Genomic DNA, 72,089 nt, shown 5'->3' with positions numbered 1-72,089 from the left:
AGATTCTTACGCACATGCCTTATTCTGGGATCTGGCTACTCAGGGCATGCTCTTATCATAAGATGACAGATAGGCATGAGGGCAAGCAAGACAACATGAAACATTTAAAGCCTTTCCTCATATCACATTAGTTGCCATTCCATTGGCTAAATCGAGTCACACAGTTAAGTCCAATGTCAATGGAAAGGATGTATATTTTGCATACAATGAACCATGACAAGACTGTGGGGAAGGGGGCGAATGAATTGTGAGCCAGTCATAGTATCTACCACAGGTTCCAATGGCTACTGAAAACCACTGTTAGTTTCCCTAAATTACTTGCTTTTGTTTGTTTTTCAGGCAAATACCTGACTTTTGTTAAGATCACATACATTTAAGAAAAAAGTCCCTGTAATAGAATAGTAAAGCGATAGTATTTAGCAGGACCTTATACAAAGCAAACACTCAGTAAATATTTGATAGACTAGGTAAATGAATGTGTGAATAAAAAGAAACTAGTTTTTCAAAATGGATTATTCAGATCAGAAAGTTTCAAAAATATTTATTTTTATTCCAGATAATTGAGACAGTTTCAGGGTTATACATGAAAATGTACCTTATCTGTCCTGGGTTTGTTCTCCTGTTAACTGAAGTGGTTCAGTGACTATATTTAATTTTCATCCTTAAAATATATACAAGGCTAATTTAAAATTTTTGTTGCATTAAAAATATCTACCCCGAGGGATAATTTACTCAAAAAATTTAGGATTTCATAGTCTAGCTGCTTTAGAATTAAATGGAAAATATTTCATATTGTTAAGTTTCTAAAAAATTTTTATCAACTACCTCACTTTAAAAATAAAAGAACTGGCCTGAAATATATGAAAACCTTCAACCACAGAGGTGACTTTTTCCTGTTTTGTGGGACTACATTTAGCTTCAATTTAAGCCTGCATTTGCAAACATTCATGAATTAGAAAGTATTCTCAGAATGATTTTCCTCTCTAAAAAGTTTTAAAATAATTATTACTAACTAGTAAGTTTTGTTGAAAATATCTAATCAAGCTCTTCAGCAAAGATAAAAACTAAAAAAGCTATTTGGATCAACACCATGGATTCTATTCATGAAATGAGGCCAATTGAATGGCTTCTCTGGTAATCTAGGTCTGATTTCTTTTGAAAGTAGAGAATCTGGTAATTTAGTAATCTCTGTAATGTTAATGGAATGCAAGTTTGTATTGGTGGTAGCATATCTATTCTAAAGTGCACAGTTTGACTTTACCATATTGTTTATTTACTTAAAAACTTTGCTCTACCTGTAGATGAGAGACTATTATTGGAGACTATTAATGAGATCTATACTCACATCTTGGTCTGAATATACCTCATTGTCCCCTTGACCATTAATATCTTTGTATTTCAACCAGGTATTTTTCCTCCCAGAGCACCTATGATAGAGATGTAGAAAGATCATACAGTTGTGTGAAGAAAGTTTTTGTTGTCATGGAACGTTTCAGGTTTAGGAAGCTTCTGTTCTTGAGAGTTTAAATCTCAGGAACAAGCTTGGTGTTCACAGCTTGCGAATCATGTTTGTGACAGCTATTAGTGTCTAATCTCTGAATTTATTTTGAAAAGACAAGTTTCAAAATAAATAGGAATAGATCGTAAGGAAACTTTGCATGAAGTCAAATTTCTAAGCTTAAAGAAATGTTTCCTCAATCTATGATTTTTTTGTGCAAATTTAGGTGCCAAGTCAGCTATTGCTGGTTGTGTGAAGAGGATCTCCTTAAATTCACTACAGCTTCTGCCTCAGTCTAATAGGCTTCTATCCAGCTAGGGTTCAAAAAGAATGAAACAGGGGGTAAAGAACCTGCTAAAGTCCTCAGTAAGCAGGATATTTATTTTGTGTGTGTGTGTGTGTGTGTGTGTGTGTGTGTTGGGGGGTGTGTGTCTATGTTTAATCAGCCTAACGAAGTGAAAAGATATAGGGATGTATATCAGTTTCCTAGGGCTGTTGTAAAAAACACCACAAACTGGGTGGCTTAAAACAAACTAAGTGTATTATCACACAGTTCTGGAGGCCAAGAGTCAGAAATCAAGGTGTTGATAAGGCCACTTTTCCCTGAAACCTGTAGGAGAATTCTCCTTTGCCTCTTCCTAGCTCCTGGTGACTTGTTGGAAATCTTTGGAGATTCTTGCTTGCAGCTGCATTGCTCCAATCTCTGCCATTATTGTCACTTGATGTTCTCCCTGTGTGTCTCTGTCTTCACATGTCTGCCTTATAAGGACACCAGTCATTCTGGATTATAGGCCCACCCTACTGCAGTATGACTTCACTTTAAGTCAACTATTCACATCTGCAATGACCCTAGTTCCAAATACAATCACATTCTGGAGTAGCTGGGGGTTAGGACTTCAATATATTTTTTGGTTTGCTTGTTTTTGTAGAGGGCATAAATCAACCCATCACAGAATATAAAGCAGAGAGAGCACTCAAACTCTGAAGTGAGTCTAGTCAGAAAGGGATCTCTGTTAGCCTGTAATGGAGACTGTGCAAATTAGGAAAGATGGTCCCTCAGGGTGGATGCAGTCACCACGCCAGGGCTCACAGCTGGTGAGAGAGCACAAGCTGGATTTCAGCCCCCCTTACCCCCTCAGCATAGTGTCTTTATAGAGTACCAACAGCCCAAACTAACAGTGATCCTGAGACTGGAAGCAGATGATGATAATGTGTCGACAGTAAGAATGTTGACAAGAACAAGTTGATGAAAATGGAATATTTTGATGGAGATGGAGCAAAGTAGGGAGGGTGGATGGCATTCAATGTCTTACCTCACCAGTGTTTATGGAGTATCTATTTCATGCTAGGTGCTCTGGTGGTGTCTGATATATAGCACAGAACAGAATGGAGGAGTCCTCTTCTCTGCCCTTAAGAACTTACATTATCTATCTAATGTAAGCAAATAATGAATAAGTAAACAGCAAGCACATTATCATAAATATGGAAAGTGTTCGGAAAGAAATAAAGAGCATATAATGAGAGAAGAAAATAGAGGAATAGAGTAGATAAACTTTTTCGGATAGAGTGATCAGAAAACAACACCTTAAAAAGATATTTAGATACAGACCTAACGGATAAAACTTAGGGGTGACATTGTTAAAGCTGGATCTAGTGGGATGGGACATAAAAGTTACCTAACCTAAAAATTCTTGGTCTCATTGATTTTAGATCTTTGTATCTTTCTCAATTTAGCCTTTTTAGTTCTCTTTTCTATCATTGATAGAGTTCATTATTTTGTTGAGAGATTTCAGTACTGTCCCATTGGAAATAATTTTGTAAATACAACTCAATTTTATCAGTTGTTCAAAATTTGCAGCAATTGTGAAATGTATGCGTTATTATCCAAGAATTTTATTTCCTCACAAAACTGGAGCCATCCAGGTTTCCTATGAGGCCCAACGATTCTCCCAGAATTGAGATCAGCTGCCAAAATCTCTAAAAGCAAAACTGAAGATGGATTTGTGCTTGAAATGTTCACACAAAGTTCCCTACATCTTGGGCATCCAGACAGGTCTAGTCGTTCTAGGAAAGATACTGGGTATTGAAATAGTTTAAATGAAATTTGCATTTTATGATCACCATTTCATTCCAGTTCTGTATCATTACATGTGAGGTTTAAAATGCACCAAGGAAAATAGACTTCTTTTAAAATAGTCAGGTTAAACTAGTCACAAGCTTTACATATTCAGATTTTTTTTCTGTGCTCAAAAAAATTGGATCTAAAGTATCAGCAATACAAAAATAAAGAATTAAACATAAACTTCAGTCGTTTATGGCCAAAAGGAATTTCATGGGTGAGAAATGCATATGGTACTCTAGGTGGGTCTGTCTCTAGGTGGGTACTCTAGCTGTATAGGCTTCACTTGATGTCACTTCCCCAGAGACCTGGAACTCACCAAGTACTATGTCATCCCAATCACTCTCCTGTTTCCTTTCCTTCACAGCATTTATCAATATCTAAAGTCACTACTATGCCAACAAAAGTCCGTCTAGTCAAAGCTATGGTTTTTCCAGTGGTCATGTATGGATGTGAGAGTTGGACGGTGAAGAAAGCTGAGCGCCGAAGAATTGATGCTTTTGAACTGTGGTGTTGGAGAAGACTCTTGAGAATCCCTTGGACTGCAAGGAGATCCAATCAATCCATCCTAAAGGATATCAATCCTGGGTGTTCATTGGAAGGACTGATGTTGAAGCTGAAACTCCAATACTTTGGCTACCTCATGTGAAGGGTTGACTCATTGGAAAAGACCCTAATGCTGGGTAGGATTGGGGGCAGGAGGAGAAGGGGACGGCAGAGGATGAGATGGTTGGATGGCATCACCGACTCGATGGACATGGGTTTGGATAGACTCCAGGAGTTGGTGATGGACAGAGAGGCCTGGCGTGCTGCAGTTCATGGGGTCACAAAGAGTCGGACACGACTGAGCGACTGAACTGAACTGAACTGAAAGTCACTACATTAATTATTTGCTTATTGCCTGATTTCATACAGCAAAACTCCAGCTAGATCTTGTCTTCTTCATAGCTGTATCCGTAGCACTTAAAACATAGCATACAGTAAATACATAATAAATATTTGAGAATGTGTAGGAATGAATGAAATTCAGGTATAGAGAAACATTCCTACTGACAAAAGCACTAAAAACTTATTTACTCAAAGGTGGTCAAATGTTTTTAACATTAAATGCTTCTTCTATGAAAGCTATTACATTATGTATGTAATTTATATTTAACTAATTCATTTAAAACATTGTTGTGTACAAATTCACACAACTAAACCATTAAGGATACTATAGCTCTAGTTCTCTTGAGTTCAAACTATTATTTATAGATTGTTTATTCATGAGGGTAGAAATTCCTTCTAATATTCAGTTTGCATTCCTCTGTAGTATGTATTACATTGCTTTGCATATTGCACATAATAAGAATAGTAGTAATAGTAGCTAATATTTATTGAACACTTACTAAATGACACTGTTTTATGTGTTTTATGGATGTCTTATGTGTATCTCATTGTAACCCTGTAACTTTCTCAGTTACACAGTTAATAAGTGACAGAGCCAGAATTTGAACCAAGGACATCTAATTCCTGAACCTATCATTTTAGCTTCAATCACATTCTAATTCTGCAGGAAAAATTTGTTACTGTAAAACAATTAGGCCAATTATTTAAAACATGAATTTTCAGTGAGTGTTCTTCACATTTTTAAGTTCTGTGTCTTTGAAAGACTTTTGGTTGTTAAAATTTTTTTTAAAGATTAAGATATGTCATCAAATGAAAGATAATGATCCAGGTTCAGCAGGCAATTCTAGAGTAATGTTTCAAAAGTGCCTTGCATTTCAAAGAATAATGAGAAAGGGATATAGTAACTTTTCTATATAGTAACTTTTCTTAATTGGAGTTTCTTTTTTTGCAAGTTGCAGAAGTCCACACAAAACAGCTTAACATAAGGGGCAACTTACTTGAAGAAAGGCTATCCTAGAGAAATCCAAATACAAGAAATAGTACTGTTTTATAAAGCTAAAAGTGGGATTTGGCAAGTAATCAAAATCTACTTTTTCTTTATCTCTTTCTCCCTCTAAAGCCACAAGGACCATTAAAATTTGCATATCTGTATAATTAATTATCACTCCTCCTCCTTCTTTAGTTTTTCCACTTTTCTGTGCACGTGGCGACAGGGAGGAGGGCAGAAGATGACTGATCCCTTATACACAAGCTTACCGTTTGTGTAAGGTTATTGTATCTCAAGTTCTCATTTACAAATTCCCAGTAGAGAGAGCTCAGTAGTCCAAGTTGTCTCAGTGCCTATGTGACTGTGGTTGGGCAACAGAACTGACCCAATACAAAGGCTCAAGACCTTGGGAGAAGTGACATGGGCTTGGGAGAAGTCCTCAGAGAAAGTGTTAGTTGCTTAGTCGTGTCTGACTCTGTGACCCCATGGACTGTAGCCCACCAGGCTCCTCTGTCCATGGGATTCTCCAGGCAAAAATACTGGAATGGGTCACCATTTCCTTCTCCAGGGGATCTTCCTGTGCCCAGGGATCAAATCCAGATCTCCCACATTGCAGGCAGATTCTTTACCATTTGATCTACCTTGGGAAGTCCTCAGATAAGGGAAGCAGAAATTGAGAACATGTCCGAGAGGTGTTTTCTATAAATTTCAAGGTTACAACCTTGAGGGAAATAATCAGTTATTTAAAGTGTTAGTTCTTGAATGTTTGCTTTAGAAAGTAAGTTTAATTTCTTTACAGTCACCTGACCTTTACAATTTGCAAAATTTTAACGGATGGAATGGAAAATGGTGGAAGGACTACTTTAGTTTGGAATACCAGGAAAGGCCTTTCTGATGAGAAAATATTTAAGCTGAAGGCAAAATAATAGTTTGTTTATGTATTAAACTGACACTTTGACTTTACGTCCGATCCTATTTAATGTGATTTACAAATATTAACAATTTACACTGACTTTCTTTTACCAGCAATGGGAAGAGTTCAGATTACTACAAATGCCAATTGTTCTCAAATACAGTTCCAATCAAATTTCCAGTTTTGTCAGATTTAAGTCCCAAAGTCTATAAAATATTTAACTATGATAAAATTTCCAAAGGAATTATTTATTTCACTTTATTTTTAACTTTTAAAAATTTGGGGTAACATGCAATATAGAACCAGACCAAAATATGGAGAAGAACAAGTAATGGGAGAAAACCTGTCACGTAAAATATTAAAATACTTTATAAATATTGTAATTAAAGAGTATTGCAGGGAAACACTATCAGAATAGATGAACTAATCAATATTAAAATATAGATAACCTGGAAACAGGATCTTGGCTAATATATACTACAAACATTTATAATATGATAAAGGTGGCATAAAAGAACTAACTGGCAATGGGAGAAATTATGAACTCAAGCTTGATAATTAGCTAACAGTAGTGATTGTAATTCTAAAATGACCCTGAAGATTTATGGCTCCTGGTGCAGACACATATACTCCTAGCTATTCAGTCAAGTAGTAATCTAGATATTTCTGTGAAGGAATTTTGTAGATGTAATTAAGGTCCCAGATCACTTGTCCTTAAAAATACAGAGAAGATCCAGACGGATCCTCTTTTCAGATGGACCGTTAAAAAGGATAAGCTCTTTCTGGAAGGAGATGTGAAATGTGAGGAGGATTCCATATGAGAGAGTCTCCTTTACTGACTTTGAATATGTGGGAAGTCTCTGGAAGAGCTTAGTCACCCTGAGTTAATGTGCACCTCAGTTCCACAGTCACAAGGGCTGCAATTCAGCCAATAATTGGAATCAACTTGGAAGCAGTTTCTTCCCCATACTTTCCAGAGAGAGCTCAGCAAATACCTGGATTTCAGCTCCATGAGACCCTGAGCAGAGACCTCAGTCATATTGTAATTGAACTTCTGGCCTACAGGACTACGAGCTAATAAACTGACGTTGTTTTAGGCTGCTAAGTTTGTTGTAAAGTGTTATACTTCGATAGAAAACTCATTATTTGCCTCATTGGGATGAGGTAAATAAACATAGAGAATCACCTCTTCATAATACATCACAATAAACCCTGTAAGTATTAATGCTTTCAATGAAAGGAAGGAAACAACGAAACATAATACAAACCTATCTCACTCACAGTGTGACATATTCCTTTATTTTTAATTATGTAATATTAGGTACAGAAAAGGATACAGGCACTATATATATGAGATTTGATGCATAATTCTAGAATGGACATCTTTGAGCCCACCATTCAATTTAAGAAATAGAATATTACCAACGCTGATGAAGCTATCGGTGTTATGTTAGGATCCTTCCCTTCTTTTTCTGGGTCTCCCCTTCTCTATTCCAACCAGAAAAACTCTATCTTGAAATTTATATTTATCCTTCCTTTGCTTGTATTTGAATTAGCAATAAATTCAATGTATGTATGTATCTTTAGACAATGTATTATACAGTTTTGTTTGTTTATGAGCTTTATAAAATATCATACTCAATGTAGTCCTCTATGGCCTATATTTTTTCTGCTCATGGTTATATTATTAACATTTATTCCTACTGTTGCATATGGTTATGGTTCATTCAGTAATAACCCAATGTATCAACATATTATAATTTATCCAACCAACTGTTATTGGACATTTTGGTTATATTTATTATTTTTGCTATTAGAATCATAACTATTCTTTAGCATGTTTCTTGGTTTCTGTGGGATGTATACTTAGGAGTTAAATTGCTGAATTGTAAGTGTGTACATTTTCAACTTTAGAAGATAGTGCCAAATTCTTTTCTAAAGTAATTGTATCAACCTATAATCTTACTAGCAGTGGTCTTGTCAATATTTATTATTGTTATATTTCCTAATCTCTGCCAATCTAGTGGCTATATCATGTGCCTGGTTTACATTTCTATGTTATTAATGGAACTGAGGGCATTTTCATGTTTATTGGGCTGTTTGCTTTCTTTTTAATGCAGTTATTGTCCACATCTTTTGGGCATTTTCCTACTGAGTTATTTGACTTTTTATTACTGATTCACAGAAGTTCTTAGTGTATTCTGGAAACTAATTCTTTGTCACTTGTTTGTGTTGCAGTTTTTCTCAATAGTTCCTGGCTTGTCTTTTCACTTTCATTATGGTGTCTTTTGATGAAAAGAAGTCTTTAATCTTATTATAGTAGAATTTATGTCTTTTCTGTAATAGATCTCTTTTAAGAAATACTTTGCTATCCCAAGGCCATAGGATACTCTTTTAGATTTTGTTCTGAAAATTTTACAGTTTTACTATCACATTTTGTTTTGTAATCCATTAGAATTTAATTTTTATGTATGACATAAGTTGTGATTTCAATATACTTTTATTTTTTTTCCATATGGATAGTTGGTTGTTTCAGCCTCATTTAAATAAGTTGTTTTTCTTCTAGTTACCTATAGAGTTGTCTCTGCTAGGTATCAAGATGTTGTAATATGTAACTCTTTTTTTTGGCACTGTAATTGGTCAATTTCTTTATCTCTGTGTTTAGAAAATGCTATATTAATTAAAATAAATTCATAGTAAGTCTGATATCTGATAGGGTGATTTCCTACATTTTATTTTATTTTCCAGGCAGTTTAGATTTTTGTTTGTCCATGTAAATTTGGAATCAGTTTGTTGTTCCTAGAAGAAATCTGTTGGGATTTAGAAAAAAAGCTTTTTGTCACAAGAATTTCAAGTGTATATAAAAATAAGGAGAATGGTATAATGATTCATCATTTCATGTGAGAAAACTATTTTTGTAAGGTAGTATGACAGTTAAATCCAGAAAGATGGTGTATTAAATTACTAAGGCTGCTGAAACAAAGTACCAAAAACTTGGGTGGCTTAAGCAACAGAAATAAATTGCCTCGAAGATCTGGAGGCTAGGTGTCTGAGATCAAGGTGTTTGTAGGGTTGTCCTTCTGAAGGAAGTTGTTCCATGCCTTTCTCCTAGATTCTGTTTGCTGGCAATCTTTTGCACTCATTGTGGATGGCATTCTCCCTGTGCCCTCATATCATCTATGCATGTCTTTCTTCACATGATATTCTTTCTTAAGGACAATATTAGAGGCCAAGACTCTACACGTGGACATCACCAGATGGTCAACACTGAAATCAGATTGATTATATTCTTTGCAGCCAAAGATGGAGAAGCTCTATACAGTCAGCAAAAACAAGACCAGGACCAGACTGTGGCTCAGATCATGAACTGCTTATTGCCAAATTCAGACTTAAATTGAAGAAAGTAGGGAAAACCACTAGACCATTCAGGTATGACCTAGATCAAATCCCTTATGAGTATACAGTGGAAGAGACAAATAGATTTAAGGGACTAGACCTGATAGACAGAATGCCTGATGAACTATGGACAGAGGTTCGTGACATTGTACAGGAGACAGGGATCAAGAAAATCCCCATGGAAAAGAAATACAAAAAAGCAAAATGGCTGTCTGAGGAGGCCTTACAGATAGCTGGGAAGAGAAGAGAAGCGAAAAGCAAAGGAGAAAAGGAAAGATATTCTCATCTGAATGCAGAGTTCCAAAAAATAGCAAGGAGAGATAAGAAAGCCTTCCTCAGCGATCAGTGCAAACAAATAGAGGAAAACAACAGATTGGGAAAGACTAGAGACCTCTTCAAGAAAATTAGAGATACCAAGGGAACATTTCACGCAAAGATAGGCTTGATAAAGGACAGAAATGGTATGGACCTAACAGAAGCAGAAGATATTAAGAAGAGGTGGCAAGAATACACAGAAGAACTGTACAAAAAAGATCTTCACGACACAGATAATCACGATGGTGTGATCACTCACCTAGAGCCAGACATCCTGGAATGTGAAGTCAAGTGGGCCTTAGAAAGCATCACTACGAACAAAGCTAATGGAGGTGATGGAATTCCAGTTGAGCTATTTCAAATCCTCAAAGGTGATGCTGTGAAAGTGCTGCACTCAATATGCCAGCAAATTTGGACAACTCAGCAGTGGCCACAGGACTGGAAAAGGTCAGTTTTTGTTCCAATCCCAAAGAAAGGCAATGCCAAAGAATGCTCAAACTACCGCACAATTGCACTCATCTCACATGCTAGTAAAGTAATGCTCAAAATTCTCCAAGCCAGGCTTCAGCAATACTGAACCATGAACTTCCAGATGTTCAAGCTGGTTTTAGAAAAGGCAGAGGAACCAGAGATCAAATTGCCAATATCCGCTGGATCATCGAAAAAGCAAGAAAGTTCCAGAAAAACATCTATTTCTGCTTTATTGACTATGCCAAAGCCTTTGACTGTGTGGATCACAATAAACTGTGGAAAATTCTGAAAGAGATGGGAATACCAGACCATCTGACCTGTCTCTTGAGAAACCTGTATGCAGGTCAGGAAGCAACAGTTAGAACTGGACATGGAACAACAGACTGGTTCCAAATAGGAAAAGGAGTACGTCAAGGCTGTATATTGTCACCCTGCTTATTTAATTTATATGCAGAGTACATCATGAGAAACGCTGGGCTGGAAGAAACACAAGCTGGAATCAAGATTGCCGGGAGAAATATCAATAACCTCAGATATGTGGATAACACCACCCTTATGGCAGAGAGTGAAGAAGAACTAAAGAGCCTCTTGATGAAGGTGAAGGAGGAGAGTGCAAAAGTTGGCTTAAAGCTCAACATTCAGAAAACTAAGATCATGGCATCTGGTCCCATCACTCCATGGGAAATAGATGGGGAAACAGTGGAAACAGTGTCAGACTATTTTTTTGGGTTCCAGTATCACTGCTGATAGTGATTGCAGCCATGAAATTAAAAGACACTTACTCCTTGGAAGGAAGGTTATGGCCAACCTAGATAGCATGTTTAAAAGCAGAGACATTACTTTGTCAACAAAAGTCCGTCTAGTCAAGGTTATGGTTTTTCCAGTGGTCATGTATGGATGTGAGAGTTGGATGGTGAAGAAAGCTGAGCGCCGAAGAATTGATGCTTTTGAATTGTGGTGTTGGAGAAGACTCTTGAGAGTCCCTTGGACTGCAAGGAGATCCAATCAATCCATCCTAAAGGAGATCAATCCTGGGTGTTCATTGGAATGTCTGATGTTGAAGCTGAAACTCCAATACTTTGTGCACCTCATGCGAAGGGTTGAGTCATCGGAAAAGACCCTAATGCTGGGTAGGATTGGGGGCGGGAGGAGAAGGGGACGACAGAGGATGAGATGGTTGGATGGCATCACCGACTCGATGAACATGGGTTTGGGTAGACTCCGGGAGTTGGTGATGGACAGAGAGGCCTGACGTGCTGCAATTCATGGGGTCGCAGAGAGTCGGACACGACTGAGCGACTGAACTGAACTGAACTGACCCTGCTCCAGTATAACCTCATCTTAACTAATGACATCACAATGACCCTATTTCTGAATAAGGTCACATTCTGAGGTCCTAGGTGGGAGACTGGTTAGGACTTCAATGTGTGAATTTTGAAGGGGAACATAATTCAACCTAAAGCAGATAGCTTGAAACCACCATGTGAAAGGTCTTGGAGAGCATTTGAAAAGGCTTCGCATTCATCCTGTGGGAAGCTTTTGAAGTTTCTGAACAGAGCAGTACTATGATCACAGAGATACTTCTGAGAAACTGATTTGACTGCAATGTTTTAACAGAGTTATGGTTGAAAAGCAACTTAAGTTCAAAAAATCATTTTATGGATGGGACACTGTATGGGAACTCACAGATGGGAACCGTAGAGAATTAGACTTGAAAAAACATAGGACCAAGTTTACTTCAAGGGTCAGCTTAGAAGGAACTCTTCTATGGAACTGTCATGATGCCTTGACTGAAATAAATTAGGTCTGACCATTTTCAGTCTTTGTATTATATCAGGTCAATATTTGTATTCATGGTCTACCTTGCGTCACAGATCTGCTATTAGGAGTTGTACATCAAGTCACCTTGATTAACAGTCCCAGATACAATGAAAGAGAGGTGATTAGCCAAAAGAAAACTGGAGCACTGCTACTAAAGAACAAATGTCCACAGCAAATATGTAAGGAAAGAAGCTAGAGGCAGGGATCCAATGAGAAGATCATTTCAAAAGCACCATATGAAGTGATGAAATAATGGACTGGGGTGAAGGAGTACTATGAAGAAAGTTTAGTGTTACCCCCAAACTGATTGATGATCAGGTGGGGTATGCTCATAATGATTTGAAGGTGATGACAAAAGCAGTGTGATCAGGAGGGAAAGCTGGTTTTATAGGAAGGTATAGAAACACTTGTACTTTTTTTGTTGCCCAGTATCTAAACATTCTTCATATTTTGGAAGGATTGCAAAATAAGAAGGCAGAGTCCTGCCTTCTATCATGGGAGCCAAAAGTTTATGTGCAGGAGCAGATAATCTCCCTCCAAGCTTCTTCGTACAGTAGCTTAAGTGTAGGTACATTATCTAGGCTGGAATCTGGCTCCAGATATACCCATCTGTAGCTTTAGTTCCTGAGGGAGTAATGAAATAAGGCAGTGGATGGTCAGAGATTTTTTTTTTTTTCTTGTGTCAGAATTGTGAGTCCAGTAGCACAAAATAATTTTTAAGCGGTCATGACATAAGGGCAGTATCCTCAGCAGACTGCATATATGGTGGGGTGTGGCTGTGTCTTGGTTTCTGCTTATTTTTGAGGCTGGTTCTCCAGCCCTTCCATCGATCTTGTGAGACAGTCTTTATAGACTACCAAACAATTCATTTTCTGCTTAAGTGGAGAGTTTTTTCCTTTTGCTTAGAAAGATGGATGATGATGTACAGAGGCCACAGCAGGCATGACAGTGACTGGCATGTTAGTCATGATGAGTGAAAGCAAATAGCATGACAATCACACAGAAATGTTTGGCCTCAGCTGGATAAGGGCAAGGAGTGCGTGCAAGGAGTCAGTAGTGGAGTAGAGTTGATTGTTTTCTACCCAGATGTAGTTAAGGCAGTTATGACAATGGACGGATTTGTTGGGGAGAGAAAGTATGAAGAGAGAAAAGAATGTCAAGGGCAAATCTTTGGACTATATCACAGTGAGAGAATAAGTGAAGAAAGAAATAAACGGCAGCAATTGGAGAGTTGGACGGAAAGACAACACAGTTCAATCATACAGGTCAAGGAAGGAGAGAAGTTCAAGGGGAAGTTATCAACATTTTTGAAAAAATAAAATTCATTTAAAATATTTTTTCAGAAAGCTCTCAAAAATATGAAACTCAGACTTTTGAATTCAACATTCTTTGGGAACTCTTATTTCTTTCTGTGCTTGTAGAACTAGATCAATTAATACGTAAGATTTCTTTTTGCTCTTAACCTTTAAGAAAGTATGTTGACATTGGGATAAAGAGTTGTATTTTTATCTCAAAAATCTGATAAGGATGGTAAACTGGTATTTACACAGTTTGAGGAAAACAAACCATTAGAGAATCCAGCACTAGCCCATCTCCTACAACTGAACTGTTCAATTTTCCCATAATGATAGGAAACTAAGGAAATTTAGAAAAATTCTAAGTTCTCTACTTCCTTCTTGAACTCTACTCTCTAATGGGAATTATTCAGACCACTGGATAAGAGTATGAGTGTTTTTAGGGCTAGTCAAGATTCTAGAGAATTAGAAGAAAGTATTCTCTAACCTTTAGAGCAAAATAGGTTTTCTTTGGCTTGATTTACCGCGCCCATAAACTATTCCTACAATGTGGTCCACCATTTCTTTGAGAAAAGGATGCTTTGTTCAGATGTATTTTGGGTAACTCTGGGTGAAACAAAACTAAAAAAAAATGCTTTAAATTGTAATTCTAAATACTAAAGAGTATTTAGTATTGGAAATACATTTAATTTTTTGATTGACAAATACTTGTTAAACACCTTCCAGGGCCAGACACGTTAAGCACTGGGGGCATAGTAGAGGCCTGCCTTTAGTAAAGTAAGGGCTGGTGAGAATTTCCTGTCATTCTGCAAGCAAATGTACGGTATGCAGTTTCCCTTTTACTTTTTTTAACCAGGGGAATCTTCTTTCCTTTTTTTTTGGTGGAGCATCTTGGGACTCTCTTTCTGAGGAACATGCTTTGAGAAAATGTAGAGCTGCATTTACTATTAGATTGCCTTGATATGACTTTTCCCTAAGAGGTCCAGAAGCTGGAGAACAAGACCAGGAGGGGCAAGCAATGAAGTAGACCTAACTGAAGACTTTACACACTTAGGTTCCCTAAGTGCACCCAGCCACTGAGATCAGCACTGGGAACATGGGGACAAGATAGGACTCAAGTACTTTGAAGTAGTGAAGTTTTTCAATGGTTTAATATCAAGAGGGATGCTGATAGACATTTATTTTGGAATTTTTCAAAACATCAATTTGAATTCTAATCAGAGGGTATATTATTATCCTCTTTCCTGCCTAGTGGTGGGGAGATGCCTCCAAGAGGTTACCTTGTGCTCAGAGAATTAAAGAACTCTGGATACCTTTTCTTTGTGGAAAAGAACCAAGGAGGTAAAAATTTGAGATGGTGAGAGCAAAGGTGAGGAATGGATAAGAACATGAATCAGGAGCACAGCTTGGGGACCTCAAGTCATTTCTAATTAGTACTATAAACTAGTCACATTGCAAAAGTGTTGAGGGTTCCATGGACAGCAGATCTTACACTTACATATATGATTTTACACATAAATATGTAAGACCTGCTGTCCATGGAACTCTCAACATTGTTTTACAAAATAACTAGTTTATAGCACTGAGATGCTATCTGGAAAGGAGAAGGCTTTCAATGTTAGAAAGACCTGGATTCGAAACTGAGCTTCTTCATTTCTTATTAGGTGCCTGTGACATGATTATTATGCTCTCAATTATGTGCAAAGGCTCTGCGAAGGTAACAAAGATGAAACAAACAGGAATTTTATCCTCAAAGACCTTATGATTTGAATGGGAGATAAGGCATGTACTTTTACCTGTGACATAAGGTAGGAAATGAATAAGAATCATGAGAGGTTATACAGCACTATTCACCTCTATATTTTCAGTTTACAATTTCTTCCCTTGGAAATAATAAGGGGCTCTGATTTGCATCTGAGGACTGTATCATAGTGAATCTAAGTTTTAAGAAAGAATACTTTGTTGCCAGACACATAAAAATCACACATATTTCTACTTTGCCTGTTTCTAGCAAGTTTTGCTTTTATTTGTTAAAATTAGGCATTAGTTAAACAGATAGTGCTATTTCTACTCGTAAACAATTTGAATAATTTGTATAGTAGTTTCTAAGCGTCAGCCTCTTTACCTCTATTATCTCATGTGTTCCTTATAACAATTAGATGTGGTATGAAAGATACTAGCACTTATTTTTCTAAATTAAAAGTTAAAAAATTTTTTTCAAACTTTTTATTTTATACTGGAGTATAGCAAATTAACAGAGTTGGGATAGTTTCAGGTGGACAGCAAAGGGGCTCATCCATACAGGTACATGTAACCATTCTTCCCCAAACTCCCCTCCTATCCAGGCTGCCACATAACATTAAGCAGTGTTCCCTGGTACTAGGACTTCCTTTTGTCAGGTGAGGAAACTGAAGTTCAAAACCATTCAGTGATTTACCTAAGTCTAGCAAATGAGGTAGAGTTGGAAATAAAACCACAGTTAATTGGTTCCAATTTCTACATTCCTTCTTGCAGACCATGGTTTCCCAGCCTTCAGGCTTCCGAGTCTTAGAAAAGCTTCAAATTTATCCAAGAGATTAGTGAATCCAAATATATACCAAAAATTAACTATAGTCTAAAGACTATATTCTCCAGTTAATTAAGATGATCGGTTGAGTTCAGTTCAGTCGCTCAGTCATGTCTGACTCTTTGTGACTCCATGGACTGCAGCACGCCAGGCTTCCCTATCCATCACCAACTCCCAGAGATGATAAGATGATAGTATGACAAATATACTTAAAATTAAGATGATAGTATGACAAACATAATGTAATTTCAGTTAAGAATGTAATTAATTCATACTTTATGCATTTTCTTCAACTATCACAATGTGTGCGTTTATTATTATTACCAATAACATAGAAAAGGAATCCCTGATGCCTAGTCCTCTAGAAGGAAAATTATCAACTATTTTAAATAAAATGCAAATCAATCAATTGAAAACAACATTGCAGAGAAAGCTTTTTCTTCCTTTCCTCTTCTTTTCTTCCTTCCTTTTCTTTTTTTGAAAAAAAATTTCCTACTGGTCAATGCTTTGGAAGCCTGTGGTTTCTTTGTAGTCCAAAGTGCTAATTTTAGTCTGTACCCAAAGGCCTGGAATTCTCATATTGACCCAGATGGTCAAATATTCCCCTTGACCAAACTATTGATGAGATAGGATACAGAAGCCTGTTTCTAACTTTAGTTTAGCAATTCCTCTTAAAATCTCATGAGATATTCTTAAAATATTTATAACTAGGTGGCCCAGAAAACAAAAAAAAAATTGTCTTCTGATTTTATATCATATTATAAACAAAATAAAAAACTGGTTCTGCTATTGTTATGTGAAATGATAAAATCTTTCCAATTAAGTCCTCAATTAAAAGAAGGAGCTTTTAACTTGGAATTTAAAAAAAAAAATGTGTTTTCTTAGGCCTGGAAAAGGACAATGGCAGACCACAGAAAAGAATTGCCTGAGAGTATAATGAAATAGGAAAGAGAATCATGTAAGCTCCCTCTTTCAATCCCCTTCTCCATATGTCCCTCATTGCTAGAACACTTTTGATGGTAGAAGGAAATGATATTAATAATCATGCTGTTAAGTATTGGACAGTCTGCCCCTAGCAAACTGGGAATCAGGGTCTGTTTGCTTATCACAATGGAGCCAAAAAAGTAGGAATCAGCTTTAGAAAGGTGTGTTTTAAAACATTTGAAAAATTTTAGAATTTCCACTCTCTCACACTTGATCTTCGACTCCCTGTTCAGCAAAGTGGTATGCAAGCTTAGTTGCTTTATTATTCAAAGACAGAAAGAATAAATTTCTCTTCGAAGTGTGTTCAAGTGATACTCCCATTAATCTTGTGTTTTAGTTCTTTCATAAATCTTAGTACTACTAAGTGGTTGATAGAAGCAAGTCTTGCCAAATATGCAAATAAAGGAGAGTAATTTCAATATTTCTACTTAAAAATGAATGTGTTCTATTTAAAAGAGAAAGTCAATCCAAAAAGATGTTTTTTTCTGAGAATTAATATGAATATAAAATTTCAAAGTGTTTAACATCTTTGCCCATTTTGTCTTCATTCAGTTCACCATTTCCTGTATTCTACGTTTTGTTCCATTAATTTGATTTGTTTGTGTGTTGCCACTTCCTACTGATTAATTGGCTAATTTATTTTAGAAAAGATGATACTAGTTGACTATTTTAAAGGTTAAAAAGCAGATTTCTCCCCCTCCTAATGTGGATGATGTGCTTAGACTCCTGCAGAAATTCCAAAAGAAAATATTTCCAAGAAATTCAAGAAAATAATTCATGATTATTTTTAAATAAATAAAAAAAAACACACAATGTGCTTTAATACCCAGAAAAGATGACTGATGTAATCATATAAATATTCTTATCATCTTTTCAGGAATTTAAGGAGACTAGTACTGGAAGATGATGTTTAGAACCTTTTTGATATTACAAGGAGAGGGAAGGCAGCTCATAAATTTTAAAGAATATAGTTGGAATTTTTTTTCAGGCTTTCGATGGTTTAAGTTGTTTTTATTTACGCAAAATTACATATTTTTAAAAATTTTGTGCTCTACTTGCAATTTTTTAGCCAACTCCCATTATTCATGTTGATTATTTCTATCAAGTCACTGTGATAGAAATACTGAATTAATGAATTAGTGCTGAATATTGATAATGAATTAATGCTGAATATTGAATCTCTACTCCCAGGGGAAATATAGAGTTAAGCTCCTGTGAACCTCTGGTCACAACATTTTTATCAACTGATTAGTATACAATCTTGTTTTTATTCATGTTTCTATTTAAATACACCTTATTTAATATATGCTGTTGATTCATTAACATTGAACTCATGTCCAGCGGTACTATAACTCATGGCTGAACCAAGTTTATCTAACACACATATTTTCTCCACAAGGCCTTCTTGTACCTAGACAGCACTACTCCATTATACTTGGGGATCACTTTAAACAGCAAAATCTCCTTTCCAAAAAAGGGCAGAAACATGAGAAAAATGTGATACTAAATAGATCGTGAAACATTGACACTTGTTTACAGTATGAGAGCTGACATAAGAAGGCAGAGCTTCTCCTTGTTTGACCTCAGTAGGAATGTGCACGCAGGGCAACTCAATTTTTTCCAATCTGTGCAAGCCTACAAAAGAGCAGTGAGTAAAAGTTAGTAAGGAGGCAAATACAGGACACACGAATGATGAGAAGGTACTGTATACTGTTCACCTTTATGTCACGGCTAACTACAATGCTGCCTGGCATGAGGAGCTCAATATATGTGGTGAACAAATGGTTTCCCTTAATTTTTAAATGAATCCCACTTATTATCTTACTCTGATTTGTAAATACTAATTTTGTAAAGGTGAACATTTTAGAGTAATATGATTGCATGCTTGAATAGACTCATAATTGTTTCCCTCTGGAACTTGGAAAATATTCCTCTATTATCTCTGACATCTAAAACTGATAAAAGTTGTGATGCCAACCTAAATCTCAGTTTTCTGTAGTGTACCTGTTAACTCCTCCCCTCTGTGCCTTCTTTGAAAGCTTTTAGAATTTTTTTCTTTTCCTTGGAAAAATGAAAATTCATATACATTTGAACTTTTTAAATGGAAACATTTATATCTTTCTACAGTTCTGAGAAATTTTCTTTATTGGTTATTTCATTGGTTACGTCTTTTCCTCCATTCTCTCTATTACTACAGAAATCTTATTGAGTTCTAAATATCTGAATATAGATGACGTATTTCTTTAAGTTGCTTTTACACGTTTAACACATTGTCCTTTCATACTGTGTCCTGGGAGCATAGGCTGGCTTAGATTTCTAACTCAAACTTTTATCTGCTGTCATGTCCATTACACAGTTCAGTACATGTGTCAAATTTTAGAGAAAAACTTACAAATATATTCATTTTGAGTTAATTTTTATATACAATATGAGGGATAGGGTATAAACTCATTCTTTTGCATGTGGGTATCAAGTTGTTCAAGCACCGTTTGTTAGAAGGATTATTGTTTCCCCCTTGGATTGTCTTGTCTTGTAGAAAATCAGTTCACTATAAATGCAAGGGTTTCTTTCTGGACTGTACATTTTATTCCACTGATATATATGTCTAGTTTTATGCCAATATCACACAGCCTTGATTATTGTAGCTTTATATTAAATTTTTAAATCAGCAAGGTCTCCAACTTTGTTCTTTTTCAAGATTAATTTGACTTTTCTGGGTCCCTTGCATTTCCCTATGAATTTAGAATCAACTTGTCAATTTCTGCAAAAATGGTTGGTGGGATTTTGACAGAAATTGTATTGAATCTGTAGATCAACGTAAGGTGTATTGCAATGTTAGCTTCTAGGTCCATGAATCTGGGATGTCTTTCCATTTGTTTAGATCTTCTTTAATTGCTTTCAATGATATTTTATGGTCTTAAGTATATAAATTTTACACTATTTTTGTTAAATTTAAGTATTCTACTTGTTTGAATTCTTTTATAAATGGGATTATTTTCTTAATTTCATTTTTGAATTGTTCATTGCTGGTTGTGGTTTAGTCACTAAGTCGTGTCTGACCCTTTTGTGACCCCATGGACCCACCAGGCTTGAGACCATGTCATCTACCAATGGAGATAAGCTCACTTCTTTTTTTCCAACCTGGGTATCTTTTATTTATTTTTGTTTTCCCATTTCATCTTTCTCTTCTTCTTCATCTCCACCTTCTTATCTTCCTTTTCCTCTCTACTTGTTATATATTTCTTCTGTCATTTCTAGAGATTGTAGCAGATAGGAGAAGAAATTGGCCTGGTCCCCTGTCTTAATTCAAGTCTGAGCACTATGTATAATAGTGGAATGTAAGAAATAACTAAAATGAGAATTGTTAATTAATCTGCAGTTCACCAACATAATGATACATCATACAACCATTAAATACATATGCTCAAAGGATGCTGAAGTCTATGCAAAGCGTGTGTGATGCATTAAGTATAAAAGGCAAGATTTAAGACTGATCATAAAATGTACAAAAAAAGCATTACTAAATTCTTAGGAAAAAACTTGATGGAATATGCCAAAATATTTATTTATCAAACATTAATCATGTAATTTAAAAATACATGTCCTATTATTTGAAGATTAGTGGCTATGGTTAAGCCAGTGCCTGTAACTTCTTAGATGCTATGGTCCCTAGGTAATCTGTTACTACATTTCAGACTATTTTCTTCCTTGCTCTGTCAGCTACAGCCAAACTGGCCTCTTTTTTTGTTCTTTGAGCACATCAAACTTCAGGGCCTTTTTTTTTCTCTCTCTTTTCTTTTATACTTATGGAACATTATCTTCCCAGATATTCCCATGGCTTTATCCATGATTTCATTCAGGCTTGTGATCTAATTTTACTTTATCAGTCTATCCTGTAAAAAATAGCAACCCTCTCTGGTCCTTTATACTGCTTTTTCTTTGTAAATAATTACTATCTTAAGGTATTCATTCATTTCTTTCTCCACTACAATATGAATACCATGAAAGCAGAAACTTTATCTTGTTCACTGCCCTATCTTCAGAGCCTAGAACAGTGTTTGGCACATAGTGGGTACTTAATAAATGTTTGTTAAATAAATAATTTTGTGAATGCATATCTGAAATAAAACAGGCAATCTGTCATTTTATTCTGTCATCTAACTTGACAAAACATATCTGAACCCTAAATTCCTACTGAAGTTTGAGGAGTTAATATGGAGTATGGAAATAATAATGCTTCGAAATGTAGATGTTTAAACTTGGTTTTTACAAATCATATTTTGTCTAAGAACTGCTGGCAGTGGATGAAACTCGCATTTTATTACAGGATTGACTTTTTTATTTGCCAGAAACATTAAATAAGATAAATGAGTATATAATCATTTGTTGAGTGCCCACTGTATCATGTTTTATAATCCTAGTTAATCATTGCTACATGTTAAACAGAGATTACGATCCTCAATTTTCAAAGGAGGAAGCTGAGGCCAAAGAAGATAAATCATTTGACCAAAGGTACAAAGAAATAAGTCACAGTCTGAATTCAAACCCAAGTCTTCAAACTCTAAGTGCAGTGCTTTTTCCATAGATTGATTAATTAACTTTAAAATGTTTATTGAGTAGTTGCTGTGTGTCAGGCTTTTTTTTTTTTTTTTGGCAGTAGGTTATACAATGTTGAATAAAACAAAAAAAAGTCCTCATGCTTTGTCATATTCTAGGGATGGTGGCAAGAGAGAAAACAACAAATTGACAAATAAAAAGTATATGAGATGCCTGATTAGATGGTGACTGGTACTAAGGAGAAAATGAAGCAGAGAAGGAGATATGACATTCTGGAAGAGGTGTTGACAGTGGTGGAGTTAATATCTTAAATACGGTGCTTAAGGAAGATTTAATGGAGAAAGTGACATGCAATCTACAATAATCTGGGGGAAGAGCATCCTCAGCAGGGGGAAGAAGTGTAAAGGCTCTGAGGCACCTGTGTTCTTGTGTATATGAGGAAAAGGAAGAAGCTAGTGTGGCTGGCATGGAGTGACCATGGTGGAGAGTGGTAGAAGATCAATGTCAGACAGGCAAAGGGGAGGGAATTCAATAGTTGGGATTTTGTAGGACTTCGGTTTTTACTGTGAAGGAAACAAGGAGGTGTTGGACAATTTTGAGCAGTGAAGTGAGGTGATAATTTATGTTTTAAAATAATCTTGTGATTTATGTTTATTGAACAGATTTGGCTTGAAAGACCAAAAGTTTAGTTTTCTCCATCTGAAGTTTGAGATGCCTGACATATCGAGTAGAAATATTGAGCAGGCAATCGAATATAGAGTTTGGAATTCAAAGGAGAGGTCTGAGCTGATGATATAAATTTGGAAATTGTCAGCACATTGATCATATTTGAAGTAATACATTTGCATGAAAGGACCTAGGGAGTGAGGGAAGATGAGGGACACATCCAAAGACTGAAATCTGGGTCTCCCACATTAGGAACCAGTAAAGGAGACTGAGAAGGAGCAACCTGTGAGGTAGAAAGACAACCAGTAGAATGAGTTTGTCATAGAAGCCAAGAGAAGCAAGTGCTGAAAGGAGGAGGGAATACTCAAGTGTGTAAAATGGTTCAGAACCGGGATCTGCAAAAGGGAGAGAAGAGAGAAAAATATCTGTGGCTATGTCCTTTGGTTTCAACTAAGAAAGTTTTCTTCCTCCCCAAATCCTCTGTAAGTCCAGCCATGTGGTGATGTAAGGCAATGGACTGGGTTGGGCGCCATGGTTGACTTGTTTTTGGTGTGTGTAATCCCCCTGTCCCTTCTCTGCCCAGATTACTGATGATCCTGGCGAGGAACATTTCCATGGGGATGTGTGCATTTGCTATGTCTGGCTTGCAGACAAGTAAATACAAATGCTGCTTTATCAATTTGCAGTACAATTGCTCTGTGTCCAAAAGCAGAATTGGAAGTCTGCCTCCCACTGCCTTCAGGATAGAGGCCAAACTCCTTAGCATGCCATATCAGCCTTCATCAGATGTCTTTATTCCTTGCCATCCTCCTACCCTCCACTTCCTCCATCTTATCCCACCCTCTCCCCCTACCACACAGTACCTATGCTCCATTCACGCTGGACTTCAGCTCTCCTCTAGACACATTATGCTCTTTTATGCCTCTGCATTGACACATGCTGTTCCTCAGGCTTGTAATGCCCTTCGCTATTTTTGTGCTCAGGAAGGCACTGCTGGTCCTTGGAAGCTCAATTCATGTGGAATTTCCACTGTGAAGTCTTCCTGATCCCTAGGCTGGGATACTTACATTCCTTTATGGGCTTCTCCCTCTCCTGTTGAATTTATGTGTTGTATTGAAATGTCTGACATTTCTCAATAGATTTGCAAGCTTCTCACTTATCTCACTATCCCTTACTTTGCCTGGCACATAGTAGGTACTTACTGATAATATTCCCTAGTGGCTCCACGGTAAAGTATCTGCCTGTCAGTGCAGGAGACGGGTTTTATCCCTAGGTTGGGAAGATTCCCTGGAGAAGGAAATGGCAACCTGCTCCAATAGTCTTGCTTGGGAAACCCCATGGAGAGGGGAACCTGGCTGGCTACAGTCCATGGGGTTGCAAAGAAGTCAGACACGACTTAGCGACTAAACAACAAACAGCAAAATGATAATAATAGCTACTTTTATACCTCTATAGGATTCTTGTCTTTGTGTTAAGTGTTTTTTAATGTATTTTCTCATTTCATCCTCATAACAACTTGCTGAAGTAAGGTTTATTATTTTCCCATGCTAAAGATGAAGAAACTGAGGTTCACAGTGGTTATGAAACTTCCACTAGATTTCAAATAGGTTATATAATGTAGATTTCAAATCCAGTTGATTTGGGGGCTTGAGTACTTAATTTCTGTTTTGTACACTTAAAGGAGAAAGGAAGGCAGGTTTAGGAATAGAAGTTTTTTTCCTAGGGTCCCAAACTCTCATATTTTCAATTTTCATTAATTTCTAAATGATTGTGCCTTACATACCATTTTTATAAACAGTTATGTAGCATCCTTTCCCCTTTCACCTGTATTGCAATAGTCCTGTTTGTTTATCCAGGAAATGTTCAGTATGATCTGTGCATTGGGCACACCCAGACACGCACCTATAGCCAGGCCCGAGTCCAGGCAAAGGTTCCGAGCAGTCAGGTGTCATGGGACAGGAGACAGGGAGAATCAGTGAAGAAGCAGGGCTACTACGCGTTGTACAAGTCCTGGAAGAATTAATCTCATTGTGATCTCACGTGAATGGTGCGCTGAGGGCAGATGGTAGAAAGAGATGGGTGAGTATGGTGGTCAGTTGTATGTGTCCACTTGGTTAGTCTGTAATCCCCCAGTTAATCAATCAGATATTCATCTGGGTATTGCTGTGAAGGTGTTTTATAGATCTGTTTAACAACTACCATTTCTAGTAAGAGGAGATTACCCTGAAAAATCTGGGTGGGCCAGATCCAATCAGTTGAAAGGCTTTGAGAACAGAACTGAAGTCTCCCTGAGGAAGAAGAAATTCCACCTGTGGACTGTAGTGTCAGCTCCTGTGGGAGAGTTTCCAGCCTGCCCTTCCTGACAGCCTGCCCTTAGGATTTCAGACCTGCCTAGCCACCTCCTACAATTGTGTAAGCCAATTCCTTGCAGTCAGTCTCTGTCTCTCTCTTTCTTTTTATCTATATATATCTATATATAATTATATATACATAAATAATAATAATTAATTTACATAATAAATACGTATTATATATATATATATATATATATATCCTTTTGGTCCCATTTTGCTTGTGCAACATTGACTGATAACACTGAGAATCAAAAAGGTGTCTTTAAGAGAAGTTAGAAAAAGCAAGAGAATTATATGATAATATTATAATAGATAATATGAAGAATGGTCAACGAGTGGAATTGGAGGATTAATTGTCATCCTTTAAGACTGCTTAGATGCTTCCTCACACACTCTGCCATCTTTACCTCCTAGCCTGTGTAGTTTGTTCTTATTCTGTCTTGTCTATTGCCTTCTGTTATGGATTGTAATTACATACTGATATGTTTGTGATTACCCCAGTCTCCTCCATTTCTTGGTATGTGAGTTGTGAGACAGGGTAAAATTTATCTCTTCATTCCTGGCAGACAGGTTAGTTCCTGACTCATATTAGGGGCTGAATAAACATTTGTTGAGAAATCAATGAGAGTCCACAGCTTTAAGGGCTCAAAGATGCCCCGTCCGGCCATTCTATGGATCAAGGAGGGCTTTCTGGAGGAAACAGCCTCTGAGAACTATCAAAAGGAAAACTCCAGCCAGTTTTTCTGGATCTGATTTCCTCTATCCATTTGTTGGTGCCTTCAGGAGCACACAATTTGCCAGGCCCCCTTCTCTGTAACATGGTCCCATCAACATACTTCTTGTGTCTCTAAGAAATGGAAGTCAGTGCCTTTTACTTGATACTGCTTCACTGAAAGATCTACTGGCCACTTCACATACACTGGAACCTCTCACAAGGGTATTTTGATATTTTGAGGAGCTGGTGGATAATTCCGTCTTCAGACACCTTCCTTGGGCTCTTTTCATTCTTCTCCTTGTTAGCACCAGAATCTGAACCATTTCCAGACAGGTATGTGCTGGATAGTGTCCTCTCTTTGCAATACTAGAAGCAGTGTTTTTCCCTGCAAGAAAAAGAGGGCAGAGTTTCTTCTGGAAGGAGAGTACTCACTCTAGGGATGCTCTGGAGTGGTCCAGGTGGTAAGTTTCTCCTGCAGATGGATTTCCCCCTCTAACAGTGCAGAAGTGTGACTCACCTCCTGGAAACTTCAGGGAAAGGAAGATGTGCAACACTTTCTTCCTTCCTTCTCTCAAGAATCTGTATCTTCTAAACTTTTTTTCTTTCTATGTGCTTCTCATCTCTTCTTTGTTAGAAACAGGAAAGTTATGGTTATTTATTGTATAAAAATTGTTGAAAAAACTGAAATTGTTAATAAAGATGAAAATGTAATTGGAGAAATGGCTAATTCTAGGACTGGGGCAGGAGATAATACAAGATGAGCCCGGTATATCTTGTAGCACCTCTAAATAAGTAAGGTCTAAACAAACAAACTAAAAAACAAAACTTCATTGATTTATATTATGTCAAAGGGGCATGAGAGTCAATTGAAAGCTATGCCAATAGGCAAAGCTGGACATATTTGAGCAAGAAAATAAGCAAAGTAGCACTGGATTATAACCCAAAGTGTAAAATAAATATTCATGTGTCCACACTGATAGAGATAAGTGACTGAATAAATAGATAAATGGGGGAGAAGAGACAAACCTCCCATACAGAGGATGTCCAATTAAGTTGTGTAGATACTCCATCCTAAAGGAGGGAGCATAACTCCTCCCTTCTCAAGTGTGGACTGTATAAATTGGCTTCCTTGCAAAATGTATACAGTATAGAAAGGGGAAAAAAGAGTAACTTTCTAGTAGATAAACCTGAAAAACACTATATTAGCCAGGGAACCAAGATCGGCTTCAACAATAATTAGTCACGCTGATTGTATGACCCATCCGTCTTGGGTGGCCCGACACAGCATGGCTCATAGTTTCATTGAGTTAGACAAGGCTGTGGTCCATGTGATCAGATTGGTTAGTTTTCTGTGACTGTGGTTTTTATTCTGCCTGCCCTCTGATGGAAAAGGGTAAGAGGCTTATGGAAGCTTCCTGATGGGAGAGACTGACTGAGGGGGAAACCAAATCTTGTTCTGATAGGCAGTTCAGTTCAGTTCAGTTCAGTTCAGTTGCTCAGTCATGTCTGACTCTTTGAGATCCCATGAATCGCAGCATGCCAGGCCTCCCTGTCCATCACCAACTCCCGGAGTTTACCCAAACCCATGTCCATCGAGTCGGTGATGCCATCCAACCATCTCATCCTCTGTCATCCCCTTCTCCTCCTGCACCCAATCCTTCCCAGCATTAGGGTCTTTTCCAATGAGTCAACTCTTTGCATGAGGTGGCCAAAGAATTGGAGTTTCAGCTTCAACATCAGTCCTTCCAATGAACACCCAGGACTGATCTCCCTTAGGATGGACTGGTTGGATCTTCTTGCAGTCCAAGGCACACTCAAGAGTCTTCTCCAACACCACAGTTCAAAAACATCAATTCTTTGGTGCTCAGCTTTCTTCACTGTCCAACTCTCACATCCAGACATGACCACTGGAAAAACCATAGCCTTGACTAGATGGACCTTTGTTGGCAAAGTAATGTCTCTGCTTTTAAATATGCTATCTAGGTTGGCCATAACCTTCCTTCCAAGGAGCAAGTGTCTTTTAATTTCATGGCTGCAATCACCATCAGCAGTGATTTGGAGCACCCCCCCAAAAGTCTGACACTGTTTCCCCATCTATTTCCCATGGAGTGATGGGACCAGATGCCATGATCTTAGTTTTCTGAATGTTGAGCTTTAAGCCAACTTTTTCATTCTCCGCTTTCACTTTCATCAAGAGGCTCTTTAGTTCTTCTTCACTTTCTTCCATAAGGATGGTGTCATCTGCATATCTGAGGTTATTGATATTTCTCCTGGCAATCTTGATTCCAGCTTGTGTTTCTTCCAGCCCAGCGTTTCTCATGATGTACTCTGCATATAAGTTAAATAAGCACCGTGACAATATACAGCCTTGACGGACTCCTTTTCCTATTTGGAACCAGTCTGTTGTTCCATGTCCAGTTCTAACTGTTGCTTCCTGACCCGCATACAGGTTTCTCAAGAGACAGGTCAGATGGTTTGGTATTCCCATCTCTTTCAGAATTTTCCACAGTTTATTGTGATCCACACAGTCAAAGGCTTTGACATAATCAATAAAGCAAAAATAGATGTTTTACTGGAACTCTCTTCCTTTTTTGATGATCCAGCAGATGTTGGCAATTTGATCTCTGGTTCCTCTGCCTTTTCTAAAACCAGCTTGAACATCTGGAAGTTCATGGTTCATGTATTGCTGAAGCCTGGCTTGGAGAATTTTGAGCATTACTTTACTAGCGTGTGAGATGAGTGCAAATGTGCGGTAGCTTGAGCATTGTTTGGCATTGCCTTTCTTTGGGATTGGAATGAAAACTGACATTTTCCAGTCCTGTGGCCACTGCTGAGTTTTTCAAATTTGCTGACATATTGAGTGTAGCACTTTCACAGCATCATCTTTCAGGATTTGAAATAGCTCAACTGTCATTCCATCACCTCCACTAGCTTTGTTCATTGTGATGCTTTCTAAGGACCACATGACTTCACATTCCAGGATGTCTGGCTCTGGGTGAGTGATCACACCATCGTGATTATCTGGGTTGTGAAGATCTTTTTTGTACAGTTCTTCTGTGTATTCTTGCCACCTCTTCTTAATATCTTCTGCTTCTGTTAGGTCCATACCATTTCTATCCTTTATCGAGCCCATCTTTGCATGAAATGTTCCCTTGGTATCTCTAATTTTCTTGAAGAGATCTCTAGTCTTTCACATTCTGTTGTTTTCCTCTATTTCTTTGCATTGATCACTGAGGAAGGCTTTCTTATCTCTCCTTGCTATTCTTTGGAACTCTGCATTCAGATGGGAATATCTTTCCTTTTCTCCTTTGCTTTTTGCTTCTCTTCTTTTCCCAGCTATTTGTAAGGCCTCCTCAGACAGCCATTTTGCTTTTTTGCATTTCTTTTCCATGGAGATGGTCTTGATCCTTGTCTCCTGTACAATGTCACGAACCTCTGTCCATAGTTCATCAGGCACTCTGTCTATCAGATCTAGTCCCTTAAATCTATTCCTCACTTCCACTGTATAATCATAAGGGATTTGATTTAGGTCATATCTGAATGGTCTAGTGGTAATAAATCTTTAATCCAATTTTCTGTTGGTGGGTGGGACTGTGTTCCCTCCCTGTTATTTGACCTGAGGCCAAACAATGGTGGAATTAATGAAGAAAATGGCAACCTCCTTCAGAAGATCCCATGCACTCAGTGCCCCCAACACTGCCGCACGCCATCACTGACCCGCGCCTCTGCCAGAGACTCCTAGACACTCACGGGCAAGTCTGGCTCAGTCTCTTGTGGGGTCACTGCTCCTTTCTCCTGGGTCCTGGTACACACAAGGTTTTGTTTGTGCCCTCAAAGAGTCCATTTCCCAGTCCTATGTAAGTTCTGGCCGCTCTGTGGTGGGGTTAATGGTGACCTCCTCCAAGAGGTCTTATTCCATACCCAGGTCTACTGTACCGAGAGCCCCTGCCCCTGCAGCAGTCCACTGTTGACCCATGAAGATCCCTTGGAGAAGGAAATGGCAACCCACTCCAGTATGCTTGTCTGGAGACTCCCATAGACAGAGGAGCCTGGTGGGCTACAGTCGATGGGGTCGCAAAGGATCAGACATGACTTAGTGACTAGAACAACAACAATGACGAGATAAACTGGGCAACACAGAGCATTAGCACCATATCAGGAAGCTCCAACGCACAGCATTTTTTCTAAACCAAACTTTTCCAGTTCTCTCAATTGTTTCTTATTTCACACACTGATTTAACGTCACACTACATTATCATATTGTTTTAATAGCTCTGGTAAAATATTATACTGGCAATTGAACATTATATTCTCCAAATAAAATCTGATCATCTCAGGATATAGGGGAATTACCATCCCTTAAGCTGGATATGATTGAAATGGATCCCTAAGCTATCCATATCTAGGTAGTCAGGCTTGTTTTCCTATCTACATTGGTTCCGTGTAACTCTGTAGCCTACCAGTAAATAATTTTACTGTGTAAATAAAACTAATTAATAGAGAGGAGATGGGGGAGGGAGAATGTAATCTCAAGAGCTGCAATGCTGAGATATTTGCATTGGAAAGATTCAGATTTACTCATAAACAGAATATAATAATAGTAAGAAAGCAGAGAGAGAATTAAAGGACACGTGGAGGACTACGGAGCAGAAAATAGGGAAGAGATTAAGGGTGAGAGATGGGAGAGGTGAATCCTCCAAGCACGTGAAGACTCTAAGAAGGTTGGAGAGAGAGAGGAGGGATAGATGACTTTAAAAGGTGGTGGTTGCTCTTTGAAATAAATCTTCTTTAATGTTTCCTCCACAGGAGACACTCACACACAGTTCTGTCTCAGTGTCTGTGGGGTCTCTGGGTCCTGGTGTACTCAAGGTTTGTTTGAGCTGTCTGAGCATTTCTGGTGGGTATGGGGCTTGATTCTAAATGCAATTTTGCCTCTCCTATCAACTTCATGGGGATCCTCCTTTGCCCTTGGATGTGGGGTGTCTCCTCACAGCCGCCCCAGCACCACACAGCTGCTGCTTCAGTGCCACACAGGCTTCAACAGCGTGTGAAACGTGAACTTTCAGGTGTCTAAGCTGGATTTAGAAAAGGCAGAGGAACCAGAGATCAAATTGCAAACATCCGATGGATCATTGAAAAAGCAAGAGAATTCCAGAAGAACATCTATTTCTGCTTTATTGACTATGCCAAAACCTTTGACTGTGTGGATCACAACAAACTGGAAAATTCTGAAAGAGATGGGAATACCAGACCACCTGACCTGCCTCTTGAGAAATCCGTAGGCAGGTCAACAAGCAACAGTTAGAACTGGACATGGAACAACAGACTGGTTCCAAATTGGGAAAGGAGTACATCAATGCTGTATATTGTCACCCTGCTTATTTAACTTATATGCAGAGTACATTATGAGAAATGCTGGACTGGATGAAGCACAATCTGGAATCAAGTTTGCCAGGAGAAATATCAATAACCTGAGATATGCAGATAGCACCACACTTATGGCAGAAAGTGAAGAAGAACTAAAAAGCCTCTTGGTGAAAGTGAAAGAGGAGAGTGAAAAATTTGACTTAAAATTCAACATTCAAAAAACTAAGATCATGGCATCTGGTTCCATCACTTCATGGTAAATAGATGGGGAAAAAATGGAAACAGTGAGAGACTTTATTTTGGGGGGCTTGAAAATCACTGCAGATGGTGACTGCAGCCATGAAATTAAAAGACACTTGCTCCTTGGAAGAAAAGCTATGACCAACCTAGACAGCATATTAAAGAACAGAGACATTACTTTGCCAACAAGAGTCCATCTAGTCAAGGCTGTGGTTTTTCCAGTAGGTATGTATGGATGTGAGAGTTGGAGTATAAAGAAAGCTGAGCACCGAAGAATTGATGCTTTTGAACTGTGGTGTTGAGGAGACTCTTGAGAGTCCCTTGGACTGCAAAGTGATTCAACCTGTCCATCCTAAAGGAAATCAGTCCTGAATATTCATTGGAAGGACTGATGTTGAAGTTGAAACTCCAATACTTTGGCCACCTAATGTGAAGAGCTGACTCAGTTGAAAAGACCCTGTTGCTGGGAAAGATTGAAAGTGGTAGTAGAAGGGGACAACAGAGGATGAGATGGTTGGATGGCATCACTGACTCACTGGACATGTTTCGGTATGCTCCAGGAGTTGGTGATGGACAGGGAAGCCTGGAGTGCTGCAGTCCGTGGGGTTGCAACGAGTCAGACATGACTGAGTGACTGAACTGAACTGAACTGATTGGACGTACCTCTGTTAAGATTGTGATAGAGTGACCCTTTACCTCTGTGATTTTTCTCTCCCAAATGCATAACCCCCAACTAGACAAGAGAAAAACATCAAATTCCAATAGAGGGCGTCTTACAACACACCTGAGCAGCACTCCTTAAAACTGTTAAGATCCTTAAAACAAGGAAAATAGATAACTAATAAAACCTACTCTGTAGCATAGGGAACCCTACTCAGTACTCTATAGTGACCTAAATCGGAAAAGAATCTCAAAAAGAGTGATGTATGTATATGTATATATATACGTATAACTGATTCACTTTGCTGTACAGCAGAAACTAACACAATATTGTAAATCAGCTATTCTCCAATAAGATATTTAAAAAAAACAAAAACAAGGAAAGTCAGAGAAACTGTCACAGCCAAGAAGAGTCTAAGGAAATATGATGACTAAATGCAATAGATGTGGTATCCCTGTGGGATTCTCTAGCAGAAAAAGGACATTAGATAAAAGCTAAGTAAATATGAATAAACTATGGACTTTATTTGGGCTTCCCTGGTGACTCAGTGGTAAAGAATCTACCTGCCAATGCAGGAGATGCAGGAGACATGGGTTTGATCCCTAGGTCAGGAAGATCCACTGTAGGAAGAAATGGCAACCCACTCCAATATTCTTGGCTGGGAAAACCCATGGACAAGGGAGCCTGGCAGGCTACAGTCCAGGGCACCACAGAGTCAGACATGACTTAGCAAGTAAATAACAACAACAACAAATGGACTTTATTTAATAATAATGTATCAATATTGATTCATTAACTGTAACAAATGTACCATTCTATGTAAGATGTAAATAATGGGGTATACTTCCTGAGGGGAGGGTATATGGTAACACTGTGTGCTATTTACTTTATTTTGCTACAAATTTAAAACCTTTCTAAAAAATTTGTTAAAAAACACTTAGGATGAAAAAGGGAAGAAGACATAAGGGCTTGTTCTGGCAGTATATGGCTGTAGAGTTAAGTACATGCACACACGCACATACATAGATCGACACCTTATAACAATCTGTTAAAACAAAGGCTAAGATATTGCATAGTAATTATGAGCTGTCACCTACCTCTTACCTGACAGACCTTTCTATTAAGTCATTGGCTACTGGAGCTTGGTTATTGATTCTCATGCCTATGGTCTCTTGGAGAGAGAGGGAGAAGGAGAGAAAAGGAGATCCTGGGTACTGTGCCCACTTGGAATGCTTTCCTGTGTCCTTGAAATCTTCCTATTGTTTAAGGTTCTACTTACTATCATTGAGATAGTATGAAGAAAGTGTGATGGAGAAAGTAAGTACTCACAGGCTGAAGGCTCAGGACCTCCTAACCCTTAATCTTCAAATTCACAATCACTGTGGATGAAAGGTAGATACTCTGTTGAAGGAAGGTATTATTCCACATGAAGTTTAATATGCTCTCTTGACATATTCTATTCAGTTTATCTAGCAATGGTTCCAAACTCTAAGAATCTTGAGTTACTGAAAACAACAGAAGTTTGAAAAAATGATGAAAAGAAAAAAGGAGACATTTTGGGACTTCAGGTTCAGAGTCAGCTGTGCATAAATTGAGAATTAAGAGAAACTGAAGGGCTATTGAAGAATACACTAGAAAACAAGTAAATAGTTTATATGGACACATATTTTCCAAGCCAAAATCAAAGCATGAGGCTGGTGAGCATGAGAAAATTTAAGGAACAAAGGGATGAACATTTTCACCTGAGGCTGCCTTGGGAAATCTGGGACAGAGTCAACGAATGAAGGAAGTAGAAAAAAGCAAAGACAGATGAATTAAGTAAAGGGGAAATAAGCTGTCAATCTTACAAGTCCTGCTTATCTTTTGTGATTGATATGCATAATTTCCAAACCAATATGCTGTGTTCTTTTCAAGCTAACTGAACCCCTTTGCCACGTGACACAGTTCTGGACAAGCAGATGTAAGCAGAAGTTCCTGGGAGAGGCTTCTCAAAAGAATTAGCTGTTCTTTGTCCTTCTCTTTTCAACTTAAACAGGAACTCAACATTTGATATGAAGGAACAGTCTTTGCACAAGGAGGCAGCACAAGAGGGGAAGATACCGTCAAAGAAATAATAAACAGTGAAAAATTAGAAAGTATCTAGATCCTTGAGGACATCAGAGTGTTATCATACCATTCTTGGAAGGCCCAACTCTGGACTCATTTTATATGACAAAAATGAAGCCCCTGAATTATTTAGGTTGCTATTTTTATGGTTTTGTTTCCAGTTGTTCCTGACTTTCACACACCTCTTAAGAAGAGCATCTTTTGCATATTACCAAAAGTTTCCTATGCAATGACTGAGAGCAGGAACTGTCAGAACTAATAGGATCTCTGCTACATCCTGTTAAGAATAGAAATCTGTCTGAATTGACCTCAAATGAAGTTTGCTATCATTTTGGTTTATTTCTTAACTGAAAATGATAGCCCTGTGGCTAAGAGACAGCACGGTGGACTTTTGTGAAACAACCATTTAGTTGCCATCAGCTTGTGTAATCTCAGGCAACTGTCAGTTTTTGTACTCAGTTTCAATGAATGAGGTTAACAATACCTATCTCATAAAAGCGTTCTAAAAATTGAATGAAGTATGTTGTGTATAAAATTTAGCATGGTTCTTGGCTCATAAATACTTAGCAGTAAATGGTGGTTATCATGTTAAATGCATTTTTTAAAAAAGTTTTGCAAATTATAAAGAGCTATACAAATATAATATTCTTCTGATTATAACTGGGCCTGTTATTAAGCTATTATTGCCTTTCAGCTCCAAACCATTGTTTCTAGATTCAGAGCAGTAGTCCTGGGGCTGGGACTCTGCAAATCACATCCAGCTTTGGCCTGCGTTTCCTGTTCCTCTTCCATCAGGGAGCATTAGAAGGAGATGGCAAGGCTGGAGGAGAAAGCCATGTTCCTTCCTGACTGCTTCCAGGTCTCTTCCTATACCTGTGAGCTGTGCTCTACCAGTACTTTTCTACCCAATGCGGCAGTTCCTTGCCTAAGTCAGAATTGAATCCAGTTCGCAGTTACTCTGATGCTTTCAAATATTGTGGATTTCAGAGTCACCAGCACTAGTCACACCTTCTTTATGTCTATGTATTTATGTATGAAGGCATTTATTTACGTTTCATATTTCTCCATCAGATGTTTTTAAAAGAGTGGATTTTGTCCAGAAAAACATGGGGAATGGGAAAAAAATACAAGTGGAAGCTGTTTTGCTATTTGTTTTATAATGCAAGAAATGTCAGAGTGTCCTGTTCAAAACAACACAATAAAAGTTCAAAGATTAAGATTAAGGTGTTCCCTTAGGCAAGACTGAAGATTTCAGCCTTTGGTATTTGGAATTTAGGCTGAAGTCCCTGTTTTTGGCTGGATCACTGGGTGCGTGGCACAGTCCATGTTTCCAAACCAGAACTGAACAGAAGAATAGCCACCTGGCACAGGTAGAAGTAGATCAAGTATTTAGTTATAGACATCACATAAGTACCAAGTTCCTTCCATGATGCTGTGCCAAGTGGGCTTGTACTTGTCAAATACCCTTCTCAGTGTTATATTTCTCCAAGTCCTGAATAGCCCACTCCACCAAGCCCTATTGCATCTCCTCCAATATATTTGCATTTTTGATTGAGGCTGTTCAGGTACACAAGGTTACCTTGGGTGCAGAGGCTGCCCCACCCTGCAGAGTCCTTCCTCCAGGCTTCTAAATTTCAATAATTTCAACCTCTTTGTTCCTCAGCCGTACGGGTGTTAGTGGTTTCCTGCAGTTGCTACCTCTGTGCGGGAGCCAGCCCATATGGGCTTGCAGAATCTGTTGTTAAATTTTCAGGAATTTTGCAAGTGAGATGTTAAACTGTTGGTAGCTGGAGCGACTTCACTTTCATTTTTCACTTTCATACACTGGAGAAGAAAATGGCAACCCACTCCAGTGTTCTTGCCTGGAGAATCCCAGGGACGGGGGAGCCTGGTGGGCTGCCGTCTATGGGGTTGCACAGAGTCGGACATGACTGAAGCGACTGAGCAGCAGCAGAAGCAGCTGGAAATCTGCCACCATGGAAGTATTTACACCATGGAAATTGGCAAATGCTACAAATGAGATTTCCCCAACCAGAGATCTAGTTGTAAACATTTAGCAGCCCACTACTAACTAGAGTTCCTCTTTTACTCCTTCAGTTACCTAGTCAATTACTTTGTATATGGTTGGTTGTTCAGATGGTAGAGAATGTACCTGTAATGCAGGAGACCTGGTTTCGTTTGCTGGGTTGGGAAAACCTCCTGAGAAGGGAATGGCTATACACTCCAGTATTCTTGCCTGGAGAATTCTATGGATAGAGGAACCTGGCAGGCTATATATAGTCCATTGGTTGCAAAGAGTCAGATATGACTGAGTGACTTTCACTACTTTTCAAGAATGCTTTACATTGACTCCTCTCTGTTCAATTAACTAGTGTGGTTTCTGTATTCTAGAAGGACCCTGGATGATATGTTACCTTGTAGAGTTGTGCCTCTATCAATCCTAGTTGTCCTCCAGGAAAACTGGTAACTGTGTGTAGCTTTGTTTTGACAAATATCTTCTGTAAAAAGTGCCTAACACCTAGAATTTTATAAATAGTCAATAACATGAGTTGTGTTACTAACATTAGTTAACACCAATAACATGAGTTAATGTTGGTTCAGAGGCTCCAGTAGTCATGTGGAAGGCTACCTTGTGTATTTTAGGGTACAGTTTGTAATTTTATTTTCTGTATAGAAGGGAAAGAGATATAGCCAATATCCACACTTTTTTTCTTTTTTTTTTTTTGCTGAGCAAAGAGGATAGCATGTTTCTTGAAAAACAAAACAAAACAAAACAAATAAAATCCTGTTCTCAATATGTTAGGCTAAAAGAAATGACATTTCCTATTTTGGCACTTGTGTAGATTGGGTCAAGTTTCTAAAAACAAGCTATATTCAATATCTCTGATTCCTTAAGATGAATCCTTTGGCTCTTGATAACTATATACTTACTACTATAGTTTTCAAGTTCCATTTTAACTGCATAATTTTGCTTATTAGACTTGAAGCAACCTTCGGTTGGTGCTCCAAAGCTTTGATCTTTCTCAACATGTGTATGAGACTCCACAAAGTTATATTCTGAAAAAAGATGCCAACATTCCAACATAATCATCAAAATAACTTGTAAGAAAAAGCAAACTTTTCACACAAATCCTATATTTAAAGATGCCTTCCTTCCAATAACATTCGTTAAGCGACCATCTGTTTGCCTTTGATTATCATCTGGACCACTAATAAGCAAGTTTAATCTGAGCAGTGTTATTTGCACGCTATTTCTAAATTTAGTGCCTTTCAAAGAAGTCAGCAAGGCTGGCCTCCAGGAAATATTGCCTTTGATGTAACATCTGGTTTTCAGGGAATCTCTGTATAGTGCCCAATCAGAGGGTGGACTAAAGGGCAAAGAGAAACCAAGTGACTTGCCCAGAGTCATGTAATTAGTTAATGACTTAACCTGGATTACCTGTAGTTTCTATCTGTTGCTTAAAGTCCTAGCCTGCTTATTTCCATTCTGTAAGTTGTATAGAGACTGTACACATAGACATGGTCATTCCCCTCCCTTCATGAATAGATGTGTGTGGATCTTTACGACTAATTACAAATTTATTTATTTGCATCTTTCTTTTTGATGTTTCCTCTCTGTAACTTGAGAAGAAAGGAAAATTTCCTGTTATCCTCCACTTTGTTAAAAAAATGATTCGAAGTAACAGTGAGTTGTTATTGACTGCAAAATCTTTTCTAAAAGTGAACTGATCTTTTTCCTTGAAAGGAAAATGGAGGGTTAAATTCTATGGACAACTCACTTGATTTGAGGGCAACTGGAAGGCATCATCACTGGCATCATCAACATTCAACCTTTCCCCCTTGTCTTGGCTTCTCCGTTTTTCCCTCCTTTCTCCTTCCCTGGGCTGGAGATCACAAAGCTGTCAACACCTCAAATGCAAGATTATAACGAAAGTTCAAGGTTATGATGCTTTATTATAAAAGCAATTCTTTTTGTTACTTTACTGAGTCAATACATTTTATAATCATTATATGATTTTAATAGCCTCGTACCAATTATAAAAATATATTCAATCTAATTAGTTCTTTTAGCTTTAAAGGTATTTTCACACTTATGATTTATTTTTAATCTTCTTAGGTTTCTGTTATAAAATAACTTATGTTTTATGTATGCTTAGAATTGTTTTTTCATCACCTAAAGATCATTCAAATTTTTGTACAGGGAAGCATAACTTAATATCTTATGAATTAAAAAATTAAAATTTTAATCTGACAAATTGGGGTTTAAGTCTCAGCTCTACTGGCTACATGACCTTGGGCAAATCACTAGATCTTTCTAAACTTCAATGTCATTTAAAATACCTATCTCATAACACTGAAAGAATGAAATGAGATTATATGCAAAATTGTTAGCACAGTGCTCTGATACACATTAAAAGGTCAGGAAATAGTCCTCAATTTTCTATCTTTTTTTTTCCTACAAAGTACATTAGTGTCCTGTGCTTGTTGTTGCCTAACTATTAGAGATTTTATGAAAATCACAACCACATGTGATTGGGAGTGAGTGGGATCTTGAAAACTTGAGAAACTGTGATTAGAAGATTAAATGAAATGGTGTGCTAGAGACTTCTGTGTTTCTTTTGCTTTGGGTGATGGTGCCCTCATTCCCTTTAAGGGAGTTCCTTTTGGCCTCTTCTGAGTAGTCTTCAGAGTACAGTCAGGCAAGTGACAGGCCTTCCCTTAGCCAAGGGCTGAGCGTGAGATTCAAACCATTGCAATTCTGCCACCTCTTTTTTTAGGACTTTGAATCCTGGTGAAATAACACAAATGCAGGAAAATTGTTAAATCACTTGGGGCCCTGAAGTGACTATAAGAGGTCAGAGTATACTGAGTGGCTAAGAGCAGAGACTCAGAAGCCAGATAGCCTGAGTTCATACCCCTTACTAGCTAAATGACAGTAACTAGGACAAGTTCTTAACCTCTTTAGGTTTCCTTATCTCTGCAATGGAGTCATTAATAGTACCTAACTCATAGGGTTGTTATGAGAATTAAATAAGTTAGAATATCTAAAGGATTTAGGATGTGCCTGATACACCTTAAATACAGTATATATTATCATTGCTGCTGTTAACACTTGGGAGTAGTATTATTCTATTCTTGCCTTGAGACATCCAGACCTACCTTACTTCCTGCTCTTCCCTCTTCCTGGTTCTCCAGCCTTCCCTTTGATTCTGAGAGAGCTTCCCAAAATTCTTTTTATAAACTTCTTTACTGCCTAAGGTAGTAGCCAGAGTTGGTCTCTTCCTTGCAACCATGTGATCTTAACCAATAAGAATGGTCTTGAGAAGCAATGACATCCCATCCCCTATTTTTACTGATTTTTAATATAGATTAGGAAACTAAGCAAAATCCCTTGGGTGAGCTCACTCAGCATGTAAATGGCAGTATTTGGATTAGTGTCTGATTATCCTGATGATTGGTGCTATTCATTTCCTAAGTTGTGTTCGACTCTTTGCGACCCTGTGGACTGTAGCCCACCAGACTCCTCTGCCCATGGGATTTTCCAGGCAAGACTACTGGAGTGGGTTGCCATATCCTTCTCCAGGGGATCTTGCTTACTCAGGGATTGAACCCATGTCTCCTGCTTCGCAGGCAGATTCTTTACCACTGAGCCACCTGGGAAGCCCATCCCGATGACTACTCATGGACTTTCTCTACTGGACCAAGATTATGTTTAATGTGTCCTTACTCTTTCTTTCTTTATAACAACCCCTCCCCAGATTCTCTTATTTGTTGCTGAAGCTTGCCTAATTTGTTTTACACATAATTTTTGCTTTCATTTCATCGCCTCTGTCATTTAATTAGTTTTTACTCTCCACTTGACACAGACCAAGGCGTATAAAACTTGGATTTCACTGATAGTTCAGGACTCAGGACTCAAAAGACACTTGGTCCTTATACTCCTCTCCATTAGTCATATTCCTATCTTTTTGTTTTGAAAAATCTTATTTGTTGACTTATCCATTGGTTGTTTCATTTATTTATATATTCATTTACTCAGTAGACATTTATTGAGCATCTATAATTTGCTACAAACTGTTCTAGATCCTGAGGATATGGCAATGAACAAGGTGATTGTCATTCACTGCAAGGAGTTTATAACCCCAGTGGATTTATGGGTATATAAATATAATAGTATGTTACACAGTGATTAAAAACTATCAAGGGTAAGGGGATGGAGAGGGGAGGTTCTTATTTCATATAGGGTATTAAGGAAGGAACATTTTAACTCAGAATTGAATGAAGTGAAGATGAGAGCCCTGTGAATATCTGTGGGAGGAACATTCACTGAGATGGACATATGTTTGGAATGTTGGAGGAATAACAAAGAGGCAAATATGGCTACAGGAGAGCAAATAAGAAGAATGGTAAGATCTGAGGGGTAGCAGGGGCAGCTTATGTAGTGCTTCGAATTCATAGCAAGAACTCTGGAGATTTTTCTAAGTGTGGAGGGAGCAGTGATATCATAGAGACCATTTACAATATGCAGGTGATCAGACTGTTAGCATCTCTTCCCAACCTTGTGTTTGGTGATTTCACACAGGTTATTAAACATTGACAAGTGTTAAACTGGATGAGAGCTTTCTGATTGTTAAAAGAGGAGGGTGTGGCACAATCCCATTTATCTTTTAGAAGGATGACTTAGGCTGCTCTATGGAGAGCAGTGTGTTTGAGGCCAGGAGTGGCAGTAAGATCAGTTAGGAGTTTATTGCCACAGCCCTGGGAGTGCTGATGCTGGCTCAGAGTTTGGGAAAAGTGGTATGTTATGTAGGAAATTTCAGAATATGGGATATATTTAGGACAGTAGATGCTTAATAATTAAAAAGGGTGTGAGGGAAAGTGAGGATTCAAAAGTGACTCTGAATTTGTGTTCTAAGCATCTGGCTTAATGGAGATACTGATTGCTCAGATGGGGAAGACTTGGGAAATGGCAGATTAGAGTAGGAAATTATATCCAAAAGTTTCAGTTTCAATCTCTGTTTCCAGCGTAGAGAAACCTGAGGGACAAAGAACAGTAACTACTGGGAAGGATAAGCATTGTTAAAAGGCCAAACAAAGAGGTGGTTGAATCTAGAAGTTGTCAGCTGTCCAGCTTATTTTTGGGAATAAAGAATTGTAATTGAAATCCTTGAGGGCAGGTATTAGCCTATTAGACAAAGAGTTGGTCACTTTGTTCTCAAATATAAATAGGTTTCTACCTAATATTAAAAATATACCTCTTGTATAAAGATCTTGAGCAAACGTATATACAGAAAAACATTTAATTAATAATTACCTTTATAAACTACAGTCAAGTTCTCTCAATGCCTAAATGAATTACTAATTATAAAGTTTTTATTGAACAATTCACCCTTGACTCTTTTGGGCCACACACTTACAGTGGTAAAAGTTTCCTGGAATAATCGTTAAGAAAACGGGTGCTGGAACTCAATGCCTGGGTTCATATCTCAGCTTTGTTCATTTCCAACTGTGACTTTGGATAAACTGATGGAACAGTCTCTATCTGCAACTTTCAGATTTTGTGACAGAGGGGAAATTCCCATGGCTTACCATATGTTAATTTTTAAAACTTCTTTTAGAAGCTGACAAATGTGACTTTTGCCTACATTCCACTGGCCAAAGGCAGTTATATGGTCCAACCTGACCTCAATAGGCTAGGAATATTTAATCTTCTTACAGGAATTTCAGTCTCCTCCAGAGAGTAACAGCAAATACTTCAAACAGTGAATGATACAGACTACTTGTGAGTAGTATAGGCATAGGGTAATATAACACATGGATCTCATCTTAAGTATCTAATGACTTATGATTTTAAAGCTCTGGTTACATGTTTATTATTACTGATGACATCAAGATTCTTTTCACAAATAAAAAATTCTCGTTAACACCTAGAAGGAAAAGACCAGAGAATCATATTCCTGGCAGCTAATTAGAAGAGAATGACTTCCCAAACTTAGGACTTTAGATTGTGCTATGACAGTAAATGTCTTTGGGGAGGCCTATGTTTCTGTGGGTTTAGTGGCTGGATTTTAGAATGGCAGTACTCTTGCCTGGAAAATCCCGTGAACAGAGGAGCCTGCTAGGCTACAGTCCATGGGGTCGCTAAGAGTCGGACACAACTGAGCGACTTCACTTCCACTTTTCCCTTTCATGCACTGGAGAAGGAAATGGCAACCCACTCCAGTATTCTTGCCTGGAGAATCCCAGGTACGGCGGAGCCTGGTGGGCTGCCGTCTATGGGGTCGCACAGAGTCGGACACGAATGACGTGACTTAGCAGCAGCAGTTACTTGCTTGAATGTCTTCCCTGGTGGACCCACAGGCATGGTGTAGCAGTTCTACCACTCATCCCATTCCCTAGGTCTCATCATTTTTCTGTGAAACAAGGTGGACCAGCTGTCATCCTCTAGACTCACAGTCATGTTTTGAAGATTAATGAGTTAAAGGTTGTAAAATGCCTTCAGCTACTGAAAGGTGATAAATAGAAGGCATAATTACTGGTATTTCCCCATCTTTATTTAGACTTGCAAGGCCTTTCTTGCCACCTTTGAGATTTGGACATAATTCAGCTACTGTGGTGAATTTCATTTGTTTTACCTCCTTTCTGTTTGACATTTTCCTACTCTCATCTCGTCACAGTGACTTTAAAGAATGAATGCCAACCTTAACCTTTTATGTCTCCATCTGTTGAGATTTTTGAATTGTCTTATTGTTATTTTGTGTATTTTATTCAATCATTTACAAGACTGTGCTCTCAGACCTATGCTATTAGTTAGATAACACAGAGGCATGAAGGGCAAACTGTAGTCACATGTTTATTGTATATAGTACCTGATAAGTTCATAGGGTGACTCAGTGATTAACCAACAATATTCACAAACACAGGCTTCCAGTGAGTGAGCTCTCAATCTGAGAGTCTCATTACTAATTCAAGATATAATTAAAAACAAACATTTATTATTAATATAGTCAACACATTACCATATAGGTACTCTCCATCCCTGGCTTTGAGCAGATATCATAGAGGGAGAGAGAGAGAGAGAGTTAAGAGAAATATTCTGTGTTGAGGTTGTCATTACAGGGGTGTCATTTAGGTTTGCACTATTGTGTCCACTGTGACTTTGCCTGTGGGATACAGAAATTAACTGTGATGCTTCTCTAACCAGGCAAATATGGCTTCTTTCAAGAACATGCATATATATGGCTTCTATTTTCACTTTTTTTTTTTTGCTTATTGGTAACGTAAGGGAGAAATATCAATAACCTTAGATATGCAGACAACACCACCCTTATGGCAGAAAGTGAAGAGGAACTAAAAAGCCTCTTGATGAAAGTGAAAGAGGAGAGTAAAAAAGTTGGCTTAAAGCTCAACATTCAGAAAACTAAGATCATGGCACCTGGTCCCATCACTTCATGGCAAATAGATGGGGAAACAGTGGAAACAGTGGCTGACTTTATTTTTGGGGGCTCCAAAATCACTGCAGAATGTGACTGCAGCCATGAAATTAAAAGACGCTTACTTCTTGGAAGGAAAGTTATGACCAACCTAGATAGCATATTAAAAAGCAGAGACATTACTTTGCCAACAAAGATCCGTCTCATCAAGGCTATGGTTTTTCCAGTAGTCATGTATGGATGTGAAAGTTGGATTGTGAAGAAAGCTGAGTGCCAAAGAATTGATGCTTTTGAACTGTGGTGGAGAAGACTCTTGAGAGTCCCTTGGACTGCAAGGAGATCCAACCAGTCCATCCTAAATGAGGTCAGTCCTGGGTGTTCATTGGAAGGACTGATGTTGAAGCTGAAACTCCAGTACTTTGGCCACCTCATGCTAAGAGTTGACTCATTTGAAAAGACCCTGATCCTGGGAAGGATTGGGGGCAGGAGGAGAAGGGGACGACTGAGGATGAGATGGCTGGATGGCATCACTGGCTCGATGGACATGAGTTTGGGTAAACTCTGGGTGTTGGTGATGGACAGGGAGACCTGGCGTGCTGCGATTCATGGGGTTGCAAAGAGTTGGACATGACTGAGCGACTGAACTGAAATGAATGTAAGGGAAGACTTCTCTGTGGGTTCATGTTTCACTTTTAAAACTTCTTTCTGCAAAACTGACTTGCATTAGACTAACTCCAATCATGAGTTATTTGACTTACCTTTAGCACTAATGGAAGCAGGATGGTATGGTAGATAATACAATTAAAGAGCTAGTTTATGTAAAATGCTATTACAGTAAAGCCCAAGAGTTACAGGCAAAATATGAATCAGAAAAGTAAGTGTTCAAGTTTTGGTTTGTTCCTGGATCCAGTCAACAGGCATTTATAAAGTGCTTTTCAGAAGTCAGACATTATGTTTGGTTCTGGGTGCATCTTGCTCCTTGATCAGAGTTCTCCATCTGGCAAATCACTGAGGCTTTGAAACCTCAGTTTCCTATCTGTAAAATGGGAATAACACATTTTATCTTGTTAAGAGGACCCATTTTAGTTTTCTTTTGGTTGCAAGTTCCAGACTCCCTTTATTCTTATGCCTTTAACCCAGCCAGCCATTTACTAACTCAGTGCTAATAGGAAGAGGCTTCAACATTATATCCTTGAAATCTTTTGCTGCTTACTTACTTTGATTTTTGATGCAAACTGTTCTCCTGCATTTACTGTGGTCCTGATCTTTGTGTATCATCTAATGTTGTTGGTTGTAAGTAACATCCTTGGCCTAGGTTTAAGATTTGGCTTCTTGGGCTGACACTTGGTTTTTGCTCTCCATCACTTCTGATAAACCTGGTGTACCACAGAGGCTGATCAAATCTTGTCTGGTCCTGATACCCAATCTTGCAGTTGACCTGCTGATCTTTTGCCTTGGTTTGTCCTACTCTGGTCATCTTTAAGGAGAAACTTCATAGATATGGTCTCGGCCTCATTAAGAGGGGACCAGCAAGTGTTAGTGTGTTCATCGGGTTTCTGTTTGAATGGGGTTTAGGCAGAACCCAGGTCTAGTGGAAGAACTGGAGTCTTATTTAGAACTCGTGGCAGAACCAGTTATATCCCAAAGTGTTAAGAAAATGCCATGGCTTGGTGGGCTTATGAAAGTTCAGGGCTTATCTTCGTATGCTGGATACATAACTCATAACTAATCTACTTTTCTGTTTGTGCTGGCATGTTAGAGGGGATAGATCAAAAAGTAAGTTACTATTAGACCACAGGTTGCAGTATTCAAGTTCACTGTAGAAAGGGAGGAAAGGCAGGTATTAACATTTTATAAACTATACAAATGTGGGTCATCATTATCAACACTATGTGGCAAAGGCAGATACTCAACAGGTATTTGCTAAATAATATCCATTGCTTTTATTGCTTAGGTTTTTTGTTTTGTTTTCTAATTGATCAGTTGGTTAGTGGCTTTTATGTTTATTACAAAAAGTTCTTGTGTCTGCTATACATTCTTATTTCAAAGCCTCATTTTTTCTCTCCAGAGAGTTCTGGCAAAGTTGTCTAGTGCTGGTGGGGTGGTAGTTAGTACCATGAAAGGGCTAGTTCATGTAAAGCCTTAGGAACAGGGAGGCTCAAGAAGTTCCATCTAAATTTTTTTGATTGAGGTATAAGTTACCTTTAAAATTTGAATCAGGAAGTTGAGGGTTCAAGCTTTGGCTCATTTCTATTCATCAACATTTCTATATCCAATCAACAAACATTTATAAAGTGTTTATTACTATCTACCATACCACCCAGTACTATCTAGGTTCCTTGATTCATAGCAGTTTATTCACTATGTGGTGACTGAGTATAGGAGTGGGAGAAACCACAGATTGTTTTCATCAATCATCTTTATACGGTGTGTACAAATAATAGACTGGCCATGGGTTAGGCCTTCCTGGGAGAAAGTAATTTAATATATGTTAATTTCTACTTCAAAAGCTTTTTTTGAGAGTTAGAGATTAAATGTGTAGGTGTAACTCTGTTTCCTAAGGCTGACTAACTGCTTTGGTTCCTTGGCTGGAAGATTTGTTTAAAAGCTGAACAATATTAATGACAATGTGTATCATTTATCATTACTCTAGCTTTGATTAAGCAAGTATTCTGAGATGATCAATGTGTTATTCTATTTATGCTTCTATTAATAAAGTCCTCTGTGATTGATCTTGGGCAAGTTAACTGCATTCTCTGAATCATAATTTCTTTACCTATCCCATATAAATGGTCTTAGCTAACTCTCAGGATTATTATGAGGACTAAATGAAACCATGCTGTCCTTGGACAGGTATTTGCTGAGTGCCTCCTATGTGTCAGGCACCAAGCCAGCTCCCAAGCATACAATAATGAAGCAAATTTGACATTGTCGCTGCCCTCATGAAGATAACAGTCTAGAGAGGGAAACAGACATTAAACAATATAGACTGTTATTTAATTACAGTTGTGATCAGTCCTACCAAGGACCAGGGTACTATGAGAGAGTATTTTACTGAAACTGACCAAGAATCTAGAGTCAGGGAAGAAAGTTTCTCTTGGGAAGATGTGGAACACTTGAGAATGAGTAAGAGTGAGATGTGGGGAGACCCATGCAAGAACATTTCAGGATGAGGAAGTAACGTACAGTGAGAGGAGAGTTTGGTACGTTAAGGCTGTGGTGGAATTTTAGTAGGCAAGAATGAAAGGAAAGCCTGTGGGCCTGGGGGATTGTTAGGGATCTGATGGTAAAGGGCTATGTAGGCTATGGTGAAGAATTCTGAATTTATCATAAAGGTTATAGAAACCACTGAAACATTTAAAGTAGATTTGAATTATATTTACTTTTTATTTGACTCTGACAGCACTGTGGATAAAAGTGTAGAAGGGGTCCAGAGTGGATGCAGAGAAACCATTAGGAGGTCACAGTAGTTGTCCAAGCAAGAAATGCTGTTGCTCTGGGCCTAGGGAAGTGTGCATGGAGATGGGGAGAAGGGATGCTCTGGGTATGGTAGGATAGGGAGAGAGAGGTTAAGGATAGTACACAAGTTTTCTGGTACAGGCCACTGAGTGAAAGATGTTAGTGATGTCTTTATTGAGAGAAGAGACATTGGAGGAGGAAAAGTTTTGGGGTACGAAGAGAATGGGCTTCTCAGATAGCTCAGTGTGTAAAGAATCCACCTACAATGCAGGAGACAGAGGAGAAGAGAGTTCAGTCCCGGGGTCAGGAAGATCCCCTGGAGGAGGGCATGGCAACCCACTGCAGTGATCTCGCCTAGAGAATCCCATGGACAGAGGAGCCCGGTGGGCTACAGTTGATTGGGTCTCAAAGAGTTGGACATAGCTGAAGTGACTGAGCATGCATGCAGGCAGACAGAGGATACTAAAGTTCTTTTCATGTTAAGTTGAAGGTGGTACACAGATAATATATAAATGTTTAGAGCCCAGAAGAGAGGTCTGAGTGGAGAGTAGATTTTTAAAATTAAAATATAGTTGATTTGTAATGTTGTGTTTGTTTCAAGTATAAGAATAGATTTTGGTGTAGGTGGGATGGTAATTAAAGTCATGGAATGGACAAGGTGGCTTAAGGAAAGCATGTAGAGTAAGAAAAGAAGCCCAGGGCCTAGGCTGTAAGGGCCTACGGCTAGGTTGTAAGGAATATTAATATTTAAAGGTTATGTAGAGTAGGAGGGACAGACCAAGGAGGATGGGCTAGAATAGGAAAAAAGACAACAGGGAAATTAAGATTGTGCTGTCACTGGACCAAAGCAAAGGCAATTTTTAAGGAAAAAATGCATAAGTGGGCCATTGGTATTTTTGGAGTGCTTGAAAATGTTTTAAAACTGGACTGTTGCAGTGATTGCATGATTCTGTAAATTTACTAAAAAGAATTGAATTTTTCACTTAAAATGGATAGATTTTATGATAAGTAAATTATACCTCAATATGTTGTGAAGAAAAAAGCAGAAAGAAGGCATGGTAACCATGTCGATAGTCAAAGAGGGATTGAGACAGATGAAGACTAAGAAGTATCTTTTTTGTTTTTAACAAAAGGAAGCCTTCATTAGAAAGATAGAAGAAAGATGGAAGGATGTTTGGAAGAAGTTGAGAACTGAATGGATGGTGAGCAGTGGAGTTCATGAGTGCTGACAACCTTGTAGATACTAAAGTCCTTTGAAAACTATAAATCACATTATGTCATATTGAGATTTTTTTTTTCTAAAATGTAGCAAGCTCTTTCCCTGTAACAGTGATTTCTAAAGTGGAGTGCAAGAGGAAATATCAGAAGTTGTGGATATCAATTTCATCTAATAATAAGAGAAATGAGCTTTACCAAGTTTTAACATGCTGATTGACAGAAGTGTCTCCCTTGGTCCACATGGACTTTTTCATAAACAAGATGTGTAGTGTTGGGAGAAAATGCGAGGGCTTCACAAAGCCAATACAGGGCAGCGGTACTGCCCTTGTACTATCTTGTTTACTTCCAGTGAAATAGGCTATATTCCAGTTCACGTCTGGGTAAGAAGTTTTACACTGTCAGGCTGAAATGAAGCAAACTTCCAAAAAAATGGACAAGTTTCTTAAACACATACCTATAAGTAAACCGCATTGTCAAGGAGAATTTTAATAATTTATAAAGAACAAGAGAACCTTCCCTTCCTTTCTACTGAAAGTTGTCACTTTGAAATAACAAAACAATGATTTAACCCTACTAGAACTGGGACAAAAGGCTTGAAACAGTTACAATGAATTGAAATATGAATCTCATCCATTGTTGTTACTAAACTTTGTCCTGTTTGCTTTCTATTGTGTGTATTGTGTCTTTGCATGCTTGTATTTTCCAGCTGTAAAAACAGCTATAAATTCACTAAAGCCAAATATTGAAATAAATTGAATTTAGAGGCAACTTTTAAATTGCTGTGTCACAGAGTGTGAAGCCAACATTTTTAGAAAAACCAGGCATAATCAATGCAGAGCTTGCACCAAAAGTATTATTTATTTCTTTGTTGTAACTAAGAAAATACTTAGCATTTATTTATGTTGCTCCTGGTATACTACAGTTTTCCATCTTGGTCAGTCCAGGCAGAGATTGTGAAGAAGGTAAAGTCTCTTTTTAATATTACCCTCCCCAGTTCCTATCAGTGCTCTTTTCCACTAATCTTACTCCCTTACTTATGCACCTCCTAACCCATCCCTGAGGTTATTCTGTTTATTTCACTGCATAGCTATAGTTGCTGTAGGTAACATCAGTGATTGTCAGGCACCTCTAAAGCAAGCATTCTCTTGCCTTACCTTGGAGAGTTTAAATTGACAGTATGTATGAAAATCTTAAAAACTCAGCTATTTTAATAGGCATACAATGGTATATTACTCAGCCTTAAAAAAGAAAAGCAAAATTTGATACATGCTACAACATGGATAAGCCTTTAAAAATGCTAAGTGAAATGAGCCAAACACAAAAGGACAAATATTACATGATTTCACTTATATGAAATATCTGCCAGAATTAGATTCATAGAGAAATGGAGTGGAGTTATCAGGCACTGGTGGAGGGAGATGGGAAATGGGTAGTTACTCTTTCATAGGTTTGGGATGATGAAAAAGTTCTGGAAATGGATAGTGGTGATAGTTGCACAACATTGTGAATGTACTTAATTCCATGGCGTGTGCTAGTGATTCAGCTGTGTCCAACTCTTTGCGACCCCATCGACTGCAACCTCCCAGGCTCCTCTGTCCGTGGAATTCTCCAGGAAAGAATACTAGAGTGGGTAGCCATTCCCTCAAGGGGATCTTCACAACCCAGGGGTTGATCCGAGTCTCCTGCATTGCAAGTGGATTCTTTACTGTCTGAACCACCAAGGAAGCCGTGGAATATATGCTTTGAAATAGTTAGCATGGCAAATTTTATGTCTTTTTTTTTTTTCCAGCTGTGCCTCATGACATGTGGCATCTTAGTTCCGTGACCAGGGATCAAATGTGCACTCTGTGCACTGGGGACATGGAGTCTTGACCCCGGACTACCGAGGAAGGCCCTTTTTTATGTCTATTTTACCAAATTAAAAAAGGTGATAGTGGCTTGAACTAAGAAGCAGAGGAAGAGGTGGTAGGAAGCGTTGGATTTTGAATTTTAGCCAATAGGATTCTTTGATGTTTTGCATTTTGATGTGTGAGAGCAAGAAAAGAATCAGCGATAATACTGGGATAATACAGGGATAATAAGTTGGTGAACCTGAGCAGCTGGAAACATAGAGTTGCCTTTTCCTCAGATTGGGGAGACTATGGGCAGAGAAGGTAAGGGAATTAAGATTTCAGATGTGCTAATTCTGAGATGTTTGAAGGACATCCAAGTGAAGATGGTGAGCTATCCCTGTGCTAATCACTGGTCAACCCAGCTAGGCTTTCCCTTTGGAAATCCATCAGGACCTTGTCACATTGAGTACAGCATAGGGTCTATTATTTAAAATATATCAATTATCTAACAGTGGAATACTAGGACTTCCCTGGTAGCTTAGTGATAAAGAATCCACCTACCAATCCACCAGATTCAGGTTTGATCCCTGGGTCAGGAAGATCCCCTGGAGAAGGAAATGGCAACCCACTCCAGTATTCTTGCCTTCGGAAATCCCATGGACAGAAGAACCTGGTGGGCTACAGTGCAATAATACTCAGTCACAACAAAGAATGAAAATATGCTATTTGTGTTAACATGGACAGACTTGGAGGGCATTACACTAAGTGAAATAAGTCAGATAGAAAAAGATAAATATTGTATACTGTCACTTATGTGTGGAATTTAATAAATGCAACAAATTAGTGAGCATAACAAAAAAGAGCTCACAAGGTGTAACAAGGCAGACTTACAGATATAGAGAATAATCTAGTGATTATGGGTGGGCTAGGGGGAGAGGCAACATAGGGGTAGGGGAGTGTGAGGCACAAACCATTGGGTGTAAGATAGGCTCCAGGATGCATTGTACAACATAGGCTACATAGCCAACATTTTGTAATAACTGCAAATGGAGTGTTGCCTTTAAAAATTTTATAAAAATTTGAAAAATAAATTATCTAAATTATCTGTAAGATTTTATTTGAATATATCATATGAAGCAAATAAATAAACAGATTGATGGATAGATAAATAAATACCTGAATAAAATAGAACCAGCCAGCTTTCCAGGACAATTGAAAAAGAGATGTGGTGTTCTGGTGATTATCCTTAATGCAGAATTTGTGGCTGTGTAATCTGGGGCTAATTGCACTGTTGAAATCAGTACATTTTGTTCATTATCTTTTATCATGAGGTGGCCTTAATTCACTTGGTGCTTCAGATAAAGTTTAATGGAAGAATCTCAGAGTCACCTTGATCTTCCTTACCTGCCAAATTAGGGTAATATATAGCTCAAATCTAACCTGAGCTCAAAGTTGTTAAATACTTTAATTTTCATCTGTGTTTTGTGTTGGAAAATAATTTTAATATTAAAGGACAGCTGTAGACTGCTAATGACTTGAATACAGTTTGACTGTTTTCATGAAGTGCTCTGTGGGATGTCAGAATATTTAATTCAGGATGTTAAAAACATCCCAAAATGTCACAATAATTATATCACAGCAGGCAATTAAAACACTGGAAAATGCCAACTGACTAAGAGTGTTCCTTGTTATTTAGGAAACTACTAAGAACCTGACATATAAAGTAAAAAATGCTGGTTATAACTTTTTATTTCAATAGACAATTTCATCATCACATATGAAATTGACCACTTGATATAGTCAGGGTCAGGTTAAAAATGCAACCCAAGGTAGAGCTAAGGAAGAGATCGCTACTTGATCTTTAACTTTATATTATCTATATTCACACATTATAAAAAAAACGTTGCTTGGTTTTACATATCATACCATATGTGCTGCAATACCTTCCATACAATGGTTGGGTTAATTAAATCATATGTTGGCAGCCTTAATTGATCTGATTTTGTCATCCTAAATTATGGGCAATAGAACTATTTCCTTGTTTTTCAAATTGTACTTTTGTAAATCCTAATGGATTAACAATGTAATGCTGAAGACTAGGGGCAGTGTTTGCTTAATCCCCCAGTATTAGAGTGTCATTCTCAGTGGGGTGTTAAGCACTGACTACTATGAGCTAGAAGGGAATATGCTCAGGCAGGGTGAGGTACAGAAAACAATGTGCATTCAAGTCCTTAAGTGAACAGTTTGCCCATGCAACCTTAACATTTGGAAGGACAGTGTTTATGAACAAAGAACTCACAGTTAACCCAAAGCTGCATTTTGGGGGGCTATGTTCAAATTTAAAATGGGTCACCTGAAGTGTTATATGTTATCTTTAATCAACACACTTATGAAGGACTTGTTAAGATATGCAGTTGGCAAGGTAGCATTCATAGAGAGCAGGCCTTATTGCAACCAGCATTTATTTTTGATTTGGGGAAATATTATGGAAAACAATTGCCCTACCTTCAAGACATGTATATGATTAAAAGAGGTAATGTCATAAAGCACCTAATATGATGTTCAGTAGAGAACAGTTGTTACAAACATTTTAGTCCCTCCTTCCTTTGTGAAAACAGACATTAACACAAAGAAATATGGTGTAGAGGTGACATCTGGGCAGAGCACAAAATAGACTGGATAGAAGAGGAAGACAAAACCCTGGAATAATGTCCAAGCTCAGAGGCAGATTTCAGTGTTTATACAATTTGGGGGCCCTCTTTAGGGAAAACAACACAAGATTATCAATACAAAAATTAGGAACAAAGTGAATGTTTGAGAATGAGCAAATGCCACTAATATTTTAAAATTGAGTGAAATAATATTTTATTTTTATTAATTATCTGACTACCATACCACTGTAATACTTTCTTAATTTTTTAGATGCATGTGTTTTGATCATGTTTTCATATGACAGTAGTTTTGTAAAATCTTCTATAAAGAGAATAGGTTGATAATTCAATCTTTTCTTTAAAATGGTGATCAAAATTTGATGTTTTCAAATTGACTTTTGATTCTTTATTTTTTTAGAATAGTTTTCTTTTTAGAAAAGCTTCACAATTCATTATTGATATGCCTTGTAACTGTGTAAGTTTATTGTCAAATTTGGGGAATCATCTATTAAATTTCTTCCAAGTATGAGTTGTAAGATTTTAGGATGTTTCAAATTTTCTTGTTCAGTGACTAATCTTCAGGACCAATAAAGCTCATGATACACATTAAGCAACTGGTTGTTGATGTCCCCCCTGCAGTGGAGTATTAAGAGTTAAGTGTCATCTTTGTTGATGCAAGTATTTTATTTCAAATTAGCAAGAATTTTAAATGTAAAGTAATTAGCCCCCAACTAAAATAAATAAATTTATAAAAAAAATAAAAAAAAGAAAGAAATAAGTCTGGAATATTGAAATCAATATAAGCAAAGAAAAGGGATTATTCATTTCAATTAGCATAACATATTCAAAAAAAAAAATAAATCCTTTCCCAATGTGTTCATATGACTCACTTCTCTGTATTAATTGGATTATCAAAATATTCAGGTGTCTACTTATTACTTCTATTCCAAAGTAATTATTATTTCCTCCTCTTAATTAATCATTTGGTATGATCTGATTTGTAAAAATTTGCTTTTCAATTTTAGAATAATTCTTATTGATTTCATTTCTAATCTCTATTGCATCTATTTCATATTCCATTATTTTAATCTGTAGTTTATCAGCTATTTTTTTAAAAAATTGAAAGTAATAAAAGAAGATACCTGTCATAGACACTCATGTTATAAGTCTTTAATTCCCAACTTGTTTTATGGATATGTCTTCCAAATGGCAATAAAAGCTGTGTATTTGAATTTTATCAAATATACCATTCTGATCAAAAAAAAAAAAAAAAGGAAAAAAGGCTTTCTTAACACTGAAATGGCTTTCAGTAAGTTCCCCATATCTGGAAATGATTGTGAATAGTAAACCCAACTAATATCTAGTCAACCCTACTTTCCATAACTGGATTCCCCCAAGTGCCATAGCCACTTCAATGCCAACTGACATCACAGGATGTTTAATGAAATAGGCAGCTATCTCTGCCAATTTCAGTGAAAAGTACCTTTCTTCTGCAAAATTTTCAAAAACTGTGACTATATGAGCCGCTTGCCAAGGACTTTCATGGGAGTGGAGCACTTCATTAGCTTTAAGGTAATTCTGCCTTTGTCCAAATGTCTTATTATAGCTATTTATGATTTAGCTTCTGCAAATGTGTCCAATTCATTTTCTCACCACTTTTCCCCTTGCTTTCTCTGCCTGAGCCTTATTCATTTTCTTTCAGTTCCTTAACCCTCACTGTGTGTGTGTGTGTGTGTTAGTCACTCAGTTGTGTCTGAGTCTTTTCAAACCCATGGACTGTAGCCCACCAGGCTCCTCTGTCCATGGGATTTCACAGGCAAGAACACTGGAGTGGGTTGCCATTTCCTTCTCCACTGGACCAAGATTCTGGTGTTTAAGTCCCAGGCCATCATCTGCATGACTATGGGCATGCTTTGTAACATTTCTGTGCCTCAGTTTCCTTACCTGTGATGTAAGGCTAGCAGTAGGACCTACCTTAAATGACTTCTGAAGTTAATTTTATTCATTTATTTACTTATTTTTGGCTGTGCTGAGTCTTTGTTGTTGAGTGTGGGTTTTCTCTAGTTGTGGCAAATAGGGGCTACTCTCTAGTTGCAGAGCACGGGCTTCTCATTGTGGTGGCTTTTCTTGTTGTAGAGTGCAGGCTCTAGGGCACGTGGGCTCAGTAGTTGCGACTCCAGGGCTCTAGAGCACAGGCTCAATAGTTGTGGCACATGGATTTAGTTGATCCATGGCAGGTGGGATCTTCCTGGATCAGGTATCAAACCGTGTCTCCTGCATTGGCAGGAGGATTCTTTACCACTGAGCCACCAGGGAAGATCAATTTCTGAAAATTTAATAGTTCAAAACATGTGAAATGTTTAGAACACTGTCTGATACATAATAAGCCCCTAATAAGAGTTAGTTGCTATTGAAATTTGTAGTTTAATCCCAGTCAAAAAGTTGACTTATTTTAGACTAATCACCCTTCAGCTTTCTCATCGACATGATGTTTATAAGACATGAGGTCAGTTTTGAGCTAGTCAACCTTAGAGATCATGTATGTAAAATCCTCATTTTACAGAGTAGGACGTTAGTGCACAAAAGTCAGCTAGGCAGTGCCAGGATTAGAACCCAGAAGCTGCCAGATCAAGCTGATGACAGTGGTGAGTTTAAAACCAGAAGCTTGGTGATGCATGACTTAAAGATATATGGAGGTAAAGGTAGTTGAGCTGCTTTCTGAAGGTGGTGGTTGTGTTTTGCTGCTGCAGGAGCCGTGTCCACTTCAAGGGTTCCATACTACTCATTACAGTTACTGTTCTGGGTATTAAGGCTCTGGAAGAGCCACAAAACAGGTCACAATAGACTTCTGACTTGTAATCCAGTCCATACTGGCTTTATTTGAATAACAGAGAGGCTGGTGCAATGGATGGAAAGCCTGCAAGATGATTCTGGATTTGGGCTCTTAGGCTCCAGGTCCAAAAGCTGCATTAATATACCTTCCTTAAGTGTTGCTTCACTTTATTTTCACATGCTGAGACCATCCTAAAAGGGCAAGGCACTTTCTCTGTGGAATTTTGAACAGAGGCATAAGGAATTCTAGGGGACTAAGTATCTCAGACTTTAGAGCTGTTTGCTTAGAGGGACATTACATGCACAGAGTTAGAAAGTAGCAAGTTTTCCCCCCTAAATCTCTGAGTTAAGTGGCTAGTTTAAAATGCATCCTAATGTTCTGTGACTATTTCACATGTCCTGTAAGATGTTGCTTCAGCCAGAATTATTTGTAAATAATTCTGCTAGAAAGACTGTTTATCACTTTACTCAAGGTAAGTAACAAGTAAGTAACTACAAACATAGATTTGGCACAATGTATTCTGCTATTTTTCTTTACCAATAACTTTAAAGGGCAACCTTTAACTCAGGTCTCTGAAAGACAAAAGATTGGTTGAGAAACGGACAGTAAGGAATAATCTATGCTTATTGCACTAAGCTCATAAGTATAGGCAATGGCACCCCACTCCAGTACTCTTGCCTGGAAAATCCCATGGACGGAGGAGCCTGGTAGGCTACAGTCCATGGGGTCGCTAAGAGTCAGACACGACTGAGCGACTTCACTTTCACTTTTCCCTTTCATGCACTGGAGAAGGAAATGGCAACCCACTCCGGTATTCTTGCCTGGAGAATCCCAGGGACGGCGGAGCCTGGTGGGGTCGCACAGAGTCAGACATGACTGAGGCGACTTAGCAGCAGTAGCAGCAACATAAATATACACAGAACACTTCAAATAGTACAAAGATAAGATAGATATAGATAGATTGGTAGATTGATCGGTTAGAGCATATGGATCTGGGTCTAGTTTTAACTTATTTCAGAGTACTTGCTGCAGTCAATGCCTTTGTTAGAAGGGATAACACAGGGTCTTTTACTTCATTTCAACTCTGTTCATTGAAGTCAAGTATATTTTAAAAAATAACAAATGCTTACTATCTGATGGAAGCTGTGCTATGCTAATTACTGTGTAGGTAAGGATAACTAAGGTGTGGTTCTCATCTCAAAGCAGCTTTATTTTGAAGGGGTTTATGGAAGTCCTGTGACCTCACCCAGACAGGAATTATTTCTTAGAGTTATTTTGTGTGTGTTGTGTTGTTCTGCTTGGAACTGTTCTTTTATCTTCATGTTGGTTTCTCCACTAGACTGATTGCCTTTGGTATCAGAACATTTTTCCCCAGTATAGAGCAATGCCAGTTGGTTAGAGTTCAATTTTTCATCATCAATTAGAATTCAACTACTACACATTTATTGGATTAGCTATTTTTGTTCTGACTTGCTATTGTACAAATCTAAGCAAAGCCAGAAATGACAGAGTGGAGAGATGCTCTGAATAATGCCTTTTGCTTGCAATTGCTAAAGTGGGAATAGGATTATAGTCCACTTTGGTTTGGAGCAGGAAAAAACCCCCAACAAAGTCAAGACCGGCCGTTGCCTAGATGACTACTCCCTGGCACTCTCAAGTCCTTTCCTTTGGGAATATTTCCTGACTCCTACAAAAAGTTACATTCCTTCTGAAATAGACAACATTTAGAATTAAGGGCTGTACCTTGTGAGAAAGTGCAATGCTGTTGGGCTTTTCCTGTTTAAAATCTCAAGTATTCTCTACATGAGTATACCTAAGTGAAAGTGCGTGAAGGCTGATTTATGACTGTAAAGATTAGGAAATTAATTTGATTTGTTTACAATATACAGTATCTTTGCAAAATTCCCACATTTATACTATAGGCCTGTGTGTGTACACATGTTCAGATTTAAATCTTATGTTTTTCTTTTATGTTAATATTTTTTATCATATACAGAAAGAGATTTTATATCTTTTTCTCCTGATCTTCAAATATGCCCAGTGATGTAGCTGAAGTGTGTGAGATGACTACTGAATTACAGACTAGGAAACTAAAATTTAAGTAATTGACTTTCCCTAGGTAGCATGAAGTAAAGAGCAGAAATAGGATTAACTAGGTGTTTACCTCTCTAGAATCCCTTCCTCTGCCTTTCAGCAATAATTTTCAGGTTTCACTGGGGAGCCATACGTTCCCCATCTTCTGTCTGTGTGAACTAGGTGGGACTCCAGTTTCAGGGCTGTATCTTTTCCTAAAGAATGGCATTTCTGTGATCTGGCCCCAGTAATGAGATTAATTCAGAGGAGGCAAGGGACAGAACTGGGTTCAGGAGGAATCCTAGACTTTGGGGAGAGCTGTGGGAAATGGATCTTCTTTTCCTCTTGGCTTGGTGTTGGGAGAGGGTGGAGCTGGAATCACTTATTACTACATGGAGTCTTGGATGAAAGCCAACAGAGCAGAAGGCAGTGATAGATAAACAGGAAAAAGAAACTCTGTGCTGGTAACATCCTTGTCGTAGGTAAAGCACCTACCCTGGGCCGCGCCTCAAAATTTGCCTCACCTTTGGACTTTTAGTTCAATCGGAAACCTTTTTCTACTCAAGCTGGTTTGGGTTGGGTGTGTAGTCCTAACTGATGTAACTTTGTAGGTCAGTAAGCCACAGTTCCAGTTTTCAAGGATCACAGTTTCCCAATGTAGAAAATGAAGGTGTTTTTCTAGCCTGTTATGGCTCTGAATAATGATTCCATCTTGATTCCCTAAGGGTCATCTCAACAGCATGCTGAGAGTGATGCATGTTCTTTGGTGTCTGACAATTCGAGTTTGCTCCTGGGTGTGATGTTTTTTTCCCTTTGGCAAATAGTTGATTATCCCAAGACTGATAAAGTCTAGGAAAGATTTACTGTAACTAAATATTTTGATTCAGAAATGGCTCAGGTGTTATGCTTTAAAATATTAATAAAAACATTGAAGAACTCAGTCAAAAATTGACACAATCTAAACTATATTTGGTCTGACAGAAATCTATGTGCTAAATCCACGTGTTATTTTGGCATTAGTGTTCTTAGTATATAAACAGAGCAAATTCCTTCCACAATGTTAAATGTAGTCCCAAAAGTTTAGTCATGAATATTGTAGTGCTTTATTGTTACAGTGTTAAACAAAAGCAATATACATTTAAAAATTATTCCAGTTATTGTGTATAGAAGGATATAAAAACATGTTTTTCACTTATTAGATGTATAGGAAATAGATCAGTTATTACAGTCAAAATGTGCATCATTCACTAAGCTGAAAAATGCCTGAATGTTGGGGGAAGAGTCACTTTTAACACCACCCCTCTATTCACTGAAGAGAACTAACCCTTCAAAATTGCCAAAATTGCCTGGTGACAATGCTAAATGTAGGATAGGGGCAAATTGTCAATTGCATTATGGCCATATATATATGTTGCATGGCCATATTTGTTGCAAATACAGTTTTACTGTTTTGGATAAAATGGCATGAATGGCCTATTTAAATTCTCATGACAAATTAAATGTTTGAGGGTTTCCAGAAAGTGATTACTTAAGGTTCCCTGAATGCACCAGGGGTTTTCATATTTTCATGCTGTTGTATATGCAAGTCCCCCAGACTGAAATGCCATTTCTTTCCTTCTCCGCTGAAAGTGTTCCTGTATGCCTTTCAAGACAGTCCAAACACTTGGTTTTTCCTGGGCTTCTCCTCTACGCATTTGATTGCTCTGTACCTGGGTCCATGATTCCAAAACTGTACCTTATTTATGCTTTTAAATTGTAGAATCAGTTAAAATCTATTAGACTATTTCTCTACCACTGAACTTTGAGCACCTTGGATTCAAAGACTTGTGTGACCTTGCAAGTGCCTAATAACATATTTGCCAAATGAGTAAAAAAACATTAGTGGTCCCCATTTGAGTAAACCTTCTGTCATTGTGATGGCTATTCATTTTGAATACCTAATAAGGGCCAGGCAACTTATATACATTGTAATTTGTTGTAGTTTAACCTTGCAAAGGGTGTATTGTTCTCTCCCCATTTTATAGATGAGAAAACTGAGGCTCAGAGAGTTTGAGAGGACTGCTCAAGATATCACCAGTAAGTAGTAGTGAAGGGATTTACAGCCTGTGCCCTTTACTCCACATAATATCTCCAACTCTGTTTGAAATAGTTATTTAAAAAATTTTCTAAAATGCTTCCTTTTAAACATTCTCTGACTATTCCCTTGAGGGCTCTGTTTCCTGCTAGATTCGTGCTACCTGCTTCCGTCTGCAAAATCAAATAAACCACTTTATGCAGCTCCTTCCTCAGGAAATCTGGAAAACGGAGCTGTTCTTTCTAGGAACACTAACAATTCATCTCCATTTACTGGCCTGGCTTATGATTTTCAGTTTAACCCATTGTGGCTCCTGTTCCCTGGGCTGGGATTGTTGGCATGATCAGTCTGAAAAAGTTGTTATTCTCAGCAAACAGAATCAGGAAACGGAAGCAGATTTTAGGAAAGAAGTTATTTCAGTAACTGAAGCCAAACAAACATTTTGATTAAAATGATCTAATTCCAATTCTTTGCTTTGCTCTGCCAGTATAGATCTGGTCCGCACCTGTTACACTCTGAAGTTCACTTTACCCCAGTGATTGACAAAAGCTGGTTTGTGAATTCGACCTGCTTAAGGTTGTGATGAGGTTTACATCAGCCTGAAGAGAAATCAGCAACAAAGAGACACTATTGTAGTGCCTCTGAATATAATATGTACATATACATATGCACAACACACATGCATACACTCAATCAACCTTTCCTTTTTTGGTAATGATTGTTTTTCATTCTGAGGTTATTTCTTCCTACTGATTTCTGGAATTAAATGTCCTTCTCTTGAGAACCTAGGATATGAACAGGGGGTAGATGACTTTCTTAATGCTTCAACCTTCAAGATAAAATAAAAATGGATTAAAGAGTCCTATTTCCCTTGATTTTTAAACTAATATTATAGGACCATGAAATTTCAGTCTTGGAACCAGGTCTCATTTCTTTTTCTTTTTTTGGCCGTAAATAACAAATCTGCTCCCCCAAATGAAAGGTTACTGCTTTCAAAATGGTTTCTTCCTCTGGACTCTGGTCCCACCTGTTGTCTTTACCCTTCATTGACAGTTATATTATGATGCTTTGCATTGTAAGTATAGATTTATATCCTAGCTAGTAAAATAGATTGTAACCACACCCAGGAAGTGCCACTTTCTTTCCACGTATTGCCATAATCTACACATAACAGATGTCCAGATGTCTTAAAATAAGTTTAATGTCAGAACCTTGGGGGAAGCTGCTGGAAATTAATAAGATAACAGTGACAATAGATTAAAGACTGACAATAGATTTGCACTTATTAAGTGCTTTCTATAAATTAGGCACTATTGTAAGTATTCCAAGTGTGCACTTTGTTTAATCCTCCCAAAAGCCAAAAGAGTTAGGTTCATTATCATTGCCTTCATTTTAAAGGAAATGGAGATAACAAAATGTTATTATTATTAAGTAAGCTGCTTAGAGTCATATGGCCTTTAGTTAGCAGTGGTAGGTTTTGAACCCAGATGGGTTTAGCTTGAGAGGTCAACATTCCTAGCCACCACAACATGCTGCCTTCTACAAGAATCGTCCTAGTGGCTGCATTTAGAGATGATTGACAGCAACAGCAGCAGCAATTACAACAAATAGGAACAACCGGATGATCTCAGGGCTGCGAGTGTGCTAAGGGATTTGTACGTAGTACTTTGTGCTCATAACAAGCGTATGCTATCTAGGCTCCTGTTATCCCATTTTACAAATGAGGAAGCTGAGACACAGAGGTCTTGAGTGACTTGTCCAAAACTAGGAAGTGGCAGAAACTGTGACAACTAAGCATAGGTTTGTCTGACTCTAAATGCCATGGGCTACGGTGGTGCACTTGGAAGAGCTTAAGATTTGGGGCAGGAAGATTTCATCTCCAGCCTCTTCAGTAGCTGTGGCCATGGCCATGACCTTGGGCTTTCTGAGATTGTCCTATCATCCAGAGGGAGGAGGATATGTGTATAAGATGCTTAAGAAAGAGTAACTTGCTGCTCAAATGTGATTTATTTACATAAGTGGCAGATGCTTGTTACATTTCCTGGAGATGTAACATTTGGAGATTCAGAAAGCTCACTGCCTTTTCTCTTTATTTCACTTGCTAACTCCCTATACTAGCAGGTACCTCAGAAAACTTTGGGCCCTTGTTGCTGAATAGCTCTAGGAAATGTATTTGGAGTTGCCTATCTCCTCTAGCCACAGAAAGAAAATCAAGGCTGATGAGCATCATGCTCATTAAGCAGACGCTTAGTTTTACCCAGTCACAAAGATATTAGGAAAAGATATTTATAGTTGACCTTTCAAGATTAATAATTCCTGTGAAAGAGAAACTGTGGTATTCAACACAAATGAAAAAAGAGAATCCTGAGTGTTGAAGGAAATAATTATTTTACTGCTTGTAGTGTAGTTTGTTACATTTATTAAAAATTTAATAAAACATATATGCATATCTATCACACTTAAAAGACGGTAATAATGTAAAGTCAGTTCAGTTTCCTTCTTTAAAATTGGATGTGTGACATTCTTAAGACTGTTAATTATTTTGATATTTTCTTAAAAATATGTTCATTAATCTTGTAATTTGAGAAAGTAAAATTCCATAACAATTAGTTAATAAGAACTCAAGAATGGATCTTTCAGGCACATTAAAAATCAAATGCTAAAGCATTCATGATTTTAAATGTTAGGAAATAGAAAAATTATTAGGAGTTAGCATGTTCCTTTTTCTTAACTTTTGATCTTCCCTTATTCTTTCTTCTGACTCCACATTAGACTGACAACTGATTTCATGTTTAGGCATCATGTGTCTGGTGAAGGTTTTCCTGTTTTATCTTACTGTTTGGAAAAGGCAAGAATTAGGAGAATCCGTTTGGTCACCAAATAAATGTGTTCTTGTTGAGGCAACTTCAGTTGAAAATCCTTATACCGTAGGTAATTAAATGCTCTGTGCTTTGAATATTAAAAATGCTCTTCACTGAGTGAAAAAAACCCTACAATCTTTCTAAATGGGAGTGATTTGAGTTTTGGAGATAGGGAGGGACAAGGTGGAAGCTCCCAGAATGCAGTGGAAGTTAACATTGTGGGAATATTTACTTTAGTGAATACTTGATGCTTCTGGTTTGTTGTTTTTAGTGCAAGTAAAAAATTGTTATAAGTTAATCTGAAAAATATTTTAAAATAATTTTGTAAACATAAAAGCATTTCCTGAATAGTAACACCTCATCTTTTCTTTTTGAAATTGTACACTATAAGAGGATTTCAAAAAGATTTTTACAAAATAATGACCACTGCCACATCAAATAACAGCCATGTTTTTCTTAAGCATTTTCCTTTGAAGTCTTTGGTCACATATTATAAGAAATTTCAATTTTAGATTATTTAAAAAATTTGAAATGCTATTACATTTATTCCATTATTATCATTATTAAAGTCTACATAGTACCTTGATTCGGTTAGTCACTACTTATTTAACCATTTCCTTATTTTTTTATAATTAGGTTTTTGTTCATTCATTTTACTTTCCTAGAAATGACAACTACACATTTAGGTTTTCTAAATGTTTTCTTCCATTATCCCTATAATTTTCTTTGTATTTAGGTATCCTGTTTGTTGCTTTAAAAAATATGGTCTTGATAATCACCATTAATAATACAATAAGCCACAATATGCCTACAGGATTTTTTCCTATAGTGAGCTATTTCTTCAGGACGAATTTTCTTTTCTCTGCTTGAGCAACTTTTTGGCCATATTCTATGAAGTTTTATTAATTATTTATAACCCAGCTTAAATATCTTTTTGCTGAGGTTTTCACTCATATTCTGTAGCAGTGTCTGTCACCCTGTCCTTTATACACCACTTCTTTGTAGCAGAGACTACCTTGTAGTACAATTATGTTTAATTAAAACAATTTACTGCCTATTATACACTGTGCATTTGTTGAAAACAAGCCCCTGAGTGTATTTTGTACATCATCCCAAATTCATAGAACAGTTTTAGACAAATTCAATGTTGATTAAATAACTGATTAAATTAAATAAAAGAGCTTGCCAGGGCCTAGACAAATGGAAGAAGAAATAAAACACTATATTAGAAGAGTCAGGGAGAAGAGAGGCCACTGAGGGCTGGAGGAGGAGAAGGCAGGAAGCCTGTTTCTATTGAGCATTGTTATATACCAGGCACTGTGCCAGGTGCTTTACATACCTTATGCCATTTTACCCTGAGAACAATGCTGAAGTAGGTTCTGTTGCTCTCATATTGAGGATACAAAAATTAATGTTGAGAGGGGAGGTGCAAGATGATGGAATAGGAGGATGCAGAATTCCTCTCTCCTCACAAGCACATCCAGAATAACAAATGGGACAGTTGTCACAGAGCACCTGTTGAACATTCGTGGAAGACTTCAGACAACTTAGAGGACAAGAAAAATTCCCTTGCGACCAGGTAGAATGAAAGAAAGAAAAATAAAGGAAGAAAAGAGGAATCAAAAAAGGGACCAGAAACCCTGGTGGGAAGTTGAAGGTGAAGAGAGTTTCCTGTACTCAGAAAACCACCCCTTCACAGTGGGGAAGTCAGCTGGGACAGAAGTGAAACTTTAGGAGATCAAACGAGAATATAGTGGGCAGTTCGTGGAAGGCAGGACAAAGTAAGAACTATACCCTTGGTCTGTACTGAAGCCCTGCATGCCCCAGCCTGAGTGTGTCTCTTGTTGTGGAGGAGAATAAAAATCATGTGGTCACCTCAATAGATGCACAATAAGCTTTTGACAAAATTCAACACCCATTTATGATAAAAACTCTGAAGAAAGTGAGCATAGAAGGAAACTACCATTACATAATAAAGACAAATATGACAAATATTTGATATATATGACAAATCCGCAGCAAACATCATGGTCAGTGGTGAAATGCTGAAGGCATTTCCTCTAAGATCAGGAACAAGACAAGGGTGTGCACTCTTGCAACTATTATTCAACATGGTTTTGAAAGTCCTAGCCATGTCAATCAGAGAAGAAAATGAAATAAAGGGGATACAAATTAGAAAAGGAGAAGTAAAACTGTCACATTGCAGATGACATGATACCATACATAGAAATCCTAAAGATACCACTAGAAAACTACTAGAGCTAATCAATGAGTTTAGTAAAGTTACAGGATACAAATTAATACACAGAAATCTCTTGTATTCCTATATACTAACAACAAAAGATAAGAAAGAGAAATTAAGGAAACAATCCCGTCTACTATTGCAACAAAAAGTATAAAATACCTAGGGATAAGCCTATCTAAGGAGACAAAAGACCTGTATGCAGAAAACTCTAAGATATTGATGAAAAAAATCCTTGATGACACAAATAGATGGAGAGATACACCAGGTTCTTGGATTGGAAGAATTAATATTGTGAAAATGACTTTACTACCCAAAGCAATCTATGGATTCAAAACAACCCCTATCAAATTACCAATGGCATTTTTCACAGGATTAGAACAAATTATTTTACAATTTGTATGGAAACACAAAAGATCCTGAATAGCTAAAGCAATCTTGAGAAAGAAAAATGGAGCTGGAGAAATCAGGCTCCTGACTTCAGACTACACTACAAAGCTATAGATTCAACAGTATGGTTCTGGCACAAAAATAGAAATATAGATCAATGGAAGAGAATAGAAACCTCAGAGATAAACACACCCACCTATGGTCACCTAATTTATGACAAAAGAGGCAAGAATATACAATGAAGAAAAGACATTCTATTCAATAAGCGGTGCTGAGAAAACTGGACAGCTACATGTAAAAGAATGAAACTAGACCACGGTCTAACCCCATACAGGATAATAAACTGAAAATGGATTAAAGACCTAAATGTAAGGCCAGATGCTATAAAACTCCTAGAGGAAAACATAGGTAGAATGCTCTTTGACATAAATCAAGATCTTTTTTGACCCCTCCCAGAGTAATAAAAATAAGAACAAAAATAAACAAATGGGACATAATTAAACTTAAGGGCTTTTGCACAGGAAATGAAACCATAAACAAGATGAAAAGATTATCCTCAGAATGGGAGAAAATATTTGTAAATGAAGTAACTGACAAAGGATCACTCTCCAAAATATACAAACAGCTCATGAAGTGCAATAAAACAAAACAAAACACGACCCAATAAAAAAAATAGGTGGAAGACCCAAATAGACATTTCTCCAGAGAAGATATACAGATGGTCAACAAACACATGAAGAGATGCTGGAGATCAGTAATTATTAGAAGAATGCAAATCAAAGCTACAATGAGTTATCACCTCACAATGGTCAGAATTGTCATCATCAAAAAATCTACAAACAATAAATGATGGAGACGGTGTGGAGAAAAGGGAACCCTCTCACACTGTTGGTGGGAATGTAAATTGATACAGTCACTATGGGGAACAGTATGGAGGTTCCATAAAAAGCTAAAAATTGAACTACCATATGACTCAGCAATCCCACTATTGTGCATGTACCCAGAGAAAACCGTAATTCAAAAAGATACATACACCCCAATGTTCACTGCAGCACTATTTACAATAGCCAAGATGTGGAAGCAACCTGAATGTTTATCAACAGAGAAAAGAATAAAGAAGATGTGGTACATATATACCACAGAATATTACTCAGCTATAAAAAGTAACAAAGTTGTGTCTTTGGCAGAGACATGGAGGGACCTAAAGACTATCATACAGAGGCGGAGCTAAGATGGCGGAGGAATAGGACGGGGAGACCACTCTCTCCTCCACAAATTTATCGAAAGAACATCTGAATGCTGAGCAAACTTCACAAAACTACTTCTGAACGCTGGCAGAGGACGTCAGGCATCCACAAAGACAGCGCATTATCTTTGAAATCAGGTAGGAGAAATTATAAAAGATAAAAAGAGAGACTAAAGAGTTAGGGACGGAGACCCGTCCCGGGGAGGGAGTCCTAAAAGAGGAGAAATTTCCAAGCACCAGGAAACCCTCTCACCAGCGGGTTTGGGGGAAGATTTCGAATCTCGGAGGGCAACATAACTGGGAGAAAAAATAAATAAAACCCACAGATTACGTGCCTAAAGGCAACTCCCAGCAAAGAAGCCCAGACGCTCGCATCTGCCACCAGCAAGTGGGGGCTGAATGGCGAGGAGCAGGCGGCACTGCTTAGGGTAAGGACCGGGCCGAACGCCCTGAGGGTAATCTGAGGGAGCTAACATGAGCTAGTAACCTAAACTGTGGGACAGCCAGAGAGAGAAAACTATCCCGCGAAAAGCTCAAATCTAAAGCACTGCCGGCCCGCTCACAGAACAAAGGACTGAGCGATACCAGAGGAGAGCTAGCCGGCTGCGGACCGCCCCATCCCCCGCCGGACACAGCAGGCAGGCGGGGCCCGCCAGAGCCAGAAAGGGGCGAACTCGGCCTCAGAGAGGGCACCCCCTACCAAACTGCAAACAGGCTCCCAGTTTCTAAGCAAAGACTGCCTGAGATCCCAGAGGGTCGACAGCCGCCAGGAGGGTCGCAGCCAGAGACCAGCTCCGCAGAACAGACACAAAGCACACCGGAGCCAGGCGCGCCCGTAAACCGAGGCGGGGACCAGGGAGGTGATAAGCCGCACCGCCCCAACGGGGGAGAGTGCGCTCGCCAAACTCCTGGCTGCCTGAGCTGCTCCAACCGGGAACGGCACAAACCGCGGGCGAAACCGAGCGGGCGTAACCTGAAGCCTGAGCAGGGTAGACGGGGAAAGCACACATGCCGTGAGCAGGGGTGAACCCAGTGCGGCCGAGACATTGCGAGCTCACCACGCATACGCCAGTGATATAGGTTTGCAGTGTTCCTCCCTCCCCACAGCACGACTGAACAAGTGAACCTAAAGAGACCGCCTCCGCCCCTTTGTGGTAGGGCGGAAATTAGATACTGAAGAGACCTCCAAACTGAAGCCAAATAAACAGAGGGAAGCGCCTTGGAAGTGACAGGCCAACAGATTAAAATCCCTGTAGTTAACACTGACTACATTGAAAGGGGCCTATAGATCTTGAAAAGTATAAGCAGGAACAAGGATCTATCTGAAACTGAACAGACCCCACACTGCTCACAACAGCTCCAGAGAAAGTCCAGGATATATATTTTTACTATTATCACTTTTTTTTAAAATTTTTTGAAATTTTTTTTCTTTCTTTTTTCTTTAAGTCCTCTATTACACCTTTAACTCTCATTCTCATAACCCACTATTACCTTGCAAAAAAAAAAACCCTATTTTTAAAGCAAACTGCATACATATATCTTATACCTTTTGTGTTTTCTTTTTTTTTTTTACTGTTTTTTGCCTGTTTTACTTTTTTTACTGTTTCTTTTTTTTACTGTTTTACTGTTTTTTTTTCTTTTTACACTATTTCCTTTTTTCTTTTTTTTATATTGTATGTTTTATAAGAGTCTAACCTCTACTCTAGATTTTTAATCTTTGTTTTATGTATTTGATATCAATTTTGCACATTTAAGAACCCAATCTTTAGTACCCATTTTTACTCAGGAGTGTGATTACTGGCTCAATTACTCTCTCCCGCTATTGACGCTCTTTCTTCTCCCCCAGGGAACCTCTATCTCCCACCTTCCTCCTTCTCTTCTCAACCCAATTCTGTGAATCTCTGAGGGTGTTCTGAATACTGGAGAACACTTCGGGAACAGAATACTGCCCAGATCTCTCTCTCCCCTCTTGATTCCTCCCTTTCTACTCATGTTCACCTCTATTACCTTCTTCCCCACTCTCTATGTATCTCTGTGAACCGCTTTGAGGGTTCCAGACTGTGGAGAGCACAGAGGGAAGTGCTTACTGGCTAGATTGCTCTCTCCACGTTTGAGTCCCCCTCTACCCCTCCTGGTCACCTCAACCCCCCCCCCCTTCACCTCTCCATGTAACTCAGTGAACCTTTCTGGGTATCCCTCACTGTGGAGAATCTTTTCACCATTAACCTAAAAGTTTTATTATTGATGCTGTATGGATGGAGAAGTCTTGAGGCTACTGCAAGAATAAGACTGAAAGCCAGGGGAAACATTAATTAATAAGAGATCATCCAATAGCCTCCACATATACACTGAAACCAAGCTCCACCCAAGAGCCAATAAGTTCCAGAGCAAGACATACCACGCAAATTCTCCAGCAACGCAGGAACATAGCCCTGAGCATCAATATACAGGCTGCCCAGAGGCACACCAAATCCATAGACATCTCAAAACTCAATACTGGACACTCCATTCCACTCTAGAGAGACGAAATCCAGCTCCACCCACCAGAACACCGACACAAGCTCCCCCAACCAGGAAACCTTGACAAGCCACCCGTCCAACCCCACCCACAGTGAGGAACCTCCACAATAAAGAGGAACTTCAAACTACCAGAATACAGAAAGGCCACGCCTAACACAGCAATCTAAACAAGATGAAAAGGCAGAGAAATACTCAGCAAGCAAAGGAAAATGAGAAATGCCCACCAAACCAAACAAAAGAGGAGGAGATAGGGAATCTATCTGAAAAATAATTTAGAATAATGATAATAAAAATGATCCAAAATCTTGAAAGCAAAATGGAGTTACAGATAAATAGCCTGGAGACAAGGATTGAGAAGATGCAAGAAATGTTTATCAAGGACCTAGAAGAAATAAAAAGAAGTCAATATATAATGAATAATGAAATAAAGGAGATAAAAGACACTCTGGAGGGAACCAACAGTAGAATAACGGAGGCAGAAGATAGGATAAGTGAGGTAGAAGATAGAATGGTGGAAATAAACGAAGCAGAGAGGAAAAAAGAAAAAAGAATCAAAAGAAATGAGGAAAACCTCAGGGACCTCTGGGACAATATGAAACGCCCCAACATTCGAATCACAGGAGTCCCAGAAGAAGAAGATAAAAGGAAAGGCCATGAAAAAATACTCAAGGAGATAGTAGTTGAAAATTTCCCTAAAATGAGAAAGGAAATAGTCACAGAAGTCCAAGAAACCCAGAAAGTCCCAAACAGGATAAACCCAAGGTGAAACATCCCAAGACATATTAATCAAATTAACAAAGATCAAACACAAAGAACAAACATTAAAAGCAGCAAGGGAAAAACAACAAATAACACACAAGGGGATCCCCATAAGGATAACAGCTGATCTTTCAATAGAAACTCTTCAGGCTAGAAGGGAATGGCAGGACATACTCAAAGTAATGAAAGAGAATAATCTACAACCCAGATTACTGTACCCAGCAAGGATCTCATTCAGATATGAAGGAGAATTCAAAAGCTTTACAGACAAGCAAGAGCTGAGGGAATTCAGCACCACCAAACCAGCTCTCCAACAAATGCTAAAGGTTCTTCTCTAAGCAGGAAACACAGAAAGGATGTTTAAACACAAACTCAAAACAACAAAGTAAATGGCAACGGGATCATACTTATCAATAATTACCTTAAATGTAAATGGGTTGAATGCCCCAACCAAAAGACAAAGGCTGGCTGAATGGATACAAAAACAAGCCCCCTATATATGCTGTCTACAAGAGACCCACCTCAAAACTAGGGACACATACAGACTGAAAGTGAAGGGATGGAAAAACATATTTCATGCAAACGGAGACCAAAAGAAAGCAGGAGTCGCAATACTCATTTCAGATAAAATAGACTTTAAAATAAAGGCTGTGAAAAGAGACAAAGAAGGACACTACATAATGATCAAAGGATCAATCCAAGAAGAAGATGTAACAATTATAAATATATATGCACCCAACATAGGAGCACTACAATATATAAGGCAAATACTAACAAGTATGAAAGGGGAAATTAACAATAACACAATAATAGTGGGAGACTTTAATACTCCACTCACACACATGGATAGATCAACTAAACAGAAAATTAACAAGGAAACACAAACTTTAAATGATACAATAGACAAATTAGATTTAATTGATATTTACAGGACTTTCCACCCCAAAACAATCAATTTCACCTTTTTCTCAAGTGCACATGGAACTTTCTCCAGGATAGATCACATCCTGGGCCATAAATCTAGCCTTGGTAAATTCAAAAAAATTGAAATCATCCCAGCCATCTTCTCTGACCACAATGCAGTAAGATTAGACCTCAATTACAGGAAAAAAAACTATTAAAAATTCCAACATATGGAGGCTAAACAACATGCTTCTGAATAACCAACAAATCACAGAAGAAATCAAAAAGAAATCAAATTATGCATAGAAATGAATGAAAATGAAAACACAACAACCCAAAACCTATGGGACACTGTAAAAGCAGTGCTAAGGGGAAGGTTCATAGCAATACAGGTGTACCTCAAGAAACAAAAAAAAAATCAAGTAAATCAACTAACTCTACACCTAAAGTAACTAGAGAAGGAAGAAATGAATAACCTCAGGGTCGGTAGAAGGAAAGAAATCTTAAAAATTAGGGCAGAAATGAATGCAAAAGAAACAAAAGAGACCATAGCAAAAATCAACAAAACTAAAAGCTGGTTTTTCGAGAAGATAAACAAAATTGACAAGCCATTAGCCAGACTCATCAAGAAACAACAGGAGAAGAATCAGATCAACAAAATTAGAAATGAAAATGGAGAGATCACAACAGACTCCACAGAAATACAAAGGATCATAAGAGACTACTACCAACAGCTATATGCCAATAAAATGGACAACTTGGAAGAAATGGATAAATTCTTAGAAAAGTATAACTTTCCAAAAATGAACCAGGAAGAAATAGAAGATCTTAACAGACCCATCACAAGCACGGAAATCGAAACTGTAATCAGAAATCTTCCAGCAAACAAAAGCCCAGGACCAGACGGCTTCACAGTGGAATTCTACCAAAAATTTAGAAAAGAGCTAACACCTATCCTACTCAAACTCTTCCAGAAAATTGCAGAAGATGGTAAACTTCCAAACTCATTCTATGAGGCCACCATCACCCTAATTCCAAAACCAGATAAAGATGCCACAAAAAAAGAAAACTACAGGCCAATATCACTGATGAACATAGATGCAACAATCCTTAATAAAATTCTAGAAAACAGAATCCAACATCATATTAAAAAGATCATACATCATGACCAGGTGGGCTTTATCCCAGGAATGCAAGGTTTCTTTAACATCCGCAAATCAATCAATGTAACACATCACATTAACAAATTGAAAGATAAAAACCATATGGTTATCTCAATAGATGCAGAAAAAGCCTTTGACAAAATTCAGCATCCATTTATGATAAAAACCCTCCAGAAAGCAGGAATAGAAGGAACATACCTCAACATAATCAAAGCTATATATGACAAACCCACAGCAAACATTATCCTCAATGGTGAAAAATTGAAAGCATTTCCTCTAAAGTCAGGAACAAGGCAAGGATGCCCACTTTCACCACTACTATTCAACATAGTTTTGGAAGTTTTGGCCATAGCAATCAGAGCTGAAAAAGAAATAAAAGGAATACAGATAGGAAAAGAAGAAGTAAAACTCTCACTGTTTGCAGATGACATGATCCTCTACATAGAAAACCCTAAAGATTCTACCAGAAAATTACTAGAGCTAATCAATGAATATAGTAAAGTTGCAGGAT

Source organism: Giraffa tippelskirchi, chromosome 1 (assembly GCF_054371585.1).
Source record: "Giraffa tippelskirchi isolate mGirTip1 chromosome 1, T2T-mGirTip1v1.2.pri, whole genome shotgun sequence".
NCBI classification, from domain to species: Eukaryota; Metazoa; Chordata; class Mammalia; order Artiodactyla; family Giraffidae; genus Giraffa; species Giraffa tippelskirchi.
This window is presented reverse-complemented; position numbering follows the sequence as displayed.